The sequence below is a fragment of the Humulus lupulus genome, chromosome 8, assembly GCF_963169125.1.
Source record: "Humulus lupulus chromosome 8, drHumLupu1.1, whole genome shotgun sequence".
Classification (NCBI taxonomy): domain Eukaryota; kingdom Viridiplantae; phylum Streptophyta; class Magnoliopsida; order Rosales; family Cannabaceae; genus Humulus; species Humulus lupulus.
In genome coordinates this window covers 33,082,309-33,154,397 of record NC_084800.1, presented here as the reverse complement: position 1 = coordinate 33,154,397, position 72,089 = coordinate 33,082,309, and the positions used below count along the sequence as shown (strand labels likewise).

Here is a 72,089-nt window from a genome sequence, read left to right as displayed (position 1 = left end):
TTCAATTTTTTTACACTGGCAATCTTTTGCCATAAATTTAAGTTTTCTAGAACTATATTACATTTTTGTTATAGTTTGTTAAGTTTGTTTGTTCTAGTTTTTTTTTTAATAATCCAAAAGCATAATAGAAATAATAAAACCAAACATTTTTTTTCCTTATGTTCAAAAACACTATTTTAATTTTCTTAAACCACCAAATATATTTCTTGTTTATAAGTGTTACAAATAATTATAAATATTGTAGGGTGAATTCTAAAATTGAAAGACAATTATTTGTGGAGTACCGACAACAAGTAGAACAAAAAAAGAGGACCATTAAGACACTAAGGTGGTGCCGGGCAAAGAGACTCTGATATTCAAATCAGTAAGCAATTTGAAAAATAAGAAAAAATAAAAATGCAATAAAGTAAATATCACCTATCTCCATCATAGATTGGTGGCGAGAGGTTAGTAATTTAGTTAGTCAAAGTGAGTATATAATGAGTTGAGATTAGAGAAATAGAGAAAGGATAAAGTATTGCTTGAGAATGGTTGTTCTCCGATGCACTACACAGTGGCCCAACAATGAGTATTTATAAGCCCTTGAGGAGTCGTTACCCATTCTCTAATGAAGAGGCTAACAAAGTGGTCTTCCTCCAAAATAGGAGGAAGACCACTTCTCTATAGTCTTTAGATTGTGATGTTTGATCCACGTGTCTCGTTAAATAGTTCTTTTTGCTACATGAGATATTATTAAGTTGTGAGTTCGAATTGGGTTGTGGAATTAGTTAAACCTTCTTTCGAGTTGGTAAATGGGTTGTGATCCAAAGGTGGCCATGTTGTCGAGGCTTTGTTTATTGGGCCGAATTACAATTTTTGACTACTACATGTATAATATTTGTTTATTTTTAGTGACAAATTTGACATTATATTTGAATTATACGAGAGAAACTTTAGTCTCTATGCATCATAGGGGCTTCAAATTAAAAAAAAAAAATCATTTGGATATTCACATTACATTTTAGTGCTATTCTTTCCCTTGTTTCCAAAAATATCCCTCTCATTATTTTTACACCCAGCTTTTCCTATTCTCTTTTCTCTCTCTTGGCTTTCTATGAAAATGGAAACCACAACCACAACACCACCATCACCACACACTTACATCGCTCTTTGAAAATGGCAGCCACACACCACCTTTCGCTCGTTACCCCTCTGAATCTCATCGCCTTTTCTTAACTCCTCCATGAAAGCTACACAAAAGAGACATAATAGTTTTGAATGATTTAGAACTTAAACTCATGACAAGTATTACTTAAGACACTAAATATTGCATTTCGAACATATCTGTAACGACCCAAATTTCCTAATAAGGCTTAGGACCTTGATTAGAGGAGTGGGGCAGGATGGCAAATTTTAGAATTATATGATTATATGATATTTATGTGTATCATTATGTGATTATGTGAGTTATATCATAATATGACTTGATATGCATGTTTAGGTGTATTAAATATGCATGTGGACCCATTTTTGTTTAATTGGGTAATTTTCATAATTTTGCCCATTATGGGTATAATTGACATATATGTGGTATGTGTGTGGTACTTTATTATTATTTGGTTATGCTAGGGCTACTCAACACGAGACGATCCTAGGAAGCAAGCTAGTGGGAAAGTGACAACGGGATTCATGCTTGACTTGGAGTGAGTCAAGGGATATTTTGGTTATTTAGCACATTACCGAGATATTGGGTAATGAGAATAAATATTTGATGATAAATTGGGAGTTAGTGAGATCAGGGGGAAATTCTGGGAATTTAGACTATTTTACCTCGGGGGCGTTTTTTGGACCCCGAGCATTAGGATTTGCTTAAGGTTACTTAAGCTCGAAGTAACCTATTAGAATTATAAAAGTACGTTCAGAACGTTCTCTCTCCCTCCCGTTCCCTTTTCGACACCCATTCGCATTTTCGAAGGAAACTTGAGTTTTAGGACTCGGATTCAAGCAAGGATCGAGGCATAGCGATTCTAGGAAAGATTAGAAGCTTATTAGCTGGAGGATTTAGTTGGGAAACGACTTAATCGGAGGTAATCCAAGTTTTAAGTTTTAAGTTTTTAAGCTTTGATAGATTTTATGTTTTGATGAGTTTGTGGATGATTTGAGACTTGGGTTTTAATGGTTTTGGATAATTGGGATGTTTGGGAACTTTGATTTTTGGATTTTGATATGTTTGGATAGGTTTTTGGAAGGTTTTTAAATGAAGAAAACGAGGAAAAATGGCTGGGTTGAGGTCGGGTCGCGGCCCTGTTCTTGGGCGCCACAGCCCAGGCTTGACGAAGATGATGGAATTGAGTGATGGCCAAATAGGGCTGCAGTGCAAGGTAGGTGCGCTGCGGCGTGGGGTGTAGGCAGAGAGGTGGTCTGACTTCTGTCTAGAGGCGGGCCATGACTCAGGGTTAGGGGGCCGCGGCTCTTAAGGGTAGTTTTGCCTAGATTTGGATTTTAGTCGTGGGAACTTAACTCTAAGGGCTCAGGATCGATCCTACTACTTGGTTTGGTAGGATTCGACATCCCGGAAGCTAGGTTTGGGTCAGAAAGTATTTATTTACTCATTTTTTATGAGGTTTTATATTATGGTTGTGACTAGTATCGCTAGGGGCTTGGAAACAGGATCGTGCTTATGTTGATCGTTTATTGGACCAAAGGTAAGAAAACTGCACCCAATATGTGATGCATAAGATACATGTGATTAGGGCATGACATGAATGTTGGATATGAGATTCATCAGAGCTTGAGTCTTTATAAATGTGCATGATCATAATTATGCTAGTGATTGTTGAGTAAGCATGTTGAATGCCCTATATTTGGATATTTGACATATGATATATGCCTGGGTGCATTGCTTGCTTGTGAGTGGTACTGACTCATTAGTCAGAAATGACATGAGTCGTATGGAATTGACCTATGAGTCAAGAGCGACATAAGTGTATTGAACGCAAAGCCAAAATGATTAGATCTAATCAACATAAGCATTAAATGCTTGACCAACCCCAAGTTCGATGAAAACTAAAAGCGCTTGTCTAGTCTAAAGGCTAGTTACTTAGAGTCAGGGCCAAAAGGCTCAGGTGACTGTAACGTCACATGGCTTATGGTGCGAAGCCCAAGTGCGTGTAACGTCCCAACTCCAGGGACCATTACGGTGGACATTACAAACAGTGCTAAACTCGCTAATCGAGTCATTTGGCCATAAATGTGTAACTAAGTACGATTAGCGTTTAGGGATTAAAAAATTTGGTTAAGATATAATGTTTCACTAGAACGTTTACTGTATACATTGGGATCCCAGAAGTATAATTTAAAGGTCTATTACAAGAAAATATTTACAACCAGCCGATCTAGGCGGCAAAACAGGGTTCAACCCTAGTTCCTTTCCTTCAAACCTCGGTCGTGGCGGTCGAGCAGCGGCATATGTATACATCATCACCTAAGCTCTCCAACTCAAGGATGGTCCAGCTTTCTTTTGCCTTTACATGCACCACATAGCACCCGTGAGCCGAAGCCCAGCAAGAAAACACAATATTGCATATAAACATTATCAAATGATTATCATTATAATCACACAGAGCTTATAGCTCTTAAGCAGATGAGTGAATATCACTTTGAGGTTCTAGAAAACCATACTGGGTGACTGACAAGCAAGTCACTAATTTAAACAGAAGAGTGGCTGCTAGGTAAGCCACTAGCCTTAAACAGACAAGAGACTGGTAGGTAATTCTCTAACTTTAAACAGAAGAGTGGCTGCTAGGTAAGCCACTCTCCTTACAGATGAGTGACTGATAGGTAAGTCACACAAGTGCTTATAATATTCATCGAACTTGAGGTCGGTCCGGCATTAATGCTCTTTGAGTCATTCAATGCAGATATCGATTAGATCTAATCTTTATTGGCTTGCTTTGAACATGCTAAAAGTCGTCCTGACTTATGAGTCAGCACCGTGTGACCAATGCCCAGTACCACTGCCGAACCTGACTAATGAGTCACAGCTTCACAGTTGATACTAACACCTTTGCCAATTCTAACTAATGAGTCAGTACCATGCACAAGTAAGCATTGCTACCAAACATATGGCATATGTTGAATATTCAAACGCAGGGCATTCAGCATGCTTACTTAACAGTTGCTAGCACAATTATGATCATGCACAAACACGAAAACTCAAGCTCTGATCAATCTCACAGTTAATACTCATGACATGCCCTAATCACATGTTTCTCGTGCATCACATGCATCACACTTAATCATCCAGCATGCCTCAATAATAACCATATGCAAGTGAGCAAGATTGCCAAGCATTCAATATGCTATCAATGTTTACATTTAAACATCCAACATGCATCAAGAATAACCATGCATGTCACATATGGGGTGCAGTTTTCTTACCTTTGATTCGAGCTAGAATGAATAAAAGAATGACCCTTGAGAACGATCTGACTTTAAGCCCTTTAGCGGTCACCTAATCATAACCAAATAAGGGACACCATCAATAAAATGAACAACATAGGTTCCCAAACCAATATCTAGCCTCCAGGACATCAATCCAAACTAATCCAAGTAGTAGGAACAATCCCGAGGCCTAAAACTATGGACCCGGGGCCAAAACACTCAAACGGGCTCAACCCTGCTCAAGAGCCGTGGCCCTGCCACCTTGTGCCGCGGCCCCCAGCCATTCCTGAAGCAAGGGCCGCAGCGCCCAGCAAGCACAATCCCAGCCACCTGCTTCTTCAAGCTAGGGCCGCGGCACCCCAAGAACAGGGTCGTGGTGCCCAACCCATAACACACCCAAACTCGATTTTCAACTTCCCAAATCCTCCAAAAACACACCTAAACATTACCAAATCATCAAATTAAAGTTCCCAAGCTTCCCAATGGTCCAAAACCCAAGGTTCAAACGAACTAAAAACTCAACGATTCACAAAATCCAATTCAAAGCTTAGAAACTCTATAAACTCAAAACTTAAACTTAGATTACCTTCAATTGAGTTGTTTTCCGTCAAATCCTTTAGTTAAGACGCTTCTAATCTTTCCTAGGATCGCTATGCCTCGACCCTCACTTGATTCCGACTCCTAGAACTCGAGATTTCTTCAAAAAGGCTTCGAACGGTAAAATGAGCTAACGAAGGAGAGAGGAAATGTTTTCTAACGTACAGTTCTATCTGACAAGCTACTTCAAGCTTAAGTAACCTCAAATAAAACCTAGTGCTCGGGGTCCCGAAAACACACTGGGGATATTATAGTCAAAACTTCCAGAATTTCCTCCTGATCTCAAATACTCCCAATTTATCATCAAATAAACATTCTTATTACCCAATAATTGACCCTGTTATGACAAAACCGCTAATCCATTATATATGACCATCTCATGCCAAATAGCTCGAATATATCTCCATAATGATGGAATCTCATTCACGAATCACAAAATGCACCCAAATACACAATTATGTTATAAACGACCCAAATTGCCAAAACAGTTTAATAAACAATTGTGGACCCACATGCATGTATATAACATCATATTATAATATAATTCACATAAACATGCATATATTAATTTAATGGCATAATTAAACAAGTATGGTCCTCCCGGCCTACTAATCCAGCCATTAAACCACATTAGGGATTTCGTGGCATTACAGTGCGTGACTCATTTGTCACTTATCTGATTAGGGTGTGGAGCCCAAGTGCGTGACTCATTTGTCACTTATATGATTAGGGTGCGTGACTCATTTGTCACTTATCTGATTAGGGTGCGTGACTCATTTATCACTTATTTGATTAGGGTGCGGATCCCAAGTGCGTGACTCATTTGTCACTTATCTGATTAGGGTGTGGAGCCCAAGTGCGTGACTCATTTGTCATTTATCTAATTAGGGTGCAAAGCCCAAGTGTGTGAATCATTAGTCACTTATTCAAAGATGGACATATTAGCCATCTATTCCCAGATTGACTTTATAGTCATCTATACAAAAGGCAGGGCCTATAATCATTTATCTGGACTTCCTTGCGTGCAAGAATAGGGTTATTATTGTTAGGCATGCCTATTATGATTCAGTGACATGTTATTACCTGTTCATGAGCATATTGAGTTTTCTTGTTGAGCATCAGCTCACGGGTGCTATGTGGTGCAGATAAAGGCAAAAGAAAGTTGAACCATCCTTGAGTTGGAGAGCTTAGGTGACGATGTGTACATATGCGACTGCTCGACCACCACGACCGAGGGTTTAAAGAGGAACTAGGGTTAAACCCTATTTTGCGGCTTAGGTCGGCTGGTTGTAAATCTTTTATTGTAATTAACCTTTAAAATATATTTTGGGATCCCAATTTATACAGTAAACGTTCTAGTGAAACGTTGTATCTTTAACCAAAATTTTTAACCCTAGACCGTTAATCACATTTAGTTACACGTTTATGGCCAAATGAATCGGTTAGCGAGTTTAGCACTGTTAAAATGCACATCATAACGGTCCCTGGGTAGTGGGGAGTTACAATATCTAAGCATGATTTTGTTTTTTTTTTTTTAGATCTGAAACTCTGAAATCAGCAGAAAATCGACTTTGCTTGATGCCAGCTCGATGAGGCCTTCAAAATCAAGATTTTATGAAAAAATGACTTTTCTCGATGATTGCTCGATGCGATTCTTGCAAGAGGCGTAATTTTTCACTCGGGTGTCCGGTTGGGGTTTTTTTTTTAATTTTGGTATTTTTTCGAGATCTACATGTTAAATTTTTTTATATACACATTAGAAAGTGTAAAGCATGAAAAAAAATACAAAAATGCAAACATACCTTATGTTTAAGACATGTTTTGGTATGTTTTCAAGTTTTAAACTTCACAAATGTGCATAATAACATTCTGTTTACCCAAAAATGGCTCCTGAGGACGTGGCAAGAACTTATTACACGTGGTTGGCACGTGGCAGCGTCAAGGTGAAGAGGTGTTGTTCGACTATTGACCAGCTCCTTGTTGCTTCATCAGATCTCGCGATTAGATGCGACCAGTCTGGTCGCATGCTTCGGTTTCCTTCCTTTAAAGATATGTAATTTTGTAATAACTACATTTATGATCTTTTTTCTTTAGTGCCTTAATATGCTGATATTGAAGATAATTAAGGCCCATTGGCCCATGTATTGAGCCTATAAATATGAATGAGAAAGCTCAAGGAAAGGGTTTCTTTTTGGACTTTTGACTCTTGACACTTTTAATCTTTGTATTCAGAGACAAAAGCATAGTGGAATTATCCACCGAAAAGTTGTAATTCTCCTAATGCTTGTGAAACTCAAGAACCCTAGTTCTTTGATCACGGCATTGGGATTCAACGTCAATAATAACACTAAATGGGCGTAGGTTGTTACCACATTGTTGGGGTCGAACCACTATGAATTACTTGTGTCATTTCTTACCATTTGATTACATTCTTGATTGCCTTATTATTTCTTTGTCATTATTCTGACTCCATGTCGTTGGCCAAATTAAGGGTCAACATTCTGGTGCTTTCATTGAGAGTTTGATCAAGAAGTTTTAAGAAAATCAAATGGCGAAGACATCCAAGAAAACTGGACAGACCGCTGGCGCTGCACCATCTCAACCTCCTCCTCCAAATGTGGTTGAGAATGAACCACATTTGGAATTCGAAGAGGAGGAATTAGACTCAAAAACACTGAGGGCAACACTGGGGGTGTTGCAGGATGAGTTGCCCAATCTGAAGGCCAATCAAGAGAATGCAGCGGAGACCATGGCGCTGCAGCAAAGGGAGATTGAGCATCAGCGCCAGGAGTTGAATGAGCGACAGACGGACATGGACTGTCGGCAGAGGGATGCCACGACCGCTCTTGAAGCAGCCATTCAATTGGCTCGAGGACAGGCTGCACCGGCCTCTCATCTGGATCAGCCATCGAGTGCGCCACCTCAGCGGGCTCCCAATACAAGTCCTTCGCTCGAGCCAGCAAACCCTCAAAGGCTGGAGCAGCCACCTGTGGCTCAAGATGATGTCCCAATTTGGGATCCTGAGCAGCAGTTGCCATCTCAAGCTGGTCGTGGCAATCCCCAGTGCCAGAGGCATAATAGGGCCAGGCAGCTGCCCCGTAGCCCTAGACGCCCAAGGGACGAAGAGCCAAATCCACCGAGCAGGGGGCAGCGTCCTTCCGCCAACAGAAGGATCAATGAGTCAGGCTCTACGGTCAGGGCCCCCCACGACATAATAATGCACGGGGACCCAACGACCATTGCAGGCCTCCCCCTAACACTCGGGAGATGCCAGCCCGAGGAGGAAACAGCGTGAACAGCCTATCGCGCCATAGTCGGCCACAGTTTAAAGACGACCATGACTATAATGAGGTCGAATCTGGCAGGGGGAATGCTGGTCGGAGGGATTAAGGAAGAGGTGGAGACAGAAACCCCCCACCTAGAGAAAATAGGCCGACGAGCCATAACACTGGGGGGAAACCCCGACAAAATAACATCTTTGATCGGCTAGGAGTTAGCGAACAGAGGCGTAGGGATGATGATTTGAGGGATGTGCTCAATGACCATCGCGAGAGGCACGATGAGTACGCTCATCCAGCACCGGTCGCCCCAACGATCCCAAACGTGGTTCAGGCACAAATTGATGCCTTGAACCAGGCAGTACAACAGCTAGTCGGGAGTCGAACATCCCACATAGAATATGATCGGAGGAGGGGCACTTCATTTGTGCAGAGAATTGCCGTGGCAGATACTCCCAGCAAGTTCAAAATGCCAGTACTGCCAAACTTTGATAGATACAAAGACCCAGTATCTCATGTCAACAAATTTGAGATACAAATGGATATTCAGAAGGTGTCAGATGATCCCGCTACAGGATCTTCCCCACCACACCATCTGATACTGCGTAGGAGTGGTTCTTTAAGTTCCCTCCTGCTAGCATAGTCTCCTGGGAGATATTCGTGAAGGAATTTTACGGACAATTCTATGTGGGTCGCGTACACCCCATTGAGGCCAACCAGCTGGTCGAGATACGTCAAAAGGAGGGAGAGCCATTTAAGGAATATGTACAGTGCTTTATGTGAGCAGTAAGTAGAGCCAAAACAGTAGGCGATGAGGGAAAGATGATGGCCCTAACTGCCGGGGTCAGACGCCATTCTCCCCTCTAGAACAGCCTAAGAAAGAACGGGGTAAAGAGTACCCAAGAGTTCTTGGATCAAGCTGATCGATACATCAAGCTCGAAGATGCAATTTCCAACGAGGGGAAATCCCCTACAAAAGATAAGGGACCAGAGGAAGAACTCGCCAAGGCCGCCAACGGGCCGGACAAGCCCAATGACAATGGTAGAGGCAACGGGAATGGAAATGGCAGAAATGGTGGAAAAAGGGTAGCCAATGAGTCGTCAACATCTGAGAATAAACACCCTAAAGGCAATAGATATAAGTCGAGATTCACTAACTATACGACCCTTTTCGAAAGTTGAGCAGAGGTCTACCAGAAGACCAGCTCAAATGTTCCTTATAAGTAACCCGCACCTATAAGGAAGGATATTTCCAAGAGAGATACAACAAAATTCTGTCGTTTTCACAACGACTACGGGCATGGCACCAATGAGTGCAACCAGTTGAAGGACGAAATTGAGTTCCTGATCAGGCAAGGACATCTAAGGAGATATGTGCAAGCCACAGGAAGGTCTCAGCGAGAGGCTCAATGTAATGCCCCGAATTCTCCGATGTGTTTAACGGCGTGAATAGTAGGCTGGGAGGGCCATACTTGCTTAATTATGTTATTAATTGATAAAATGCATGTATATGTTGGTTATATTATAATATGATGTGAAATGTATGCATGTGAGTCCATATTTTTAATTACAGGGGTGTGATGGTAATTTGGCCCGTTGAGGGTAAATTGTTTACTTGGATGCATGTTGGTGATATATTTTGAGACCACATTATAATGTGGGTTTGTTTGAGCCATTCCACATGAGACAATCATGGTATGTTAAATATCGGTTTGGTCATAACAGGCTTAAGCTCGGGGCTCGGGGTGAGTCTCGGGGTGTTTTAATGATTAGAATGTTACCGGGCATTAAAGGGTAACGGGATGTGAATTATTGGTGTTTGAGAATATTGAGATTAGCGGGAATTAGGAAGCGTTAATTATGTTTAACGGGATAAGTGGAAAGTACCAATTTTACCCTTGAAATGGTTTTAGAAGCCTTAAGTGACCTAAGGGCATTTTGGTCATTTGGATGGATTTATATAACCCTTTAGTTGGCTATAGAAGGATATAGAATAAACAGAGCCAAAACAGGGTCTTTCTTCTCCAACCCGTACACCATCCTTCACCATTTCTCCTTTGGAGTTTTTGAGCTCAAAGTGGGGTTTCAAGCTAGGAAATCAAGGGGCTGGGTTTGTGGATTTGGTTCAGCCATTGAAGGAGGTTCAATCACGAATTTGAGGTGAGTTCAGCCATAAGTTTCTGGTTTGTACTCTGTTTTCCTTTAGTTTTCAGTTTATGATTTCTTGATGATAGTTTGGATTTGTGGAGGTTTTGATTGAAGTTTAGCTTGGGTTTTGATGAGGGTGAGTTATGGGTGATTTTTAGAGGTTAAATTGGGTGTTTGGGGGAGGTTTGGAGCTGGTTAGAGGGCTTGGTTCCAATGGAAAACGCAGGGGAAAGTTTGCTGGTGCGTGCTGTCATTTTGGCTGGTCTGGGTATTGAGCCGCGGCATGGCTGTGGTGTGCCGTGGCTCATGGCGTCTGGCAGAGAGGGTAGCCTCTGTCTGAGGGGTGCGGCGCGGCATAACTAGGGCGGGCCGCGGCCCTTAGGGAAATTTTTGGCCAGAATGGTGTTTTTAGCTTGGGGATTCAAGCCTTAGGCCTCAGGGTCGAACCTAGTACCCGGTTGGGTAGCGTTTGATGTCTCGGAGGCTAGGTGTTGGTTTGGGAACCTTGTGTTATTCATTTTATTGATGGAATCCCATAATTGGTTATGACCAGGTAACCGCTAAATGACCAAAAGGTTGACCGTTCTCAGGGGTCGTTCTTTTATTCATTTTAGCTCGAACCAGAGGTAAGAAAACTGCACCCCAATTGTGACATGCATGGATATACATGAGGCATGTTGGTTGAGTAAATATGGACACGAATTTTTTGTGGAATACTTAGCATATGTTGCTCACTTGTGCATGGTACTAACTCATTAGTCAGATTTGGCAAAGGTGCTAGTATCAACTGTGAAGCTGTGACTTATTAGTCAGGTTCGGCAGTGGTACTGGGCACTGGTCACGTTGTGCTGACTTATTAGTCAGAACGGCCTTGGCGTGTTAACGCAAGCCAACAAAGATTAGATCTAATCGACTATCTGCATTGAATGACTCAAAGAGCATTAATGCCAAACCGAACTCAAGGTCGATGAATGAAATAAGTGCTTGGAGGCTAGTGGCTTACCTAGCAGCCATTCTCCCACTTGAAAGCAGTTTGTAATGAGAATATCCATTTCCTTTTTATTAGTTTTATACCTTAATTTGTTAATTACACTTAGAACACGTTTTTGACCAAATGACTCAGGTAGCGAGTCAAATTTCCGGTCCACCGTAACTGTTCTGGGGTAACCAGGGCGTTACACTCAAGGTGGCAAAGAGCAGGCGCCTACACGCCAATGCTCGCCACCTTTACAGCCAGCTCCTGTGGCAGGTACGTTACTCACCATCTGTGGTGGCCCACACCTTGCAGGGGACAGTGGGAAGGCAAGGGAGCGATACGCTCAAACCTTACGCCACGAACAAGACATCGAGATGATGAGTGTGGAGGATCGAGCACCAAAGAAGGCTCAAACAAAGGAGGAATTGATAACCTTCTCTGAAGACGATGCCCAGCACGTACGATTCCCACACTCCGATCTGCTGGTCATTGACGTTCAAATTGCCAACATGATGGTTAAGAGGGTGTTGGTTGACACAGGAAACTCAATCAACATCTTATACAAGTCTTCACTGGAAAGAATGAAATTGTCCGTCAAGGACCTGGAGCCATGCAACCAAACCATTTATGATTTTTCTGGCGAAGGGCTCGCCCCAACTAGGTCGATTAGGCTCCCAGTTACGGCAGGAACTGCACCTGCAAACAAGACATTACTCACTACTTTCATAGTAGTTGATTGTCCTTCAGCATATAATGTTGTAATTGGGAGGCCAATTTTGGTCGACCTGCGAGCCGTTACCTCGATATGACACCTTTCCATGAAGTTCCCAATCGATGCAGGGGTAGGATGCATGTTGGGAAATCAGCGGGAAGCAAGGGAGTGCTACAACGCCTCGGTATCTAAAGCAAAGAAAGGTGTTGTAACGACCCAAATTTCCTAATAAGGTTTAGGACCTTGATTAGGAGGCCGTGAGGGCCATAATTGATTTATTGTGCTATTATATGAATATATGCATGATTATGTGGGTCATATTATTATATGATGATAAAGGCATGCATGGGGTTATATACTTTGTTGTGAGGGTATTTTGGTAATTTGGCTCATTGAGAGCGTAATTGCATACTTGTGTGTATATTGGTAGGCTAATGTTGAGACCACATTATTATGTGGGTATGTTCGCAGCTTGTGGCTCAAGGCGATCCTAACAAGCGGTTTAGCGGGAAAGTCACAGTGGGGATTTATACCCAGCTCGGGGTGAGCCTGGGGATGTATCTGGGAATTTGGAGAATATATTGGAGACGATTTGATATTGAGAAATGTAATTGGTGATTAATTGGGTATTGGAAAGTAAGCGGTAAATATTAAAGATATTAAAGGAATTAGCGGGAATTGGGAGTAATGACCAAAATGCCCCTAGGATGATTTAAAGGTTTAGTTATTATTGGGAGGGCAAGGTGGTCATTTGTCTTATTAAAGGATAGACTATATTCAACTTTATGTCTTAGTGGAAGTTGTAGATTAACTCAGAAGCTTAAGGAAAAGAAAAAAAAAAGGAAAGAAAGAAAAACAGGACACTTAGTGTTATCTCTCTCTCCCATTCGGCTGGGTCATCTCTTCACCATTCTCTGTGAGTTTTGGAGCTGGAATTCCAGAGTAAGCTCAGGATGGAGCTTAGGGCTAAGGACCTTGGTGAAGCTAGAAGAACTAGCAGGGTTTAGCCAGTCAATTGAGGTAAGTTTTAAGGTTCCCTGATGTGTTTTCTGGGTTTTAATGATATGGTTTCTAAGTTTGAGTTTTGGATGTAATAAAGGGATATGAACCTGAGGAGTTGAAGGGCTTGAGGCTTGTTGGATGATAGGGATAACCTAAGGTCGAAATCCTCCATAGAAGGTAACAAGTTCTGGCTTTGATGTTCTAAGTATCTGAGTTTCTGGTTGAATCTTTCAGTTCTTGGGTTCAATGTTTGTTTTTCTAGTTTGATGATGCATGTGGTTAAGTCTTGTGTTATTGAGTTGTATGGAGTGAGATATAGGTGATGGTAGACTCAATTTGTTGTGTAGTTAAGGTTTGGAAGGGTTCCAAGGGGTTTTGGTTTGAGAAAATCGAAGAAGGGAAAAATAGAGTGGTGCTGGTCTGTGACTAGTGCTGTAGCGCTAGCCTTTGGGCACTATAGCGCTAGGCTAGGGCTTCCTGGGCGTTTTGGTTATGCTTGTAGCGCTATAGCGCCCTCCTTAGAGCGCCGTAGCGCTACCCTGTCTCCAGAAAAGGGTTTTTGATTCTTTCCTTAGGGTTTTTGCCCCGAGGCTCGGGGTTTGATTCCGCCACCCCATTTGGTGGAATTAGGGCTTTCCGGGGGCTCAGGATTGGTCCCGAGGCTAGCTTTTGGATTTGAAGTTTGGTAGTGAGTCTGATCTATGGCTGTGACTAGGTACGTGCTAAGGTTCAGACGGGATTGTGCTTGAGGATCAATTTGAACGAGCTAGCGAGATCTAAAGGTAAGAAAGCTGCACCTGATTATGTGGCTAGGTTGGGACTAAGTGTTCCCTATGTTTGTATGCATTGTTATGTGAATGTGATTAACCATGTGGACACGATGGGACTAAGAGCTCCCTATATTTGTATATCATGTCATGAGATGGTATTATTATGCCATGGGACATGCGATAACCGGCCTAAGGGCGTCAGAATCAATATTTGCGCACAGAGCGCGGCTCGGCCACTGGTAGCTGAGGCAGCTTATTTATCACTGAGCTCGGTTAAGCTGGCCAGAGTCAGTGAGTATTACACTGGGGGCGGCCCAAGTGAGCCGAAGACAGTGTGTTAAATAGAGGGTGCGACTAAGGGCGCCGACCCTGAATATTATTTGATGGATGTGATAATTTGTTGATTATGAACGTGAATATTGTGTTATGGATAAGATTGGTTGACTGTCTGGATGATAAACTGTTAATCTGCTAAGTGTTATCACTGATTGGATAAATGTTTTGAATTGCTGAATTCCTGGTTGTGCATTGTGGAATATTTGATTAATGATGTTGGTTTTGCTATGATATCATGCTTTCTTGCTGGGCCTCGGCTCATGGGTGCTACGTGGTGCAGGTAAAGGCGAGGGTAGGCTGAGTCAACCATGAGTTGGAGAGCTCTGGGGGCGAGGTGTACATTGTCAGCTGCTCGGCTGCCATGGTCGAGGAATTGTACAGGGACGGAAACCTAAAACGTATACTTTGCCATTAGAGTGGCTTGAATTATTTGTAACTCTAGAAATTTGTTGCAACCAAGTCATCTAAACCCTGTTTTGAGTGAGAAAGTAATAGTATCTACTCGGCCACTACAGTGGAAATGTGTTGAATCAAGAGCAGACAGTAAGCGTCTTTATTATGGACGCATTATTCTGGCTCCACTTATGAGAGGCCAAGCCGATACAATAGGCATTGTAATGCGAAGAGCTTTGCTTGGAGAAATAGAAGGAACATGTATCACACGCGCAAAATCCAATCTTTTCGACCTTGGCTCCGTAGGAGCAAGTCAGAAAGATTGAGAAATAGAACCATCTGATTTGATTCGTTCTCAATAGCCATGAGATGATCATCTTAGGTTGATCCTTTTGTCGACGGATGCTCCTATCTTTTATTCCTAATCTGTTGAAGACGTTGGACTCACATTTTGTCTAAATGACTTGATTAGCAAGTCTTGCACTATTTTAAACACACAGTGTAACGGTCTTGGTTATCCAGGGCGTTACAGGTGTACCGAGGGAAGTTGCTGGAAAAGAGTCGCAAATGACTGTTGATGTACTAGCCCAATCAGGTGATAATGTCACCAAATAGGGCGTTGCCCAAAATGAGGACAAAGATTTAGATCCTCGCTTTGGGAATTTTGAGGAAGAAATAGGACCCATCGAGGACCTTGAGGAGGTCCAACTCGATGAAGAAAATCCGACCAGGGTTGTGAAAGTCGGAAAAAACTTAGAGACAACAACAAAGCAAGTACTGGTGGAATTTTTGAGAAAGAACTAGGAAGTCTTTGCCTGGTCGCATAAAGACATGGTTGGAATAGACCCTGTGGTTATTAGCCATGTCCTGAACGTAGACAAGAGTTTTCCATCAATACAACAGAAAATGAGGCTGCTCGACAAAGATAGATCTAAATCTCTAAAGGAAGAAGTCGAAAAGTTAAAGGATAATGGATTCATCAGGGTATCATTTTATCCATCATGGGTCTCTAATCCCGTGCTTGTTCCCAAGCCGAATGGCAAGTGGCGAACATGCGTGGATTTCACAGACCTTAATAAAGCTTGCCCTAAGGATTGTTTCCCACTCCCTAGAATCGACCAGCTGGTCGATGCCACTGCAGGGCACGAGATTCTCTCATTCATGGATGCATATTCTGGATACAATCAGATCAGTATGCATCCCCCTGACGAGGATCACACTAGCTTTCGAACTGATACAGGGCTCTACTATTATAAGGTAATGCCCTTCGGTTTGAAAAATGCTGGTGCGACTTACCAACGATTGGTCAACCACATGTTCAATGAGCTGATTGGTACAAGCATGGAAGTATATGTCGATGACATGCTGGTTAAGTTGAAGAAGGCAGAAGGGCATATAGGGGACTTGCAAGAATGCTTCAACGTCTTGAACAAATATCAGATGAAGCTGAATCCCCTCAAGTGCTTCTTTGGAGTTGGATCAGGGAAATTCTTGGGATTTATAGTAAACTCACGAGGAATTGAGGCCAATCCCGAGAAGATCAAGGCCCTGGTCGATATGAAATTGCCAATGAAGATCAAGGATGTTCAAAGCTTGACCAGAAGAATTGTTGCTCTAAGTAGATTTATTTCCAAATCGACGGACAAATGCGTCCCATTTTTTAATCTACTCAGAGGCAACAAGAAATTTGAATGGACGGAGGAGTGCGAACGGGCTTTTCAAGCCTTAAAGACTCACATGTCGCAGCCACCAATTCTATAACGCCCTGCTAATTAGGGTATGTCACCAAGTGTGTTTAAAACTAGTGCTAAACTTGCTAAACAAGTCATTTGGTCTAAACGTGTGATTAAGCCACTAAAGGTTTAGGTATTAAAACTTTTGGTCAACTCATAAGCATTTTCATTAAGTTAAAAGCATGTTCTTTACACGGGATCCCAAAAAACATCAGTTTAAAAGTTGGTTACAACACTCAAGTTACATAATAAGCCGACCTAAGCGGCAAAAGCTGGGTTTAACCCTAGTTCCCTTGAGCATCTCGACCATGGTGGTCGAGCGGACTGCATATGTACATGTCACTGCTTTTGCCCTCCGACTCATGGCTGGTTGAGCTTCTCTTTACATTTACCTACCCCACAAAGTACCTGTGAGCCAAAAGACTCAGCAAGAAAACATATTGAACAATTTACAATGTAGTATAACTATCAAACGGTAAGAACTGAAACTGGTGTATTCATTATACAAGTTGGAAACCATGGGGTTACGCAAGCGCATGTCGCACTTCCTTTCAATGTGTTGACATCCGAGCCAGTCAAGTGCATGTTGCCCTCCCAGGGTTGCCCAGCCATGGTGGTCTGCATTCCATGTGCACAATGCCAATCTCAGCTTATAAACTGAGTCCTTTAAGTCCTTGACTTATAAGTCAAGCCTCACATGCCTCCAACTTGTAAGTCGAAGCTTAAGGGCCCTCGACTAATCAGTCGATCCCCATTTAACATCCTAGAAATCCTCTAGTTTATAAACCGAGCTTCCCAATCACAACAGACAACCATATATCTCATATAGCATACATATCAACAATTACAATGCATTATAATACATTCAAACATCAGCCATAGGTGTAATCATAATTAAGCGCACCCTAGTGTACCTGATCAGATTTTCTCAAACATAATGATAATCATGTTCATTAACAGAGCCAAAGCCTTAATCATATCTATATTTAGCACTGACTAAGCTCTAGTCACACATTCACATATTGGGTGCAGTTTTCTTACCTGTGACCCAAGCTATCCGCGCACCGTGATCACGAGCACAATCCTCTAACCCGAGCCCTAAAGAAATCCTAGTGACAACACATGAATAATAATCAACCCTCATGTTCTAATCCATTAAATAGTTTCGAGACATAATTCTAACCTCCGGGACCTTGGTTTCTACCAAACTGGGTAAAAGAAACCTTCCCGAGCCTTAACGTTCAAGTTCCCGAGCTAAAAACCCCCATTTTGCCAAAAATCTACCTTTGGGCCGCGACCCAGCCTCCCTTAAGCGCCGCGGCGCGCCCCAAAGCAGAGGCAAAATTGCCAACCTAGGGCCGCGGCGCCTTGGAAATTTCCCGAAGGCCCATTAGCCAATAAACTCAAGCGGGTCGCGGCGCTGATGAACAAGGCCGCGGCTCAACCCCGAAACCCAGAAATTCCATGCAAACTCTACAAGCTAGCTTCCCTGAAAATCATCCCAAACGCACCCCAACAACAGAATTAAGTCCCAAAACCATCCTAATACACTTTAAGCAGCACATAAGCCCAGATAAACCAACCAAAATACTAATACAACCTAAGTTCCATCACCTAAGGGTCCAACCCCCAAAACTCTACCAAGCAAAGGAAACTCAACAGAAAACCCAGTTTTGATTCTTACCTTTAATATAACTTTGGCTTGGGATAATTCCTCACTCCTCAAACTTGCACTCCACCAAATCCCAGCCCAACTCCTCAAGCTTTTCCTTAAAAATCCCCAATCCTCCAAGAGAAAGTGTGAACCGAATTTGAGAGAGAGCTACCTGATTTTTGTTACTTCTTGCCCTTCCAGAATATGCTAGAGACTAAGGGAACCCTTGCTGCTTAACATAAGCCTATCCCTTAACCAAAATGACCAAGATAGCCCTTTAATTTATCCTTAAACCTTTGAGTAACCCAAGGGCACATTAGTCATTTGCCATACCTCGTTAAGTCCCTGAATAGTCTTATAATTCCCCACTAATCCCGACATGTCCAAATCATACCAAACTACTACCTGTTGCTCCATAAATCCCGAACTCATTTTACATTCCCAAAATACCCCTAGACTCCTTCCGAGTCGGGTATTTGGTCCCGTTGTGACTTTCTAGCTAATCGACTCCCTAGGACCGTCTCGGATCACGCATCACAAATATATCACCAATATAACATAAATATCACATATATTGTATTTATGCCCTCAACGACTAAAATCACAAACATGCCCCTAATAACCAGACGGGGCCCACATGCGTATTTAATTCACCTAAACATGCAAGCTTAATTATATTATAGTATAATTCACATAATAACCCAATTATTGCCTCTTGCCCCCCTAATCCTGGCACTAAGCCACATTAGGAAATTTGAGATGTTACAGATTTTATCAAAGCCAGTTGATAAAGAAACTTTGTTAATTTACTTAGCGGTCACAGAATACACTACTAGTGCTATTCTAGTAAGAGAAGAAGAATGCGTGCAGAAAGTTGTTTATTATGTAAGCCAGAGGCTAATAGGAGCGAAGCTGCGGTATCCACCTATTGAAAAATTAGCCTATTGCTTAATCTTAGCCTCCAGGAAGTTGCGGCCCTACTTCAGAGCTCACCCAATCACAGTTTTGACCGACCAACCTCTACGACAAGTTCTGCAGAAGCCAGAAGCCGCAGGCAGATTGTTGAAATGGGCGGTCGAACTTGGGCAGTTTGATATCTCTTACTCGCGACGAGCAGCGATAAAAGGACAAGCCCTGGCAAACTTCGTCATAGAACTCACTGGGCTTCCAGATTGCGAGCAGCTAGAAGCGCCTGAGCCTCAAAACCAAACTCCCTCATGGAAGTTGTTTACAGACGATTCTTCTAATGAGCATTACGCTGGAGCTGGAGTGATTTTGATGACACCTGAGGGGCATCGATTTCACTGCGCAATCAGATTTGACTTCACTGCTTCTAACAAGGAAGCTGAGTATGAAGCATTGCTCGCAGGATTACGGTTAGCCAGAAGCATACATATAAAGTCACTTGAAATCTACAGTGACTCTCAATTGGTGGTTAACCAAATCATTGGAGAGTACCAGGCTTGAGGTTTAAAAATGGTCGCTTACTTGAATAAAACGAGGGATCTATTGGCCCAGTTTGATAAATACACTCTCTAGCGAGTACCTCGTGACCAAAATTCAAATGCTGATGCTTTGGCTAAGCTGGCAAGTGCCAAGGATGCTAACACTCTGAACATAGTGACAGTTGAATGACTATCTGCACCAAGCATCCAAGCAGAGGAGACCTCTTTTGTGATCCAGGCGACGGACACTTGGATGGCACCTTACATAGAGTACTTGACGCAGAATGTGTTACCGACGGATGGAAACAAAGCCAAGACCCTTCAATGGTAGGCTGCTAGGTATATCCTAGTTGATGGAATCCTGTACCGAAGGGGATACTCAATGCCACTCCTCAGGTTTATTTCCAAAGAGAAGGCCAAAGAATCGATGAGAGAGGTCCACGAAGGCTTTTGTGGGGACCATGCTGGGGGCCGAGTTTATCAAAAAAGATCCTAAGGCAAGGATACTTCTGGCCAACAATGAATGAAGAATCGATGGAATTTGTGCGGAGGTGTGACAAATGCCAAAGGTTCTCCAAAATTCTACGAGCAGCCCCTGATGAGCTAAAACAAATGCAAAGTCCGTGGCCGTTCGTAGTCTAGGGTAAAGATCTAATCGGATCTCTACCCACAGGAAAGGGTGGCGTCAAGTACGCCGTAGTGGCCGTCGATTATTTCACTAAATGGGCCGAAGCTGAGCCACTTGCAACCATAAAGACCAAGAAAGTGCTGGATTTCATAGTAAAAAACATCGTGTGTCGCTATGGATTGCCAAGAAAGATTGTCTCAGACAACGGAACCCAGTTTGATAGTGATTTGTTCATGGATTTTTGCGAGCGGCATGGAATTATCAAGAGCTTTTCTTCAGTTCCTCACACTCAAGCGAACGGACAAGTCGAAGCAGTCAATAAAACACTAAAGGATACTCTGAAGAAAAGACTTGAGGAGGCGAATGGGGCATGGCCAGAGCAATTGCCTGAAATCCTTTGGTCGTACAGAACTTCAAATCGAACAGCAACAAGTCATACTCCATTTTCCTTAGCTTATGGATATGAGGCTATGTTGCCTGTTGAGTTAGATCCGCCATTGCATCAAAGAATAACGTACGATCAAGGCTCCAATAGCCAACTGTTGATGGAATCTATAGATTTGATCGATGAAAAGCGTGAGGAAGCCCAACTCCAAGTAACAGCTTACCAGCAAAATTTCGCCCGGTATTTCAATTCTAAAGTACACGAAAGGAAATTCAATGTCGGAGACCTAGTACTTAGAAGGGTTTTTCTCAGCACCTGCGATTCGTCCGCTTGAGTACTTGGACCTAATTGGGAAGGACCGTATCAAATTGAAGAAGTCCTTCAACCAGGCACCTATAAACTTGCTCGCTTAAATGGAGATCTCATTCCTCGCTATTGGAATGGAGAACACTTGTGCAAGTACTATCAATAAACAATTCTTCTTAAAGAATTGACTTGTATTCATTTTACTTTCTACAAGTTATGAAAGATGGTTGGTCATTTTACGTGATTGATCGCTTATAAGTGTAAGATCATTTTGTTGATCACTCGTACAGACATGTTTTGTCCATTTATTACGAGAAATAAAAGGGACTGTGCGCAGCCAGTCATTCTTGCCAACTACTATATTTATTACAAGTATTTGCTCGTTGCATGTGTTATTTTGCTATATTTTTATTCACCGCTACGAGCAATAATGTTCGAACAGGTCTTACTCAAGGCAAGTGACCAAGGACCTAAAGTTCCTCAATCACTTGGGGGGCATATAAGGCATCTAGTAAGCAAAGCATATCTGCAGGTATGTAAACACACGAGCAAAATAAGTGAAAGCATGCTACGGTACTTAGAGTATTTTTCAAAAAAATTTATTTTGTTAAACCAAACCAAAGTACTATGCTAAGTTCGGTCATGCGAACATAGGTTATAATAAATGCAAGTATTATAATATCAAAAAGGAATTCTTTTACACCATGAGCATTTTCTGCTCGGATGTAATTGTTTGTTAAAAGGAAAAAAGCTGCCCACGCAACAATTAAAGATAACAATTGTCTTTACATTTCAACTCGGTAAACGAAGAAGTTACCTCCTTGGGTGAAGGCTAGGTTGTTGACGACCAGGTCGTTAGTCAAAAAGTACTCTTGGTGGTACTTTCCTACGTTAGACTTGTAGGTAGTCTCACTCAGGAAGGTGTGGGTCGATTTCTGGTGGCAAAAATGAAAGAACCCTGTATTGTCCTGGTTGGCGTTAGATTTGAGATCGAACAAGTAGTTGATCTCATGAGGTGAAAGGACAGGCCATTTTTTATGGTTGTAAAGAATATAGAGTGCGGAAAGCATTCTATAACCGTTCTGGGTTATTTGGAAAGGAGCGACCCCGAAGTAATTGGCCACTCCCTGGAAGTAAGGATGAAGAGGCAGGATTGCTCTTGCCTCAATATGATACCTAGACTAGGTGCTGAAGGCACCACCAGACAGGTTTGCCCATTGGTCGGTGGTCAGAAGGAATAAAGTAACCCCAGAAAGTCCATACTTTCTGAGGAAATTATTTACCATCCTAGCAGTGATCGTGCTAGGGGGAGCAAGGTACCAGTTGACGTCTGGTCGAATGATATTACGAAGATGGGCTTGATTTTGGATTTCTGGACCAGGAGTATTTTCATCTCGACCACTGATCGAAGGAATTTCAGCCCGATGAGTAGGCTGATTTGAAGGAGGATTGGATGATTTCTTTTTCTGGGTTTTAGACTTTACTCGACCCATGTTTTGAGGAGGGGTCGGGGGATTATTTGGGGTGTTTCGAGAAAAAGGGATCTCCGGAATTAACCGTGACAGTTGTTCCTCGTCCTCAAGCAGCTGGGCCAGCAGATCGTCATCGAGTGGTGATATCGCCCAATAAATTCCTAAGCGGTCGCAGTAGTAATCGGGCTATGTCGTATCCACAGAGAGACAAACACAACTAAAAATTTGATTAGTAAATAAATGATAAAAATAAAGTAGAATTGAAGATATGGATTTTGTGAAATTAAAATTATAGATTAGGGAAAATGATCAGATAAAGAGCATGGCAAGGTAGAGATGCAGTGCTGTAAAACCTATTCTAATATTGATATTAATTCAAAACACAATTGCAATTCTACACCATTAATTGCAACTGGAAGATGTATATGTTAAAAGCACAAATTAAATAATCTAGATTAAATTGAATCTAACTCCTAATTTCATAGCATATCATATTATATATCCAAGAGCGACAAAATACCACTGGCAGAATGCAGTAAAAGACATGCAATATAACAAATATACTAAAATAAATTAACAATCTAAGTTACATAAGAAAAGCATGACTGAACTTATGTAAAAGATGCTAAATAATTTAAGAAAAGAAATTAGAAGATGAGAAACAAAATAATTAATGAGATATGAAAATGAAGCATAAGAAGAATCAATATCACTATTGAGAATAAGAAGTACAAAAACTACACTCTAACCTCACCAATATTTCTAAAATAATTCACTCATTTTTGTCACCTAAAACAAGCAAAATTAAACTAGAAATAAGAAAAGAAACAAAATAATAAAGTGTATTTTTCCCACTCTCCAATCTGATAATTTACACTGGCTTTGGTTCTCTATTTATGGAGAAAATAGAACCAAAAACGTGTAAAAATCGTGTACAAAATAGTAGGGGAAGTGGCTCAAAAAGCTGATGAAAATGGGAAGTGGTTGCTGGTAAAGTGGAGACACGGATGGGACGTGCGTCAGATCGTGTCAGGCGGATGGGACGCATGTCAGGCGCGTCAGGTGGATGGGACGCATGTCAGGCGCGTCAGGCGGCAGCTCGGATTGGACAGCGCGTAAGACGGCGTCAGGCTGATGGGACCCTCTGCGTCAGAACGTGTCAGCCGGAGTCAGTGGCGGCTGGCTGGCGGTTGACTGGCGGCTGGCTGCGTTTGGGCTCCATTTTGGGCCATTTCATCTTCAAAAATGCCATTTTCTTCATGATTTCTTCAATTTTAATTATTTATTTTTCCTTTCTTTTTCTTTGTGTCAAAAATATATTTTATTTCCTCAAAATTAAACACAAATTAAATTAAAATTAATATTTTTAAATATAAAATATATGACAATATATCCATAAAAATATTAATTAAAACTTAATTAATTTTGCACTTTAAGACTAATAAAATGATATTTTTGAGCACTAATCAAGTGGTCTCTCACCTCCCCACGAATCTTGCATGAAAATCTGCAAACAGAGAAGAGGAGATGAGAATATACGGCCTAAAAACTTGTGTTTAAAAGTTGGAATAATGTTGCTCGTGTATAAAAGTTAAGCTTTATACGACCAGCAACATTCTGACAAAAAATAGTATATTTTAAGCGAACAGTTTGGAAAATGGATTAAAAAGCAGAAGTGAAAAGTTTTTCAGGAAAAACTTTTCGACTCTGAAAGAGCGGGAAAAACCTAGTTTTTTCTACAAGCTTAGAAATCGATTTTTTACTTCGATTTCACACCCTAAAGTTATAATCCTAACTACCTAGCTACTTCGTTACCCCAGAAAAATGTTATTCTCCTACCAAATTTAGTGCAAATCAATATGCCTAATTACCCCCAAACAGTTTCTCCAAGAACATTCAAGAACTCAGGATACGAAACAGATAAAAAAAATATTGCATGGAATTTCAACGACTGAAAAGGTCGATGAACTTACTTGGATAAAAATTGAAGCAAATTTTTAGGCACTAAGTCGGTTGGCTGGGCAGAGACTCCGTGGATCGTCGAGTTCGTCTGAGGTTTCTGAGTTTTCTACGCCTTGTTCTTCAGTGTTCTTGAAGAGAAAGTGAAAAGTAAAAAGTAAAAAATGATATTGGGGGATTATTTATATTGATCGTGGCACTGTAAAAGAGGTAATCATGAAATTACTTTTTTCAAAGCATGGGGAAACGCAATATTCGTCAGAAATTTTTTTGGAAACTGAAAAGACATGATTGGTTGCCTTTTTCGAAAAGACATGGGTGGCTCTAACAAATTTGGTGGGGTACGCGAAGGGTCAGTTCCCTAAGTTTACTTTATGCTGGTCGCAGTAAAATAAACTTGGGGGGCAAATGTTTACCCAAAAATGGCTCCTGAGGACGTGGCAAGAACTTATTACACGTGGTTGGCACGTGGCAGCGTCAAGGTGAAAAGGTGTTGTTCGACTATCGACCAGCTCCTTGTTGCTTCATCAGATCTCGTGATTAGATGCGATCAGCCTGGTCGCATGCTTCGGTTTCTTTCCTTTAAACATATGTAATTTTGTAATAACTACATTTATGATCTTTTTTCTTTATTGCCTTAATATGCTGATATTAAGGATAATTAAGGCCCATTGGTCCATGCAACCTCCTTTGAGCCTATAAATATGAATGAGAAAGCTCAAGGAAAGGATTTTTTTTTGGACTTTTGACTCTTGACACTTTTAATCTTTGTATTCAGAGAGAAAAGTATAGTGGAATTATCCACCGAAAAGTTGTAATTCTCCTAATGCTTGTGAAACTCAAGAACCCTAGTTCTTTGACCACGACATTGGGATTCAACGTCAATAATAACACTAAGTGGACGTAGGTTGTTACCACATTGTTGGGGCTGAACCACTATACAATACTTGTGTCATTTCTTACCATTTGATTATATTCTTGATTTCCTTCTTATTTCTTTGTCGTTATTTTGACTTCGTGTCGTTGGCCAAATTGAGGGTCAACACATCCCAAACGTGTATATCTTCAAAAAATACCAAAATTAAAAAAAATCACCTAAAATGGACACCGAGTGAAAAAATAGTATCTTGCAAGAATTACATCGAGCAGTCGAGCCACCATCGAAAAGAGTCGATTTTTTCATGAAAATCTTGATTTTGAAGGTCCAATTGAGCAACCATCGAGCAATGTTGATTTTCTGCAAATTTCAGAGTTTCAAATTTGAAAAAAAAAACACAAAAATAATGCCGAATTCAATATTTCTTGATGGTGCTTGATGCCAGCTCGATGGGGCCTTCAAAATCAATATTTTCGTGAAAAAAACGACTTTTCTTGATGGTGGCTTAATGGTTGCTCGATGCAATTCTTACAAGAGACGTAATTTTTCACTCGGGTGTTTGTTTTGGGTAAATTTTTTATTTTTTTTGTATTTTTTTAAGATCTATACATTTGAGACGTGCATATACACATTTGTGAAGTTTAAAATTTGAAAACATATCAAAACATGTCTTAAACATGAGATATGTTTGCATTTTTTTATTTTTTCAAGCTTTACACTTTCCTAATGTGTATAAACATTTTAAACGCATAGATCTCGAAAAAAATATTCAAATTAAAAAAAATCACCCAAAATGGACACCCAGGTGAAAAATTACGCCTCTTGCAATAATTAAATCAAGTACCATCGAGCAACCATCGAAAAAAGTCAATTTTTCATGAAAATCTTGATTTTGATGGCCTCATCGAGCTAACATCAAACAACCATAAACAACCATCGAGCAAAGTCAATTTTCTACAGATTTCAGAGTTTTAGATCTGAACAAAAAAATCTCAAAAAAAAAAATCCAAAAATCATGTCTGGATTTATTCGAAATGTAGTATTTAGTGGCTTAAATGAAAGAAACATCACTATATTTGAGAAAAAATTACTTACCCATATATTTATACTCCATAAATCCTCAAAATATATGTTACTTTAGGTATTGTGTTGTGTTGACCCTCGATTTGGTCAACTAACACTGAGTCAAATGCTTGATGTGATGTAAAGTGTTGACATAGACTAATGGCAAAAAGCAATAAACGACACACAAAGTTATAGTGGTTCGGCCCCAAGAACTGGTAATGACCTACGTCCACTTAAGCTATTATTGATATCAGCTCTCAAAGAAGTGATCAAAGAACTAGGGTTCTCTGAGTTTCACAGACCTAAGAGAGATGAATAATACAATCGTAAGATAATTTCCTTAATTCTCTTGTAAAGCATAAACTTAAATCAGCCAAAAGTCCCTTCCTTGAGCTATTTCTATCTATTTATAGGCTCAAGGAGGATTGCATGAATCAGTTACAGATATTCTTTCCTAAATAATCGGATCACCATGGATCATGGGAGATAATCTCGGATATGATTACAATTGTACAAAATTATCTTTAAATATATGGAGTATACGACCAGGCTGGTCGTATATAAGCTTCAAATGTTTCGTCAGGGGAATCTCACTGGTCGATGGTCGAACGAGACTTTTGCCAGGTGTCAACCACGTGTTAAAAACGTCTGCTACGTCACCCGTGCCTGTTTTTTGGATAACATTTGCCCCCAAGTTCCTTTATTACGACCAGTAATAAATGAACTTTTAAGGAAAACGACTCTTCGATTACCCCACCAAATCTGTCAGAGTAGTTCGTGCCTTCTTGGAAAAAGTGACCTACCCCTGTCTAATCATGGCTTTTCGGTTTCCAAGCAATCCATTGGCGGCCATCACTCTTCCCCATGCTTTGAAAAGAGGAAACTGATGATTACCTCTGTAAGGCCCCGAATTTCCTAATAAGGGTTAGGACCTTGATTAGGAGGCCGGGAGGGCCATAATTAAAGTATTATGATGTTAAATGATTATATGCATTTTTATGTGAATTATATTATAATATGATGTTAAATGCATGCATATGGGGGTATTTATAATTATAAGGGCATTTTGGTAATTTGGCCCACTGAGGGCATAATTGTATATTTGGGTGCATATTGTAATTTGTGAATGAGACTCCATTATTATGGAGATATATTCGAGCTATTTGGCATGAGACGACCTTATATTATGAGTTAGCGGTTTTGTTATAACGGGGTCGATTATTGGGTAATAAGAATGTTTATTTGATGATAAATTTGGAGTATTTGAGGTCAGGAGGAAATTATGGAAGTTTTGACTATAATGTCCCCGGGGGTGTTTTCGGGACCCCGAGCACTAGGTTTTATTTGAGGTTACTTAAGCTTGAAGTAGCTTGTCAGATAGAACGTACGTTAGAAAACATTTTCTCTCTCCCTCGTTAGCTCATTTTACCGTTCGGAGCCTTTTTGAAGAAATCTCGAGTTCTAGGAGTCGGAATCAAGCGAGGATCGAGGCATAGCGATCCTAGGAAAGATTATAAGCTTCTTAACCGAAGGATTCGGTGGAAAACAACCCAATTGAAGGTAATCTAAGTTTAAGTTTTAAGTTTTTAAAGTTTTAAGCTTAGAATTAGATTTTGTGAATCGTTGAGTTTTTAGTTCGATTGAACCTTGGGTTTTGAGGGTTTTGGAGCATTGGGAAGCTTGGGAACTTTGATTTGATGATTGTGGAATGTTTAGGTATGATTTTGGAGGCTTTGGAGTGTTTAAAATGAGTTTGGGAATGGCCCAGGGTTGGAGGCCGCAACCCTGTTCTTGGGGTGCCGCGGCCTTGGCATGAAGAAGCAGGTGGGGAAGAGGAACCTGCTGGGCGCCATGGCCCTTGATGAAGGGCACCATGTCCCTTGGCTCAGAAAATTCTGGGGGCCGCGGCCCAAGGTGCTAAGGCCACAGCCCTTGCCCAATTTTCACCCCGTTTGCACGTATTGACCCCGGGAACTTAGTTATAGGCCTCAGGAGTGTTCATACTACTTGAATTAGTTTGGATTGATCTCCCGGAGGCTAGATATTGGTTTGGAAACCTATGTTGATCATTTTTATTGATGGTGTCCCGTATTTGGTTATGAATAGGTGACCGCTAAAGGACTAAAAGTTGATCGTTCTCAAGGGTCGTTCTTTTATTCATTCTAGCTCGAATTTGAGGTAAGAAAACTGCACCCTGTATATATGACATGCATGGTTATTCTTGATGCATGTAGGATAGTTAAATGTGGCATGCATGGTTATTATTGAGGCATGTCAAGTGATTAAATGTGATGCATGTAATGCACGATAAACATGTGATTAGGACATGCTTTATATACTGAGTATGATATTGTTCAGAGCTTGAGCCTCTGTGTTTATGCATGATCCTAATTGTGCTAGTAATTACTGAGTAAGCATGTTGAATGCCTTTATTTGGATATTTGACATATGATATATGTTTGGTGGCATTGCTTACTTGTATATGTACTGACTAGTCAGGGATACTGACCTAAGAGTCAGAAATGGCATAGCGTCATGAACGCAGGGCCAAATGAAGATTAGATCTAATCGATATCAGCATTGAATGACTCATATGGGGTATTAATGCTGGACCGACCTGAAGGTCGATGAAAATTATAAGCACTTGTCTAGTCTAAGACTAGTTACTAGAGCCAGGGCCTAAGGCTTAGGTGACTGCTTGTCACATGGCTAGGAGGGTATGGGACCTCCAAGATGGATTTATTAGTCATCTAATCGAGATGGACTTATCAGTCATCTAATCAAGATGGACTTATCAGTCATCTGACCGAGATGGACTTATTAGTCATCTGACCGGGATAGACTTATCAGTCATCTGACCGAGATGGACTTATCAGTCATCTATCTTTTATTCAGGGCTATCAGTCCGGTATGGTTACCGGAACCATCAGTGTTAAATCACTTATCTGATTGTGATTGACTTGATAGTCATCCACTCAGGAGGGTAGGATTTCTTATCCTGGATACCCATCGTTACGTGGTTTTGTTGCCTTCCTGATTAGGGCTATATCTCCTAGGCGTGTGCCTTATGATTGGATGACATGTTATTGCTGTTCATGAGCATATTGAGTTTTCTTGCTGGGCTTCGGCTCACGGGTGCTATGTGGTGTAGGTAAAGGCAAAAGAAAGTTGGATCATCCTTGAGTTGGAGAGCTTAGGTGATAAAGTGTACATATGCTGCTGCTCGACCACCACGGCCGAGGTTTGAAGGGGAACTAGGGATAACCCTGTTTTGTCGCTTAGATCGGCCTGTTGTAAATATTTTCTTGTAGTAGACTCTGAAATTATATTTTTGGGATCCCAATATATATATTAAACGCTCTAATGAAACATTATACCATAACCAAAATTTTAATCCCTAAATCGCTAATCATACTTAGTTACACGATTTTGGCAAAATGACTCGATTAGCGAGTTTAGCACTATTTACAAGGCACACCGTAATGATCCCTGGAGTTTAGGGCGTTACAACCTCTTTTTTCATGCCACGGACAAAATATATATAGCCTCCCCAGAGCTTCCTTTTTCTTTTTACGCAAGCTATTTCTCTATCAGGAAACCCTAAATCAGAACCTTCATTTTCTCTGAAGATCACCTTTCGACGTTCCAAGGACCGCCAGCCGTTCGCTCGCCTACGCTCGAAATTTCTCCAAACCTCCATAATCTTTGCTCCGGTAAGTTTCAGAGCTTTTCAACTCTTTATTTTTATTATGCATGTTGCTGTGAGTTAGCTTTTAGGTTCTGATACTGCCTGTGCTCTTGGGTTAAAATGCATGAAAATAAGAGATTTATCGAGTGATGCTAGATAGGATGGTGTATCTTTGCCATTTAGAAGTTGTAAACCAGTTTGATAGTCGAGATCATAAATTTAGGACGCAAAATCGAAGTAAAAATTCGATTTTTATGCTAGTTGAAAAACTGAGTTTTTCCCGCCCTAATTGGAGTTGAAAAGCTTTTTCAAAAAAAACTTATTGCTTTCACTTTTTGATCTGTTTTTCAAACTGTTTGTGTGGAAAAGTTTTCGTTAGAATGCTGTTGTATAAAAGTTTGACTTTTATACACGACCAGCGTTATTCTAAACAATTTTATAAATTCTCCATCCTCACCTCCCCATTTTTCTGTTCGCAGATTTTAATGCCGGATTTGTGGGGAGGTGAAAGACCGATCGAGGATGATCTTCTCGCACAACTGCTTGAAGGCGAAGAACAGCCTGCTCAGCGCGTTAACGAGATTCCATTCTCAAGACTCTCTTCTTCCAGACCTCAACCATTACCATCCAAAATGGCCCGTTCTAAGTCCGTTGGCGAAAAGAAACAAAATCCTGACCATACTTCAGATTCTCCAGCTCAGCTTGATTCGCAGGCTGGGGTTCCCTCGACCAGCGGTCGAGAAAACATTGTCCCAGACCCTCGCATTCAGGTTAGGGCTCGCCCTCGGCATTCAACCCTTCCTGATGTCGAGTGGTTCCTTTCTCCATTAAGCCAAGTAACCCCCAGGATGCTTGCCAATTATCTTAGGAAGTATCCTCTCACTGGGGTCAATCTCAAGATCCCCACTGCAGACCAGAGGGGTAACTTGCCTGGAGGCGCTTACAGTGCCTAGTCGAGGTATCATATAGTGGCGGGGGCTACCCTTCCTCTTCATCCCTTCTATTAGGGGGTGGCGAACTACTTCGGTGTCGCCCCCTTCCAAATTACTCCCAACGGATATAGAATGCTTGCTGCACTCTATATCCTTTACAAACTTAAAAAATGGCCAAAGCCTACTCCTCATGAGGTCAATTACCTTTTTGACCTTAAGTCCAACCCCCAACAGTCCGGGACGGGGTTTTTTCATTTTTGTCACCAGGAGACGAACCGCACATTCCTGAGTGACATAACCCATATCTCCAACGTGGGGAAATACAGTCAGGAGTATTTCCTCACGCCTGACATGACTGCAAATAACCTGGCCTTCGCCCGAGGAGGTAAATGCCCTTTTTTCTACTGGTCACTATTTTTACTTAGCGATTCTCCTTGTACTTCTCTAAAATATCTTGTGCTTTTCAGGACCATGGTTACGCCCAGACCCAACACCAAACATGGTGTTGAGGTCCAACACTCTGACCAAAATGACTGATGCTGAGAAGAGCGTCAAGTCTCTGGTCACCGAAGAGAACTTGAGGCTATCTGGCCTCCTGACCCCTCATCAGGATATGAGGGAACCCACTGGCACTCCCTCTGCAGAAAGGCCTTCTACCCCTCAAGGGAAGGGAAAACAAAAGGCAGTCGAGACTGTCATAGACTTAGACGAGTCTTCAGAAGAAAATGGTATTGTTATTTCACTCTTAGATAACTTGCCCATTCCTTGTCATTTATTTGATGGGGACGGCAATTTTACATATACTCCAAATCTAGGGCCAGACTTCTTCGTGCCAGAGAGTGAGTGTATGACTAGTAGAGTCAATAGTGTAGTGACAAGTAGTAATAGCTCGGGCATTGGTCTTTGTAATTTTCTGATGTGCCATAACTTGTCATATACTTTTTGCTTACCGTCTGCATATTTATCTCTTTCTGCAGAAATGGCCTCCGCAAACGTTTTCGACCTGTACAACACTCAGGAGGAGGAGGAGGTTTCGCTGGTCCGAAGGAGGAAATCGGCTAGGAAACACGATGGTGAGTCCAGCCAAGTACCCTCGACCAAGAAGAGTCGAGCAGCTGATCCTCTAAAGGATGGGCCCTTTGGCCAACCGTCTGCCCAACCTTCCGCTCCTGCTGAGAAGGAGATCCCTCCTGCTGCCACAAATCCTTCGCCCTTGGCTCCAAACGAACAGGCCCAGCAAGCCGAACTTCCTGGGGCCAAACTCTCGAGCCGCTCCCTGCGATCAGCTAAGGATCACCTCACCCATATCCTTAAGCATGATCGTTGCAGGGAGGCAATGGCTGAGGCTGAAAACATGGGGGTCGACCAGATCCTCAACAGGGCCCTTAATGAAGTGGCTAGTGTATGAACTCTTTTCCCTCTTTTGTGATTATAGTCTTGATTTTTTCTTCTTTTCAGTTTGCCAACTCTTATTCTTTGTTTGCAGGCCATGCTGACAATGGCTGCTGCTCGTGCCCGCGCGGGTGCAAGCATCGAGCAATCTCGGGTGAAGCTTATTGAGGAGCTTCAAGCCGCGGAGGCTAGGCACGCTGGGGAGCTGGAGGTGGTGAGCCAGCAGAAAGATTCGTTGGCTGCAGAGTTGGCAGAAAAGCAAGCCTCTCTGGAAAATGTCAGAAAGCAGAGAGATGATTACCAAGATGCAATCGAACCCAATGGCGTGAAGTAAAAAACTTAAGGAGGAGCATCTTGCTAAGGACACGACCATTGCTGTCCTTAAGAGCCAGGTGGAGCAACTCAAGCTTACAAATGCCAAGGACCTGGAAAGGTATAAGAACGCGACACTTCGGTGTTTCTATGATTTTTGGAAACACAACCAAAGTGCCAATTTCAACTACCTTCCAGAGGACGCCAAGAAGGCTGAGCTAGCCCGTTGCGCTGCTCGGTTGGCTGCTGAAGAGAGAGCCAGGATTCTTGCCTCCCCAGACATTCCGCTGGCCGTTGGAGTGGAGGGAAGTGAGGCTGCAGGAGACGTGGTCGATCAGAATGCTCCTCAGGATCCTCCTGCTCCTTAAGCTTAAAAAAAAATTTCTTTTACCATACGACCTGCGGGTCGTGATGTAAAGACAATGATTTTTTTTCTTTAATTTTGTTGCTCGGGCAACTTATTTTACTTTTACTTTAAGACAATTACATCCAAGTAGTATTGCTTGCGGTGTAAAAGAATTCCCTTTGATATTATAATATTTTTGCTTATTATAACATTTGTTCGCATGACCGAACTTAACATAGTACTTTGGCTTGATTTAACAAAATATAAATTTTGAAAAATACTCTAAGTACCGTAGCATGCTTTCACTTATTTTGTTCATGTGTTTACATACCTCTTGGTATGCTTTGCTATCGATGTACCTTATATGCCCCCCAAGTGACTGAGGAGCTTTAATTCCTTGGTCACTTGCCTTGACCACGACCTGTACGAACATTACTGCTCGGTATAAAATGTAAAACTTATAATACAGCAAAACAACACACGTAATGAACAAATACTTGTAATTTTTTTTTACAAAATTTGGCAAGAATGACTGGCTGCGCATAGTCCCTTACAATTCTCGTATTAAAATGGACTAAACATGTCTTTACGAGTGATCTTTAAAAGATCTTACACTTATAAGCGATTAGTCATACAACATGACTAACCCTTTTTCAAAACTTGTAAAAAGTAAAAATTAATACAAGCCAGTCCTTTAAGAAGGACTGTTTACTGATAATACTTGAGCAGGTGTTCTCCGTTCCAATAGCGCAGAACGAGATCTCCATTTAAGCGTGCAAGTTTGTATGTGCCTGGGTGGAGGACTTCTTCAATCTGGTAAGGTCCTTCCCAGTTCGGTCCGAGTACTCCAGCAGCCGGGTCGCGGGTGTTTAAGAAAACTCTTTGAAGTACTAAGTCTCCGATCCTGAACTTTCTTTCTTTTACTTTAGAATTAAAATACTGGGCGACTTTTTGTTGGTACGCAGCTACTCGGAGTTGGGCTTTTTCTCGTTTCTCCTCAATCAAGTCTAGGGACTCCATCAACAGTTGGCTATTTTGGTCTTGGTCGTTTGTGATTCTTCGATGTGAGGGCAGATCTAACTCGACTGGCAACATGGCTTCATACCCATATGCTAAGGAAAATGGGGTATGACCTGTTGTTGTTCGATGAGAAGTTCTATACGACCAGAGTACTTCAGGCAGCTGTTCCGGCCATGCTCCTTTAGCTTCCTTGAGCCTTTTCTTCATGGCATCCTTTAGTGTCTTATTTACCGCTTCGACTTGCCCATTTTCTTGCGGATGCGCCACTGAAGAAAAGCTCTTGATGATTCCATGCCTCTCGCAGAAGTCTGTGAATAGGTCGCTGTCGAACTGGGTGCCGTTGTCTGAGACAATCTTTCGAGGCAATCCATATCGGAAAACAATGTTCTTGATGACAAAGTCAAGAACTTTATTTGTCGTTATGGTAGCAAGTGGCTCAGCTTTGGCCCATTTGGTGAAGTAGTCAACTGCTATAACTGTGTATTTTACTCCACTTTTTCCTGTTGGAAATGACCCGATTAAATCTATACCCCATACTGCGAAGGGCCACGGACTTTGCATCTGCTTTAACTCATTAGGAGCTGCGCGTGGGATCTTGGAAAACCTCTGACACTTATCACACTCTCGCACAAACTACATCGAGTCTTTGTTCATAGTCGGCCAGAAATAACCCTGCCTCAGAATCTTCTTCGATAAGCTCTGCCCCCTAGCGTGATCTCCACAGAAGCCTTCATGTACCTCCTTCATCAGCTCTTTAGCCTTTTCTGGTGTAATACATCTGAGCAGTGGCATGGAGTATCCTCTTTGGTATAGAACACCATCGACCAGTATGTACCTAGCAGCCTATCTCTGAAAAGTCCTGGCTTTGTTTCTATCTGCTGGTAGTACACCACCCGTGAGATACTCCAAGTACGGTGCCATCCATGTATCTTCTAACCGTATCTCCATACTGGCTTCATCTGCTCGTATGCTGGGCTCATGTAGCCACTCCACTGGCATTATATTTAAAGTGTCAGCATCTTTTACACTTGCGAGTTTGGCTAAGGCATCTGCGTTTGAATTCTGATCTCGAGGTATTTGCTGGAGGGTATATTTCTCAAATTGCGCCAGCAGATCTTTGGTTTTTTTTAGATAGGCCACCATTTTCAGACCTCGTGCTTGATACTCCCCCAAGACTTGATTCACTACTAACTGTGAATCACTGTAAATATCCAGCACCTTTATGCTCATGTCTTTGGCTAACCTTAGCCCAGCGAGTAGGGCTTCATACTTGGCTTCGTTGTTTGAAGCGGTGAAATCGAACCTAATCGCGCAGTGAAATCGATGCCCTTCCAGCGTTATCAATATCACTCCTGCTCCTGCGTGAGATTCGTTGGACGATCCGTCCATGAATAACTTCCACGAAGGAACTTCAACTTGGGGCTCAGGCGCATTAGGTTTTTCGCTTTGTTCGCTATCTGGGAGTTCAGTAAATTCGGCGATGAAGTCAGCCAAGACTTGTCCTTTTACTACTGCTCGCGGTGAATACGTTATATCGAACTAGCATCGCACTAGCAGCATATTCGGTGATCGCCTCTTGCTTACATAATACACTGCCTTTTGTACGCCTTCTTCTTCTTTTACTAGCACCGCACTAGCAGCATATTCGGTGATCGCCAGGTAAATGAACAAAGTTTCTCCATCTATAGGCTTTAATAAGACAGGAGGCTATGCCATGTGGGCTTTTAAGGCCTGGAAAGCCTGCTCGCAGTCTCCAATCCACTCGAACTTCTTGTTGCCTCTAAGTAGATTAAAAAAAGGGACGCATTTATCCGTCGATTTTGAAATGAATCTACTGAGTGCGGCAATCCTTCCAGTCAAACTTTGCACATCTTTGATTTTCACCGGCGATTTCATATCGATCAAGGCTTTGATCTTTTCGGGGTTGGCTTCGATTCCCCTCGAATTGACAATGAACCCCAAAAATTTCCCTAATCCTACTTCGAAGGAACACTTGAGAGGATTTAGCTTCATTTGATACTTATTCAAAAAATTGAAACATTCCTGTAAATCCTTCACATGTCCTTCTGCCTTTTTCGACTTTACCAACATGTCTTCCACGTATACCTCCATGTTTACTCCGATTAACTCCTTAAACATGTGGTTAACTAGTCGCTGGTAAGTCGCACCAGCATTTTTCAGTCCGAAGGGCATTACTTTATAACAGTATAACCCTGTATCGGTCCGAAAGCTAGTGTGATCCTCATCAGGGGGATGCATACTGATCTGATTGTACCCTGAGTATGCATCCATGGAAGAGAGGATCTCATGTCCTGCGGTTGCATCGACCAGCTGGTTGATCCTTGGGAGTGGAAGCAATCCTTTGGGCAGGATTTATTCAAGTCTGTGAAATCCACACAGGTTCACCATTTTCCATTAGGCTTGGGAACCAGTACTGAATTAGAGACCCACGATGGATAAAACGCCACCCTAATGAACCCATTCTCTTTCAGTTTTTCAACTTCTTCTTTTAAGGCTTTCGATCTGTCTTTATCGAGCAGCCTTCTTTTCTGTTGCACAGGTGGAAAGCTCTTGTCGACATTCAGGATATGGCTGATGACTGCAGGATCTATCCCAGCCATGTCTTTTTGTGACCAGGCGAAAACTTCCTGGTTCTTTCTAAAAAATTCCACCAGTGCGCTCTTTATCGTAGCTTCCAAATTTTTGCCGACCTTTATGACTCTAGTAAAAAATTCTTCATCAAGTTGGACCTCCTCAAGGTCCTCGACATGTCCAACATCTTCCTCAAAATCCCCAAAGCGAGGATCTAAGTCTCTATCCTCGCTTTGGGCAACACCCTATTTGGTGACTTCATCACCTGATTGGGCTTGTGTATCAATGGCCATCTGCAACCGCTCTGGGGGAGTGCTCCTCGACGTTCCCTTCTTGGCCTTAGTTATTGAGGCATTATAGCACTCCCTTGCTTCCCTCTGATTTCCCAACACGCGTCCTACCCCTGCGTCTGTTGGGAATTTCATGGCCAAGTGCCAAATTGAGGTAATGGCCTTAAGGTCAACCAGTATGGGCCTTCTGATTACAACATTGTAAGCCGAAGGACAATCGACTACTATTAAAGTAGTGAGTAATCCTGTTGGAGCGAGTCCCTCACCAGAGAAGCCGTAAATTGTTTGGTTGCAGGGCTCCAAGTCCTTGACGGACAACTTCATCCGTTCCAGCGAAGATTTATACAGGATGTTAACTGAAATTCTTGTACCGACCAGCGCTCTCTTTACCATCATGTTGGCAATTTGAACATCCACGACCAGCGGATCGAAATGCGGGAACCGGACATGCTGGGCGTCGCTATCAGAGAAGGTTATTTCACCGTCCTCTGACTGAGCCTTCTTTGATGCCCGGTCCTCCACAGTCATCATCTCGATGTCCTGGTCGTGGCGTAGGGTCCGAGCATATCGTTCCCTTGCCTTTCCGCTGTTTCCCGCAAGGTGCGGGCCGCCGCAGATGGTGAGCAAAGTGCCAGCTACGGGATCAGGCTGCAAAGGTGGCGAGCGTTAGCGTGCAGGCGCCTACTCGTTGCCACCTGGAGCCTCTCGTTGGGTTCCCGAGGCCCGTACGTATCTCCTCAAGTGTCCTTGTCTGATAAGGAACTCGATTTCATCTTTCAGCTGGTTGCACTCGTTCGTATCGTGTCCGTAGTCGTTATGAAAACGACAGAACTTGGTGGTATCTCTTTTCGAAATATCCTTTCGAATGGCAGCAAGTCTCTTATAAGGCACATTGGAACTTGTGGCCCGATACACCTCTGCTCGAGACTCGACAAGGGCAGTGTAGTTAGTGAACCGTGGCTCATAACAGTTGCCCTTAGCGCGTTTACTCTCGGAGGTGGAAGGTTCATTATGGGGTCTCTTCCCCCCATTTTTGCCATTGCCATTGCCGTTCCTATTGCCTTTACCGTTGCCGTTGGGTTTTGACCCATTGGCGGCTTTGGCGGGGTCTTCAGTCCCCTTATCTTTGCTTGGGGGCTTTCCCTCGCTGACAATGGCATCTTCGAGCTTGATGTATCAATCAGCTTGATCCAAGAATTCTTGGGTAATCTTAATCCCATGCTTCCTGAGGTTACTCCACAGAGGTGTACAACGCCTAACTCTTGCAGTTAGGGCCATCATTTTGCCTTCATCTCCCACTGTTTTGGCTCCAGTGGCTGCTCGCATAAAACGCTGGACGTAATCTTTCAGTGGCTCTCCTTCTTGCTGGCGTATCTCAACCAGCTGGTTGCCCTCAGTTGGGTGCACACGACCCGCATAGAATTGTCCGTAAAACTCCTTTACGAACATCTCCCAAGATACAATACTTACAGGAGGGAATTTAAAAAACCACTCCTGTGCAACATCAGAAAGTGTTGCAGGAAAGATCTTGCACCGAGCGTCTTGTTGACATGAGAAACTGGGTCACCATACCTGTCAAAGTTTGGAAGTGTGGGCATTTCAAACTTGCTGGGAGTCTCTGCCACAGCTATCCTCTAAATGAAAGGAGTCCCTCTTCTCCTATCGTTCTCGATGTGAGACGTCCTTCCCCCAACCAGCTGTTGTACTGCTTGGTTTAGGGCATCTATCTGGGCTTGCACGACTTCAGGAATCGCCGGGGCCTCAACTGCTGGGGGGATGTATTCATCGTGCCGTTCCCGGCGGTTGTTGAGTACATCCCTTAAGTCTTCGTCTCTTCGCCGCTGCTCGCTTGCTCCGAGCCGGTTAAAGATGTTGTTTTGTCTTGGGTGCCCCCTAGCGTTACGTCTCTCTTGTTGGTCTTCTCTAGGTGGTGGGCTTCTGCCTCCACCTCTTTCTTCATTTCTCCGACCGGCATTACCTCTGCCTGAGTCAGCCTCATTGTAGCCATGGCCATCTCTGAACCTAGATTGGCTATGGTGGGATCGACTGTCCCCTCGGTTTCCCCCTTGGGCTGGAACTTCCTGAGTGTTAGAGGGTGGCCTGCGTTGGTCGGTAGGTCCCCGTGCATTATCATGCCGTGGGGGCCCCCAGACCGCAAAGCTTGTCTCTGAGTTCCTTCTGTTGCCAGAAGGACGCTGCCCCCTGCTCGGTGGGTTCGGCTCTTCACCCCCATGGCGTCTAGGACTACGGGGCTGCTGCCCGGCCCTATTCTGCCTTGGCTGTGGGGGATTGCCACGACCAGCCTGGGATGGAGGTTGCATCTCAGGATCCCTTGGTGGGACATCATCCTTAGGCATTGGTGGATGCTCGGGCCTTTAAGGGCTCGTCGGCTGGATTGGAGGGCTAGGACTGGGACCCCTTTAGGGTGGCCCATTTAAGGGTTGATCAGGCTGTGAGGCAGGTGCAGCCTGATTCCTAGCCAACTGCAGGGCTGCTTCGAGGGCTGCCATGGCCTCCCTCTGACGACGGTCCATCTCTGCCTGTCTTTCACTTAGCTCTTGGTGCTGACGCTCTATCTCTTGCTGTTGCCGCGCCATAATCTCCGCAGCACTCTCTTGACTGGCCCTCAGATTGGCTAATTCATCTTGCAATACCCCCAGGGTATTTCTCAGCATCTCAGAGTCTAGTTCCTCCTCATCAAATTCCAAATGTGGCTCATTTTCAGCCATGTTTGGGGGAGGAGGCGGTTGAGATGGTGCAGCGCCAGCCGCCTGCCCAGTCTTCTTTGTTGTTTTCGCCATTAATGCTTCAATAATCTCGTATCAAGCTCTCAATGAAAGCACCAGAATATTGACCCTCGATTTGGTCAACTAACACGGAGTCAAATGCTTGATGTGATGTAAAGTGTTGAAATAGATCTAATGGCAAAAAACAATAAACGACACACAAAGTTATAATGGTTCGGCCCCAAGAACTGGTAATGACCTACGTCCACTTAAGCTATTATTGATATCAGCTCTCAAAGAAGTGATCAAAGAACTAGGGTTCTCTGAGTTTCACAGACCTAAGAGAGATGAATAATACAATCATAAGATAATTGCCTTAATTCTCTTGTAAAGCGTAAACTTAAATCAGCCAAAAGTCCATTCCTTGAGCTATTTCTATCTATTTATAGGCTCAAAGAGGATTACATGAATCAGTTGTAGATATTCTTTCCTAAATAATCAGATCACCATGGATCATGGGAGATAATCTCGGATATGATTACAATTGTACAAAATTATCTTTAAATATATGGAGTATACGACCAGGCTGGTTGTATATACGCTTCAAATGTTTCATCAGGGGAATCTCACTGGTCGATGGTCGAACGAGACTTCTACCAGGTGTCAGTCATGTGTTAAAAACGTCTGCCACATCACCCGTGCCTGTTTTTTGGATAACATGTTGATTTCTACAAGATGGTCGAAGTTATGGAGGCTTGGCGGTGGCTGCCGTATGAGAAGAATGCTGTGATGGTGGTTGCTGTGAGAGTGAACCAAGAAAGAGAAGAGGAAATTGCAGGGGTATTTTGGGGAAGTTGGGAAAGTTTAGCATCATTTTTTAATTTATATAATGCCTAACATCATTTTTAATTAGCAACACCCATTAAACATAGAAAGTGAAATTTCCCTTATCCAATAATGATTACCTTAATTGTATCTAAGAGTGTGTTAGGGTTTTTGGTGTATTGTAAAAATTACTTAAAGCTCTTTTGCTAGACCATTGTGAGTGTCATAAGTAAGTCTAAGAAAAAAACTTTATGCACTCGGGCCTTAATAGTACAATGAGCCAAAATTCACTAAGTTCTCACAATAGTTCTTTTAACATATTATTCAAAATCCATCACAACCTTTTATTTTATTTTATTTATGATTTACATACATTTTTTTTAGTAAGGGCAAAACCAATTGACACATTCCATTTGTTTTGGGCGATAACTACTAGCATAAACACACATGGCCATATTTTATTCATCCACATCATAATTTGTAAATAAATTAAATTAAGTGTTTAAAATAGATTAATTAAATTTTTAAAAATTATTTAAAAATACATTAAAAATTGAAATATATGAAAAAATAGAAAGAAAGCTTTTTTTTTCTTCTCTTTCTCCACCCTGGTTTCTTCTCTCTTCCAACCTCTTCCTCTTTGTAACGCCCTACGTCACTATGACTGCTTCTTAGAATGACGACTGGCCCTACAAACCAACACGAGTCTTTCCAACGTATTTTGTCCTCACTCGCACACTTCTTGGGAAAACTTCCTAGGAGGTCACCCATCATGAGACTATTCCAAGTCAAACACACCTAACTTTGGAGTTCTCAAGTGATGAGCTACCGAAAAGAAGATGCATTTTGTTGGCATAGGTAGTACCCATCAATCCATTTACGTCATCTTCAACTATGTAGTCCCATACCTACACATTATTAGAATCATCACACTTGATCTTCTCTAAGCGATGTGAGATTTCACAGCTTTTACCCTGTCTTTCCCCCTGCAGATCCCAAGATTTTGATTGTCGCACTCTTCTTCTTCTCCTTCCTCCTCTTCTTCTTACAGCTTCTGCCAGCGGCGAGTGCCGCTTCTGTTGGCGCTCGAAGTGGGGGACATCATCAAATTTGGGGCCGAGGTACACGACATCGTCAAATATGGGGCTGACGAGGGCGGCGTGATTTGCAATCCTAGGTCGAGGTGGTTAATGTCGGAGGAGGTGAGCGATGGGATCTGGGGCCGATATGGGTCTCCGACATTTGATTATATATATTTTTTGTGATGTCTGAGTTTTACAAGGATTAATTTAGATTAGTTTAAAGTCTGATTGAATCTGGGTTTGAGTTTTAATTTATGTTGTTATTAAATTCAAATTTGAAAATATGAAAAAGATAGTATTGATTTATGGGGTTTAAGTTTTCATTGTTGAAATTTTTTATCTTGGATTGTAATTTTTTTTATTGAATACAGGCTAAGAGTTGAGGATGAACTCGATTTCATTGTGATTTATGAGTTTTACCGAAGTGTTTTTCTTGTAGGTGTGTGGGTTGAGATGATGCTCAAACTCTTTTTTAATATAGAAAAAGCTTAAGAAGAAGAAGAATACAAAGAAGGATAAGAAATTAGGTTTTATTTTTTACAATTTTGAATTTTTATAACATTTAAAAAATGAAATAGGTTTTGATTTAGTTTTTTATTTATTTAAAATAATTTTTTACTTGGATTAAATATAAGGTAAACATAAGGAGATTTTGACGTTGATTACTCAATGTTTTTTTTTTTCTAATAAGCTTTTTTTTTTATTCCTTTATGTATTTTAAATATTATTTTTTGTTTTAATATTTTTTATTTCATTTCAAATATAAAAGAAATACAAAAAAATGAAAAAAGAGAAGGGGTATAATAATTAAATATATTTAAAGGATGAATTATATTTTATAAATACACAAAATTAGTCTCCCTCCTACCAAACACGAGCACGTGGTTGATACCTGATAGTAATTTTCACACTACTTGATTTGACAGTTGGTCTGTCGTTTGACCTAACCAGGCCATACTTCGTCGTCAATGCAAAGCCCACCTCATTGGCCAAAACCACCAAATGTCTAACTCTTTCCGTGTACCGCAACGCATTAGATGTTTCCCGTGCTCTTTCTCTTCTCCCATCTCAATTCCCAATTATAATTTATGGGTTCACTCTTCCCACTATTTTCTCCGACCATTTTTGAACTCGGAAAGAACGACCTCGCTTCAACTCAGCCATGGACTCCGAATCAGGTGAGCTTCTGAAAAGAATAATCTTATCCTCAACTTCTACTCTCCTTCTTTGCCTCCTACAAAAAATGGCTGACAAAATTCCCACTATATTTTAACGTTCTGCTGTATTGTTTGAGCTTTTTTGCTTTTGGGGTTTGATTTATTTTTCTTTTGCAGTGATTGAGTTCCTGGGCTGTGTTCCCTTGCTTCAGAGTTTACCTGGATCCTCGCTCAAGAAAATTGCTGAATTGGTCATCGTCAAAAGCTATGGTTAATCCTTTATATATATATTCTTTTCATTGTTCTCGTTCAATTTTTCTTTGATTCGAAATGGGTATTTTTCATTTTTTTTCCCAAGTGGATTGTACTGATTTTTGTAACTTGTTTTTGCGTTAGATTCTGGAGCGTTTGTTGTTCGTGAGGGTGAAGCCGGAGATGGAGTTTACTTTGTATGGGAAGGGGAGGTAGGTTATATGGTTTGTGTGTATTGTTCGTATTATGAAATGATAATTTTTGTTTGTAGAAGGTGAATATCATAGTTTTTTACAGGCTGAAGTTACCGGTCCTCTTAATTCTGGTGCGGATAATCGTTTTGATTTTCAATTGAAACGTTATGATTATTTTGGTTATGGTGAGAAACTTTATTCGTTCTTTCAGTTTTTATGTTTTGGAGAATAGATTGGCTATATTCAGTGATCTGATTACTTTTTTGTTATTGTATTGAGTATTATTTTATTGCTAGAGTTACACGAATCTTAAGGAGTACTATTTTTGTTTTTTTGTTTTTAACTTTACGTGCCTTATTATTTTTATATTTATATCCAAAATTTGCCATATGAATCGAATGGTTTGTTTATCAAGCAAATACAAGGAGCTCTATATAATTATAGAATAATGACACTTGCGTGTGTAGGTTCATCGTCATCTGTTCATCACACTGATATAATCGCTTTGTCTAAGGTACCTGCAATTATTACAATAGTGGTTTTGCCTTTACGAGTGTAAAAGTAGATTTCGTTGGCTGTTCAAATTTGCAAAATTTAGTTTTTGAGTTTTTCCTGTGTACATCATTTATGAGTTTCTGATGTGTAGTTTGTTTTTGCAGTTGACATGCCTTGTGCTTCCTCATGAGCATTGCAATCTGCTGCAATCAAAATCAATCTGGAGTGCTGATGCAACTCCTGGGTCATGCTCACTTGTAGAAAGTATATTGCATTTGGATCCGGTAGAAGTAAGTTTCTATATGTTTGCCAATTTTTTTTCTCTTTCTTCTTTCTTTAGAATTTTAACAACTTTATTAAGAATTTTTTTAACTTTTAAACAGATTTAGCTTTTGTTATTACAACAGTACTGACAATAATTGTGTCTACATTGATTGATTTACATTGTTGGTTGAGTTCTTTTTGACTTGGTTGGTTGAAGCAGGATCCTAAATTTATATATAAATAGTGTTCAGTTAGTAATTTAGAATATGGTTTTTCTTTTATATTTGACTGAAATGATCCAATATCATGAGAGATAGTTATTATTTCAGCATAGAAAAAGAGTAAGCTTTTCATCAGCTAAGATCAGCTATATGTTTGTTGTGAAGGTAAATATATTCAAGGGAATCACTTTGCCTGATGCACCAAAATTTGGGAAGGTTTTTGGAGGACAGCTAGTTGGACAGGCATGAAGAACTTAGCTCTCTTTCTTTTGCTTTGATTTTATAACTATGCAACAATTTATTACTGTGTGGTGGAAATTAAGTACAAGGATGTTGAGATATCATGATGGTTGCATAAATTGTTTGGCTACTTTCCCAAGATGCTTGATATCCTCATTTGGTGAAAAAGGAGGGTGAGAATATAAATGGTACTGTTGCATGATTTCATGGCACTTGGTTATGAATGAGAATTTTAATGAATAAGCCTCAAGAACTTGTGGAAAATTGGTTGACGAAATCCTCCTAACATTCTTCTCTTTTAACTTGTCATCCAACTATTAGTTGTTCACAATTCCTTTTGGAAAACCCCTCATGGTACTGTGCAGTTTTCATTGTGCTTCATCAACTAATATAAAATTTGCTGTGTTTCAGGTTTTTTTTTCCTTTCTCCTGATAAGGTTCAGAAATTTTTTAAGTACAGAAATATACTAAGGGCATACAAAATTCAAGGGGGATAAACAAATTAAAGTGAAAAGGCAAAAGTACATTGCCAGCTCTAGGACCTATCTGTTTTCCGCTTTTAACAAACCTTTGTACTATCTTGCCTTTGTAATTTTTCCCCCTTTTTCCCCCATTTATTTGTTTGAGAACTTGTTTATATTTGGTAAGAAGTCCTCTATGCTATATTTTCCATGTAATTTTGAGATTTTTATTCAAACACCAAAGTTATTAGCGATAGAATTCATTTAACATGACCTGTAACTTGCAGGCTTTGGCAGCAGCATCAAAGACTGTTGATTGTCGAAAGGTTGTCCATAGTTTGCATGTATATTTTCTTCTAGTTGGGGATTTTGATAGTAAGTACATTATCAATAGCCTTGCTCATGGTTACTGTTGTATATAAAGATCTCTCACTATTAGTGTATTCTATTATTCAAGAATTTCTCTTCAGGATTTGATTATGAGTATTACTCTATCTCTATCTCTGTGTAATGAGATACATGATTTTCTATTTTTGTGATATTAAGAAAAAGTAGGCTGCAAATTTATGCATTGCATTACATATTGAACTTCAAGGTTTTGACACACCCAAGTGGATTGTAAGCTTTGAATTCTTACAAATCTTCCGTAATGTAATGTAGCTGCTGGCCACATGATCAATATTTGCATGATTTAGCATGAAAGATGAAATTTTATAATCTTTTAAATTCTTTTTCCATTTATGTTTTAATTGGCTTGCCTTTTTTTTGAAGCAATATGATGAGTAATTTGGGGAACTACTATTCATTTGAATATTCTGCAGTACCAATTATATATCAAGTACACCGAATGCGTGATGGGAGAAGCTTTGCTACCCGAAGAGTAGATGCAATACAGAAAGGAATCATCATTTTCACATTGCTTGCGTCATTTCAAGTACACACTTAACTCATGCATTGGAGTTTTATTAAGATTTTTCCGTGACTTGGATTTGGATAACATTTATTTCTAGTTTTCTATAATCACCCAGCATTTTGATACTTTCCCCCACTTTAATTAAGTGTATAGCTAAAAATACATTATAGGCAAGGTTGTATGCAAAACCTACCATTCTTTACTGCAGACCAATGGTATGATTGTATCACTACACTGTTGTAATAAAATATTAAAGCAATTATAGTTGTGAGATTATACATCTTAATATTTATTGAATGCCAATTTTTAAGTTGGTCCTGCCGCCTGCCTTTATTTTGTGCTCTCTCTACCATGTGTTCTTTCTTGCAATATGCGCTATGCTACTCCAACAAAGATTTCTGGTAACATTTTCTTGAGTTGATTTTTTAGAAAGAAGAGGAAGGTTTTGATCACCAGGAATCATTAATGCCATCTGCACCTGATCCAGAGATGGTGAGTAACAGTGCTTGCTGATATATTTAAATGTTTTACTATGATTTTTTTTTGTATATTTGAACTCTTATTTTTGTTACAGCTCCTCAATATGGAAGAGCTACGAAAGGAACGAATTATGGATCCTCGTCTTCCTAGGTAGATTTCTTATCATGTTTTAAAGGTCTTTCTAGTATTCATTTCAGTTTCTGCATAAAAAGTTCACTGGTATATTCCATGACACTAGTTCTAGCTTTTGCTTAACTTTATTATTGTGGCAACAAATGTTGGTGTTGATTTGAGGTCAACATTAAAAAATAAAATAAAAAATTCACTGTTAAATTTGAAGATTTATATTAGTCATATATTGTCTATTAATGTATAAGTTTGTTGAAAGCTATTTTGATAAGTTGAGATATAATAAGCAACTGGCGTTTCCAAGCTTGCTTCATTATCTGCATGTGCTTTTGAAAAGGAATTATATTGTACACTGAACTTTCATTTCTGATATAAAGCTGTAAATTTGCTGTATTTATGATTGTGAGAATAAATTGATGCAGGGCATATCGAAACAAGGTGGCTACTAAAAACCTTGTCCCTTGGCCTATAGAGATACGTTTTTGTGAACCAAACAATTCAACCAATCAGACAAAATCTCCTCCAAGGTTTGCTTGCTTTACAGTGCTGTATAAGTTCATCTCTGGTTGAAGCCTACAAGTGCTTCTCATTTATGGGGTTGTTTGTTTGTTTAATTTCCTTAGCTCTATTTTTTGAAGAAAAAATTGGCATGTATTTACTCTTTGATTGGTACCTTTTACTAATTGTATTGCAGTTTGAAGTACTGGCTTAGAGCAAGAGGAAATCTTTCAGATGACCAAGCCTTGCATCGGTATGCAACTTGCTCTGAGTAGTGAATACATATCTAGTTTTCTGGCTGATAATGATTGCTTCATTGATATAATATCTTCAAGTAACTACATGAATTATTAAGCCCATGATAATTATATACCCTGATTGATAAAGGGGCTGTTTAGTTTGGGTTACTGTTATCACCTACCATAATCAGTGGGTTGTCTGCGAGGGAAGTAAGACAGTTTAGAAAAGTGTGATTGTCTTAATAGCTAATTTATTTAGTAATTTTGAGAGACTATATAGTCAAGAATTGGCAATTTCTGTGTATTGAGCTTTTGCTCTAGGGAGAGAACCAGGTCGCTCGAACACCTGGGTATATTTATTTCTGCTATTATATTCAATAAAACACACCCATATTTCTTTCTAAATTCTGCCTATTTCTGTCGTTGGTATCATGGGGTCTATCAGATAATTAGTCAATGACATGTTATATTTTTGTTCTCTGCCTAGGATATATCAAGTGGTCTTTATAGCAGAGATACAAAATATGTACTGAATTGGCATTTGTGTTGATTTTTAGTATCTTAGAAAATAACATAACTGAATTGCAAATTGTGTAGGAAAGCATACTTATCTTTATTCTTTGATTGGTAATTTTTTATGCACTATGATTTCTTATTATCTGTTATTCTTCAGATGTGTTGTTGCCTACGCATCAGATTTATTATTTCTTTCAATAAGTGTAAATCCTCACCGCAAAAGGGGCCTGAAGACAAGTTCAGTCAGTTTGGACCACTCGTAAGTAATTGCTCTAATATAGAATTATGGGTATTCAGGGACTTTATCATCATCTATTCAAAACAAGAGAAGCTCAAATCTCTTTCCTTCCATTTCAATTTCAGAAATGTTTAACAATATAATTTATAGACCTTTCTTCCTTGGGAAATTGTTTTTGTCTCTTAGGATGTGGTTTCATCGCACCCTTAGAGCTGATGACTGGATATTATTTGTGGTAAGTTCCTTGAAAGAAAGAAAAGAGAAGATTTCCAATCAAAATTTTGTGTTAATATGCTAATATGTGAAGTGTTTTACAGATTAACAGCCCCAATGCCTACAACGCCCGCGGCTTTGTTACAGGCCAAATGTTTAACAGAAAAGGAGAGGTATGAAGAGAGTTTGAGCATGATTTTTATGAATGAGCACAATTAAGTATCTTGGCATTCTTTTTTTCTATATCCTTTTATTGAGTTTTGGCAACTACTTTGTGGCAGCTGGTTGTGTCACTGACTCAAGAAGGGCTACTAAGGGAGAGTAGGAGGCCAGAGTTGACCATGGGATCAAAGTTATGAAGTAAGTCCAAACAAAAACAATCCAAGCCAGGGCATATAAGGAAACTGCTTTAAGAATTTATTAAGAGTATTCAAGAATTGGAGGAGTATCCTCAGTACTCTTACCAATATGCTGATTGTTAAGGTGGGCCATAGTTTTGCATAATAATCCTCTGCAGCCGTCTGGAGATTTTCACATCAGTATTCAAATACATACTAATGAAAACTAGAGCAAAATAATGAGAAGCCTGTCACATTGACTAATATATAGTTATATAATATAGCAGGGAATATCTTTTGTTATTCTTGTTTTATAAATCTTTCTGTGGTATATGCGAGGAACTTTTGGTAGTTTATAGACAATTCACCGGTGCTTTCTATCAATGATAATATTCCTTCTTGATAAACAAAACTATCATTTTAGTCAAAATATGATCAAAGTTGATGGAGGTAGGGGAAAAAAGAAACTTGAATTATAGTTTTATTCATGTCTAAATTTAACTGATTTAAGAATTAAATTACATGGATTTGTTAATTATTATATTTTCAAATAGTTTATATTTTTTTAAATTTAGATTTTAAGAACTGTTTGTTTTTATTTAGAAAAACGAGTAAGTTAAAAAACGAAAGAATTTTTTTATTGAAAAACGACATAATTCCTAAAAGACGACAGTATTCAATAGAAACTACGAGGGTGTTTGGCACCTTAACTAAAAAATTGTTTTTTGTTTTTAAAAGCTAAAAACTGTTTTTTGAAAATAAGTAGGGGTGTTTGGCATTGTTTTCAGAAAATAATTTTTAAAAACAAAGTTACAAAAAACAGAAAATTTTACGAACAACAAAAAGTTGTTTTCTGTTGTTCTCAAATTTTTTTTCCTAACTTTACTTCTTATTTTTCATCATTTTTTCTTTCAAATTATTTTATCTCATTATTTATTACAAATTTTTAAAATATTTTTCTCTTTGTAAATATATTTGTTAATTTTTTATTTAAGATTTAAAAAAAAATAAAACTAAAAAAATTATTTTTAGAAAACATTAACCAAACAACTCTTATTTTTTGAAAACTACAAAAACAGTTTTCTGTTCTCATTTCTGAGAACAAAATTTTGAAAACAAAAAACAGAATACAATGCCAAACAGGCCCTACATTATTATGGAAAACTACATCATTTCAAAAAACAATATTATTACGGAAAGCGGTACCTTTCTAAAAAACGACAGTATTCACGAGAAATGATATTTTTTTAAAAACGACATTATTCATGATAAACGGCATAAATATGGAAACGACACCTTTCTTACGAAAACGACACGAATCCTGACATTTAATAAAATCTAAATGACTATTTTCGGTGACTCACCGTTGGTTTCTTTAAATTTGTGGCATACTAAAAAATTTATTCATATATCAAAATTCAAAAGGTAATCGATTGGTATCTTAAATGATTTTAAAAGCAACAAAAATATAACTTTTAAAAATAATTATGCAGTATACTAAATAATATTATTTTCTAATAAATTATTCACGATAACTTGAAATTATAAGAGTAATTTTTTATACTATATGATAACTAATTAATATCTAAAATAGATTTGAAAGTAACGTAAAAGTATCTTAAATAATAAAATATATAAATTATATGAGTGACTAAAAAAATCTATTAAAAGTTACAATGTAGTATACTAAATTAATTTTTATTAATAAACTATATATAGTAACTTATTATACTAATTGATATATTAAGATGTTTGCAAATAAATTTTGGAGGTAACCAAAAGATACTGAAATAATATGATATAAAAATAAAGCTTTTAATAAAAAAAGTAACTAATTGGTATTTTATCGGTATTGTAAGCAATCAAAAGGTAGAAAAAACAAAAAAATATGAATGTAGGATTTCCCAATTTTTTTTTCAAAATCCGGTATAGAGCTGTAAATATGGCCTGACCCACATTTCATAATTCGGGCCAGACTGGGCCCATATTTCAATTCGTGCCGGGCCAGGGCGACCCATATTTGAAAGAGTAGGCCCAACACGACCCATAGGCCCGGCCCACTTTCCTTATTCCGGTCCAAATTTGGGACCATTTTATTATTGCCAAAAAATGTGAGGATGGAGAATTAAACCCTTCACCTCCTCCTTAACAATCAATGAACTCACCACCAATCAAAATACATTTCTTTGTTTAAATTATAGTTTTAGATATTTTTATATACTTTTTAACAATACTTTACCCAAAATTATATCAAAGATAATTATTAGAATTTGAATACCTACTAATAAATGCTAAATTTTTTAACTCACAAATCTTAAAATAAAATAATATAATTATAAAAATATAAACATTGAGAAAAATAATAAACTTTTATTACCATTTTAATTTATAAATAATTGACAAATAAAAATTTATTATCATTATTAATGTCAAAATATCAGGCTTTTTATTGTGTTGTGCTTTCGGGCTAGTTTGTTCATGCTTTTGTGTCGTGCCTTCGGGTTTGTCGTGCCGTACTCAGGCCCATGTCGTGTCGTGCTGTGCCGTGCCATGCCAATTTTCAATTCGTGTCGTGCCTGGCCCAAGCCCATATTTTTCGTGCCGTGCTAGAAAGCCCGACTCATATTTACAGCTCTAATTCGGTATGCTATGCATGACACTGGTATTTGTGTGAATAATTTGGTTGAATATATTTTTTGTAAATACTTTAGATTCTAGGTATATAATTGTAAAATTCCCTATATATTTTGCTATTTTTTTTGGACATTATATTTGCACCCCAAGAATATATAGAAACCTTATCAATTAAAAAAAAATCATTTTTAAAAATTTATCTCATTATTTTTTATGACATTCTTTAATTTTTTTTAAAAAATAATGTATAATTTTTTTAACTCTCAGAGTAGGCCCAGACCCAACTTGGGTCAAATAAATAATAATTGTCTGAAGTAGGGTGAGAAACCAGACCTGAAGGGAAGGCCTGGACCAACACCATGATCGCGAATGACCCGTATCATCTTGGATAAAGGTTATTACGGTGTCTAGCCCAGTTCAATGAACATATCCCACGATTTGAGGCCCGGATGGTATCTCTGGCTCAACCCGTGCATCCCAATTTGATGCACCAGGGTATATCCTGGATTCATCACCACGAATGGATGCCTACCCTCGAAAATGAACCTGGACTCTGCGTCCGGAAAGCACAAGACGGACACGTCATCCTGCTGACGCCATCCTTGAGAAGTTATGCAATTGGTCTCCTCAACCAACCTGCAAAATGAGTGTACACAAAAATCACAATATTGTTAGGGATTAGCACTACCACTAGTCTGACACATCCTGTCCCCCGAATCCCCATGACGGCTCACGCACGCCAGTCACTATCAACGAATAAAAGACAACTGAAGTGTCCAACTAGACTTGGGCCAGCCCAATGAGCTTTAGATTTAACATATTGGAATAGCATTTTATACTTGTATCAAGCTCTATTAGAGGGTTAATTGTAATTATATCACTATAGGGCCCATATTAGTCCGACTCCAAACACATGACCACCTATAAATAAGGACTATAGAAGGGATCCAATTTTTCATGCATGCAAACGCGCTGCTGAACTTGCGACTCAAACTCTCCATTGTTGAGACTCAAAATTTAATACTATTGACTTGTGGACTAAGACTTATTAACGCTACAACCACGTAAAAATCCTAGTCTCATTATTTTATTTTATTTTTTGCTAATTCTAATTTTTATTATATTTATAGTTTTCAAAAAACTCGTTAAACAAACATGTTTTTTATATTTTTTTGTAATCATTTTTTTAATTAAATATTTAAAATATATATTTTTTAAAATATAAAAAGAGAAAAAATTAGAAAAATATGAGCATTAGTTGAAAAAAAAATATTATATATTATTTTTTTTAATAAAAATAGGGTTTTAATTAAATTTTGGGTACAAATATAATGCTTTTTTTTTCTTTTAAATTTCTCAAAAACACTTTTTTTTATGGACAAATTCAGATATCAAACATTATTATTTTTGATAAAATTCAGATATCAAACATTAAAGTATGAAAAAAAGAGAAATTTCTCAACACATTATCATCCAAATTGAAATCTCCAAACGCATTATAAAACATATTTTCGTTTGAGAGGAATATTTATTTATCGTGGACATATATAGTCAGGTTTTTGAATTTATAGTTTGGTCCCGTCACAAAGATAATTTAGTAAAGTGACGCTCACTCCAAATATTTTATACAAATAACCTTCGCACTCACCGTCACCACCACCACCACCTCCTCTCCTCTCCTCTCCTCTCCTCTCCATCGTTATCTTCCACACGACGATCCAATTCTCACAGGTCAGGTTTCCATGGAATCCTTCTGTCCTAACTAAATATATTCTATTTTTCTTGCATTTTGGATCGAACGAAGCTTCTCCCTGGTATCTTTGTTAGGGTTCAAATTATTGGATTTTACTTTGTGATTTCTTTGCTTTCATACTAATTATTTGAGATTAAACAGTGAATGTTTGTTAATTATTTCATTGGGTTTAGATGAGCTTTCCGAAGAAAGGAAAAAATTGATGATAGAATTTGTGTATTGGGTGTATTGTTTTGCTCCTTTTTCGGTCACATTGGGAAAACTAATAAGCATACTTCGGTGAGACAAATTTCTTGAGAATGGTCCATTTGTGGACCAAAATTGAGATGTAAATGGAAATGTGCCAAGGCTTTGATTTGATTCCCCCGTCCATTTGGGTGCTGATTTTTCCTTAGAAATGGTTCAAGATAAACATATATGGGTATGTAATAAATAAGGTCTATATATTTATTTATGATGATATTGATCGTACGTAATAGATTTAATGTAACTATAGTGAAAAATTGATGCATTGTTGGGAAGAAAGATTGATAATGCTGAAATTTAATATTAGAAAGATTTCCCGAATCATTGGATTGATGTTACTGCTTGTGAATTCCAGACGAATTATTATAAAGTTAATTTCTATACTTTATGGGTTCGGAAATACAGCTTTGGTGGGTCCTATTAGGCTATGTCTAAAATTTTTATTTATTCATGTTTCATTTCAGGGCCCTTAGCCAAAATTCTAATGGAAGAGTTAGACAGTGAGTCAAATGCGATGAGTCAAATGGAACTGACTCAGCAGGCACTTATTTGTGGATTACCAGATGACCTTGCTGTTTTTTGTTTAGCAAGAGTGCCTCGAAAGTACCATAGAATCCTAAAATGCGTTTCAAGAAGATGGAGAGACTTAACGTGCAGTGAAGAGTGGTATAACTACCGCAGAAAGCAAAATCTTGATGAAACTTGGATCTATGCTTTGTGCAAAGATAGATCAGAGCAATATTGCTGCTATGTTTTGGATCCCAATTCGCCAAGAAGATGTTGGAAGCCAATTGAAAGGCTTCCACCTCGTAGCATGAAGAGAAAAGGCATGTCAATTGAAGTATTGGGAAAACATATGTACTTGTTGGGTGGTTGCGGTTGGTGTGAAGATGCTACTGATGAAGTATACTGCTATGATGCTTTAGCTAACGCTTGGTCCGAAGGTTCTCCCTTGTCAACTGCTAGGTAATGTTCATATTTGTATTTTTTGCTAATTCGATTGGGAAATTATACCAGTATGTATTTTTATGATGATGAATGCTCTTTCATATATGTATCCTCCTTTTTTTTTTACTTCAGGATCACCTGTGCAGGCAATGCTTAGGTGTTCAATATATGTTATTCTAGGATTATACTCTTAATCAAACAAAGTAGTGTTTGTATTGTGATCAACTGAAAAAGTAAAACAATGATACTTACGAGTAGTATTACCTCCACAACTTACACTACATTTTTCTATCCTTTGCGTTCAGGTGCTATTTTTCTTGTGAAGTTTTGGATGAGAAAATATATGCCATTGGTGGGTTAGGTTCAAATTCAAGTGACCCTCATTCCTGGGATACTTACGATCCATTGGTGGGTTGGATATCTCATTCAGACCCAAATATTGTCCCTGAAATTGAAGATTCTTTTGTCATGGATGGGAAGATCTATATCCGCTGTGGCATATCGTCTGTAACTTCTCATGTGTATGCAGTGGTGTATGAACCATCAAGTGGCATATGGCAGCATGCTGATGCTGACATGGCATCAGGTTGGCAAGGTCCGGCCGTTGTCACAGATGGAACTCTTTTTGTTTTGGATCAGACTTCTGGAACCAGGCTGATGATGTGGAAAAAGGGAACCAGGGTGTGGGTGCCAGTGGGAAGGCTATCTCCCTTGCTCACCAGACCACCCTGTCGACTTGTAGCTGTTGGGAAGAGCATATTTGTTGTAGGGAAAGGTCTAAGTACCGTCATGCTTGATGTTGACAAAGCTGTAAATGTGGAAGGGGTTATGGTGAGTTCCTCTATACCTAAATTGAATTCGGATGATGATGTAATTAGCTGTAAATGTCTAACAATTTGAAACTTTATTTTATTTTTAATGATTCCTATAAACCTACTGGCTATTTAGCTGCCCTTGTAATGTGCTTCTGGTGTTATTGTATTTGTATCTTGTATTTGAATGTCATATCCAAATTAAAGTGTTAATCTATTCGTATATAAACATCTGCAATTCATACTATAGGCTGTACTGTTTCTTATTACCTGTCATAATTCAATTTGCGGTAAGAGCTGATACATATTTTCCACTGTTCACTTTAATGTTGTGATCCTCTATGCCATCACAGCACCGTTTCAAGTTTTATTTTAGGGGAGCACCTTTTAAAGTTTACATCAATGTATATTTGGCTTCACACATTCAGAGCTAATTTGGTTTAGAGTATCTCCAACTACACTAATTAATTAATAGATAAATTTGAACTAAAATAGCTAATAGCTAAAAATCTATTTTAGTTAGCCACTTTTAATCCCATCCTTCTAACCATGCTTTCTATAATAGCTAAAGTTGATTAATTTAATAATTTTTACAAATTTAGATTTCCAACATAGATTAATTTAATAATTTTTATAAATTTAAATTACCATTATTATTTTTTTTATCAAAATAATATGCCATCAATTTGGTTAGCTAAGCTGACAGGGTTATAGCTAAAGTGGTAAAAAGTTGATAAAATGTCACATCATTAGCTAAAATAGCTAATTCTTTAACATGGCTAGCAAGAATAGATTTGCTCTCATTTTTCGATATAACATTAGTTTAGACGCAATTAGGCAACTTCAGTACGAGTGCACGTTGAAACAGGAACTATTTCAAAGGGTGATACTTGACCTTCTTGCGGATCATTAATCTTTCATATAAGGTTAAATTAAAGCATTGAACAGTTTATTAAAGATTAATCCTAGAAAAGGGTACATCTCTAACTTCGGTGTGACTAACACTGACCCAAACGAAAAAGAAATCTTAATAGTGCCTATCCATTCATTAAAAAAATAATAACAATAAGAAAGAAAAAGAAAAGTGCTAGTGGTACGGTTTATATGCCAGTGACATAACAAACAGGGGAGGACATATTCTGAGCTCTACATCTTTCTCTTCACAATTAATTCATGAATGGTTGGGAGACCAGCTACATGTGATGTAATGTCATCATCCTACTATTGTACACTTCAAGGGGAAAGGTACTTTTTTTTTTCCTTTTTCTTTTGCATAATTATAGTACACAATGAGTACTTTAGAACCCAATAAAAACGAAAAACCTGGTCGGTTATTTCCTTTCCAAAGCTGGAGCATGGCTTCACTGTAGAAATCAGTTTCGATCAATCATTATAATACCAATGTCATTCTTCACAAGTTAAGAGCTAATGCAATACCAGTCAAGGGTGGTGAACTCAACTAGTTCTTTTCCTTTTAAAAGCTGGATGTATGGTTCGGTTTTGAGAATCTAATTTGTCAATCTTTGAAATACACTCTCGCATCCTCTTTAGAACAATAGGCATTTTGGAGGCATTACTTGAAATCTTATCCTTAAGCAACCGTATTTTTTCAATAGTCTCTTGATCTCCGTCTGCTGGTGTGCTGGAAGTAACCTGTCCTGCATCTGTACAGAGCGGATATATTTAGTGTTTCTGGCACACAACAAAATAATTATTAATGTAATTCAAGAAACGTTTTGGAGAAAATAGACACGAGCTATGAAAGCAAACACAATTAAGGAATGGTACAGTTTGAGATAAATTAAGGAAAGGGAAATTTAGCATTTAAATAAGAGAAATTTTTTCCTCCCTAGAATTAAAGGCACATTCCATAACTCAAACACACAAGGACCAATCATTATTAATCTACATTCAATAGTATTCTTATTATTATCCGGTTGATGGACATGACAGCATAAAATGTTTCTCTTTCACCCCTCACACCCACCCTGTATGACATCCTATCGATAGAAATATATTGTTTTCACATTGCAGAACATTAAAGCGTGAGCTACTCCCTTCACCCACCATCTACCTCAATCTAATGCCTCTTGAGTCCTCTGATCATGTCGATGACTTGATGCAAAGCTTCTTTGCTCTACCAAACACATATTCTCTAGCAGATTAAGAAAATTGTATTCTTTTTAACAAAAAACAATGACGCAGGGGTGACTAAAAGGCCAAGGAAATACAGCATAAGACTTCAAGTTTATCGATAATGGAACTTGTGGAATGACAATGGGGCTGTATCTGGATCTACACTTTGTTGATGGGACGAAATTGGGTGAAGGCCTCACTCACACAGGGAAGCAATTTATGTTTCAGAGTTTCTAGCCTGAGTTCACCATTGAGTCTCTCTAGTCTGTAGCCTAAGGTGATAGTTTTAGCCTGAAGGAAAGTTTTATCAAAGCCTGTCCTTAAAGTCAAAATCATTTACTTCATCATTAAAATAATTGAGGTTTCTCTTAGTGTTTCAGTTGCAAGTTAAGTTCAAATAAAAGATCCATTGTATTAAAGAAAACTACAAGCTATAAATGTGAATCCCTTAACACATAACGATCTTCATGTTACCAAATTTTAATCAGAAAATAATAGATTTCAGGTTAGCGTTCATTGAGTAGTACTAGTAACACTACCCTTTGCCGAAGTACCAATGAATTCAGCCTTATCTTCTACGCTACAGAAACGATCCATTTCATTACCACAATGTTCACCATCACTCAATTAGAAAAGATCAGTGTTACTTCTACTTATCTCACTACTACAATCCATTAGTCTACTCAGTCTTGCCATAACTAGATCGAAGCCCGAAATTCTTACCCGTCACCTACTGCTTTTTTTCTCTCTCCCAAATTCACCAAATATAATCACACAAAAGATACCCAATAATAAAATGGGAAGTGCGACAAACACTAGTCTATACCAATTTATGAGAAGCTAAGTCAAACAAGAAACCCATAAAAACAAGAGCTAAAGAAAAGTAGACTTCAGTATTTCGATCTGGGAGACAACCAAGATAAACCCAGAAGCAGAAGAAACTGTACCTGTGTTACGATCCCCTGACGTTCCAGGCTCGGAGCCTTCTGGTAAAATGGGTCTCTGAGCTGTAAGAAGGGAAACGAACGTGTCTTTGAGCTTGTCCGGAAGAGTAGCTCTGTAGTGAATGATCTTTTCGGACATTTCTTTGACCTCCGACTCCAGCTCCTCCAACTCTTGGGGTTCACCAGCCTCCGCCTCTAGGCCTTCCGGGCCCTCGTTCGAAGCCATGAATGGAACAATCTGAACCCAATGGAAGAGAGACAAGGGAGATCGGAGGTTTCCGAGAAAATTCAAGTGATGTGTTTTTAGTTTTTGGAGGGTAATTGGGATTTTGACGTTAGGGTTTTTGAATCTTTGAAAATTTGAAAATTTCAAGTTGAAGTTTTTGATTTGGGAGAAATCATTTTCGGATAAGTTTGGGACTTGGGAAATGGACGGGGCTTAAAGTGGTATGGCCCACACTCATTCGTCATGGTTTGGTTTTTTCAGTGGGCCTATGTCGCTGCTAATGGGCCTATTCGGCCTTTCATAGAGGGCTTTTTTTATAGTGAAAATTAAATGTTATATTGGATTTTTAATAGATTGTGTAAAAATATGACTTTTTTCAAGAAAAGTTAATCTATGGTTTTTTTTTCTATATTTTTGTATAAAAATTTGTTTATGCCATAGTTTTACTCTTAATAAAGTTTTATTAATTTGGAAGGGTATGTTTATAATTTGATTATTTTTTATATTAATTTTATATAAATATTTTTATATTAAATTTTTCCATGGTTGTCTTGCAAATTTTTTATTAATTTTATTTTTTGTAATATGAATTGTGTTTATTATTTTTTTTATTTATTATAACTTTTTTTTCCTTTTTTTTTAGGTTGTACATTTTTTTTTTCAAAGTCTAGGTAAGGTAACTAGTTTCTTAATTAATTTTTCAAAGTTATGTAAAAAAAAACATCCTACAGCTATGTTAAATAACATTTATCCAGAAGGGTAACTAGTTACTTGTTTGATTTTTCACACTTATGTAAAAAAAATAGTCTTAGAGGTTAAATAACATGTATCAGGAGGGGTAACCAGTTACAGTGAGATTAGTAACCTACTACCATAAGAAGGGTGACAAGTTACTCATATTAGAAATGAAAAAGAAACATCACATATAAAGGAAAAAAAGGAAGAGTAAGTATGATTTAGTAACCTAGGTAACCAGTTACCATAAAGAATCCAGGAATTACACACACATCAGAATGTGAAGGTAACCAGTTACCTCCTAACATATACACACAAAGAACGTGAAGGTAACTAGTTACCACAGATCTGAAGATAGGAAAAAAAACAGATCTAACCATGAACCAACATCCTCCCTCGCCTCCGACCACCACCAGAAACTCCCATCCCCTGCGCGCAAAACCCTGTCGCAAACCCAGCCATCCCCATCGTTTTGCGCAGCTCCGAGCACCACGAATCGCACTCAGCCTAGGCACCATTCTCCCTCGCCTCTGACCACCACCAGCACATCCCTCACCTCAGCCTATCCCCGTCGATTTGGATTTGGGGGCTTGCAAATGGAATCGCGCAGAGATGCGCGGATTGAGGCTGTGTTCGTCGATGGTGCAACTGGGGTGTTCTTGGCTGGGTTTCACGGAGGTGCGCGCCTAAGGTGAATCGCAGGTGGTGAGAGTGGGTGGCCGGAGATGATGGTAGAGATGGTGAGGCAGACGAGTGGAGGACAGGGAGGTGGCGGCTAGGGCAAAATGAAAGAGAAGATGTGGCTTGGTTGAATGAGTTTTTGTTATGTTAATTACCATAGTAGCCCTCCATTTGCTGATTTTTTTTGTTTAACTTTGATTTCCAATATGATATTAGTTTTCCCATAAACTAAGTTTTTGTTAATTAAATTTTCCTATACAAATTAAAGAAAGTTTAATTCTCATATTTTTTCACATTGATGGCTAAAGAGCCATATTTTTGAAAAATTCCATTTTTTATGTGTATACAATTATAACTACTATATTACAATATATATAGGGAAACATAATTACAATATCTTATACAAAATATATACTATAAAAAATATTGTATTCATTAATTCCATAAATATGGGAATTTTTATTTATTTATTTATTTTTTGCATGCTTTTATGGAGTGCTATAATGTTTTTTATAGGAATTTTTTCTATCATGGCTTTGGATTTGTCTTTTTTTGCTTGAGTTACCTCTACACTTCATAGATATTGATTGTTAAGCTTTAGTCTCTGTTTACCCTAAAAGATTTTTATATGATAATAAGTTAGGATCTTTGTTAGATGATATAATAAGTTCATTATTGAGGCATTCCTAATTCATGTTTATCGTTTGACCAATAAGACTGTTTATGAATTAGTTGTGCATGCACTCAAAATGAATGGCGAACTTGCATAGTTGAATGATTTTCCATCATTCTTATTTGATATATTATTTTCAATGAAATATTTGATTGTTAAAAAAAAAAATCACCCATATTAATTACGTAATATTCATTAAAAAATTCAAAATTTAAATATGCTTAAAGAGCCTATTGCATGAAATGAAACAAGCTGACCAATCATGAGAAATAAGCTCCCGAAGACCATTTTTTCGGCTGCCATATGCAAGAAGTCAAGATAAGTGAAAATCTACAAAATATTACTTTTCGCTTATCTTGATTTCTTGACTAAAATGAGACAATAGGAACTAATTTAAAAAATTAATAAAAACGAATAAAGAAGAAAAGAATGTCTTTTTTTTAATTGTAACAATTTCATTTTTTTTTAAATATTTTTATACTTAAATGTATTTAAAATGAATTTTAGTTTTTTATTGAATTTTTTAAATAATTTTTCTTAAGAATTAATAAAAAAATAAATTTTAAAGTTTTTATAATTAAATGAGACACAATTTAATAGTTGTTAAAGTTTGAGGAGTGAAAATATTAATTATTTTATGGAAATCGTAACAGGTACATAATCTGATAGTATTAATAGTTTATGATAAAATTTTAACAAATTATATATCTTAAGAGCACAATATGATAGTATTAAAAATTTAGGGACAAAAATCCTATTTATTATTTTAATTATGGTATCATCCTAACAAACTGATTAAGCTTACAATGTAAGGCTAAACTTTTCTGTTTTAATACATAACAAGTAAGATGCACTTTCATTAATTCAAACATAAAAAGAGCACAATAAACAGCCTCAAATCACACCTATCAATAGTCATATTATAGGAAAGGAGATCAAGCTTGAGACCAGTAAATATCCAATTCACCCCAATTATATTTGGGGACTCCTAATGCGTTCCAAACAGCATCAACAATGTCATCAGAACAACTCCAACGCACTTGTTTAGATGAGTGGTAGTTGACCAAAACTCTAACATGCAACACCTTTCAGTGTTGGAGGCCTTAGTTGTTTGAAGAAAATTAAAGCACTGTTGTTTCACAGTAGCAACAGTGCTTTCCCCATTTTTTTTAATTATATATATATAAAAATGTAATATTTTACATATATATATATATAACATTTTGTTACCTTTTTTTTATTATTGTTTTTTTAACTGTTTGTGACAAATTTTTTATTATTATTTTTTCTATAAATACTCATTTATTTTATTTAATTTTCACACCATTATATATATCTTCTTCCAAATTAATGACAAAATTTCTTTTCTTTTCTTATCAATAGATTTATAAAATTCTCCAAATATCAACTCCAAAATCTAAATTTTTAATATTCTCAAATTTTTTCAAAATTCATCATTTTCTCCCTATACCAATCCCCAAAATTCAAATTTTCAATATTTATCATTTGGAAATTATTTTAATTAGCAATTTTTTAATTATGTTAGATTAATTAATTATAATTATATCATTTTATAAGCTCTTTTAAATTTTGTCTAATTTAAATTTTGTAATATTTATTTATATTAATATATGGATTTAAAAAATTTAGTATGGCAATATTTATAATTACAAAATAATAATGTGTAGGGTTATAGTTAACAACGTTTGAGATGACTTAGCCCAAAAATATTTTTATGAAAAAAATTGCCAAGAATAATTTGGATAAGGGAGAAAAAAAAATTATATTTTAGAATAATTTGAATATATTAAGCAAATAAGGTAGCCCCGTTGGAGGTGCTGTTAGCATCACACTCATCTACAACCATTGTACTCACATTTCTCCCATTACCATATATGGTTATGTCTTGTAAACACCTCTGCATATTGTTGAACCAGCCTGTGGACAAGGTCACCACCGGAGTGTTGTCTGAGTGGTACTTGCTGTCGCATTCCGAGGGTCCGCCGCCATCTCTCCACCCTCCTCAAAGCTGTTGATTGTCAGAATTGGCTGGGTTTTGTCAGACACCCTTGATGAGCACTCGTAGGCAGTATAAAACTTTTCTTGATCGCAGCAATCAGAGTCATTTTCCTTGTTACATTGTTCTGGGGGAGGGCTTTTCATCTTACTTTCCCACTGGGATTGCAAGTTTGGGCTTCGATAGTCAACCAGTGTGTGACTGCAACGAGGAAGATGAGAAAAGGGGTCTTTGAACAAAATTGGTTTTTCATTATTTTCAGTTCCTTTTCTCCTCTTTCTTTGGTGAAAGTATTGACTTATCAGGACCACTTGAAATGATGATTGTAGGCTACACCAACTCAGTCATTTCACATCTTCACCTAACACGCTCTTGCACACACAAAAGACGTTTTAAAACTTTTCTACAAGAAAACAAGCGTCTTTAATATTTCCTTCAGGGTAAATAGCAACTGGGATCATGAGGTGTACAACTATGGAAAGAGACAGGAACACAAAAACACAAAGTTGAATAATAAAAAAAGAGGATTAAATTTGTATTGATTATATTACCACCAAGTTGAGCCTACTTTCGTATTTTAGTGATGATTTCCTTATTGGATAACTTAACTTTAGCTTTGATCAAAATGGTAAAAAAAAAAATCAATAAGAAGGCATGGAGAGATAATAAAGATTTGTTTTCTTAGAGTGCTCTGTCTCTTTCTAATAATTTACTTTAATAGTTCTACATCTGTCAACCATTTTCATTATACCGATCAATTAAACAGCGACAAAGAACATATCTTTACGTTAATGAAATGTTAAAAGGTCAATATTTTACTATTACTGATTTAAAAATAACCCTTTATGTGAAACGATGAAGTTCCCACCCATTTAAGATACTATAGAGTCATGGCAGAGTAGGAAAATAGAGAGAGTATTTAAACCAAAATACGAATGAAGTTAATGATTGAAGCTACAAAAACATGAGTACAAACATCATGGGTACAAAACGAAGTTAGAAATATTGATACTCGAAATAAGGCCAAGAAAAAATAAGGTTGCTGGTGGGAGAAGTTCCTACTCTTCCTCCTCCTCCTTTCACTGCCGTTTCCTCTTCTTTGAGTGTGAACCACCACCATCATCAGGTATGAAGCTCCCCTCTGGTCCTAATGTCAGTTCTGGATTAGGTGAGAGAGAAGAAGCAGAGTCTTGCTGTTGCATCACAGGTGTTGGCCATGGAAGACTAGCCACAGAAAAAAGAGACGGCGGAGATGTAATATTCCTAGATAATTCATCCACATTCTGGAACTCCTGAGTTAATATGTCGTATATTCGAACACAATTATCGCAAAGAACAAAAAAGACATCGCCATTATAGGGATGGAAGGCTAGCACAATCATACGCTGCTCTGTTTTCCTCTCTATGCTAGTTTCGTGCACTCCCAACCACTCAGGATACCCAGTTTCGGTAGCCCTCAATTCCCACACCTTCAAATTAAAGTAATTTTTGTACTTAAACAGCCGCGACAGTCTCACCACACCTTGGCACACTCCAATGCACAGCTTGTCCGTATAAGATTTCCAAGGTCGCATACTATGCATCTCTACGGGCAGATTAATAGTACTACACAAAATTTTTGCTTCATCAAATGTCACCAGGAACTGCGGCATCTTCTCTCCACTTAGCCAGAACAATCTTCCCCCATTATGTATGACATTACAACCAGTCAAATCGCTACTCCAGTGGCTGATCCTCCCTACTGCTGCTGATGTTGTGACAAGAACTTGCATCCATCTTCCCTTCTCAGAATGAAATACGTCGAATTTGTGTATGAACTTAGACCGATTGATACAAGGAAAGAAATGAGATTTAGCATAATAAAAATTAACAAGAACGACTCTCAGTTTATATGGTAGAGCAGTGTTGTTGATGCATCCCAGTCGTTCATCGCAGCGACTGTGGTGGCAGATTAAGCCAAACCGGTGGTATTCGTTGGTTGCTAGTGGCGTATCTGGAAGCCTGGACCACTGTCCGGTGAAAGGATTACAAACAAATAAAGTTCTGTCGTAGTGACCTGGATAGCCTGAGACTGAGACTAACAATAAGTCGTTGAACGAAGCTCTTATTTTGTAGAAAACATCGCTCCGTCGGAGAAAATCAAAAGAGCGAGTACTTGCTTTCCTTATATTTTTAGACATATTTGGTGAAAATATTTGACAGAGCCGCGGCCCCTCGATAATATCTCTTTGCTGAAGCATAAGCAAATACGGTTGTAGGTGAGAACCATTTTCGAATACTTTCTGGTGCTGCTTGTGAATATATCTTTTCAAGAATGTACGGCTAGAGATGATACCAAACAAGCGCTTGGAGATGATTCTGCACCTGTTAACCCAAATGTAGTCTGGAAGTCGTACTAAGATCTCAATTATAAGATCATCTGTAATATAATTATTGTTCAAACACTGGGTTAAGAATCTTGGTGGGGAAAGATCAATACCACCTGGTTCATTTCTTTGTTGAAATCTCTCACGAAGATCAGTTTGTGGCGGCTTGGGAATTGAACCATCAAGAAAACCAAGCTTGTTCTTGACAGACAAGGCTATGGTCATTGCTTGACTCCACGAGGAATAATTGGTGTCCGTGAGAGGTTGAGAAACAAGAATGGTGGCTAGGTTCTCAGAGTGGTGGTTGGGATGAGGGTCATCAATAATGGAGGTCTGAGCGCCATGAGTCTGAGCAGTGGTGGCGGATTGAACAGAAACCGTGGTTGAGGCATCGGTTGGCACAGTCGGGTGTACTGGAGGAACTTGAGACATTATAAAGATTGAAGTTCACTTGGAGGAAAGCCAGGGAAGAAGAAAGAGAAACAAAGAGTAGATGAAATCTTTGAAGAAAAAATATTCAAGATCGTTTCGTTTGGCTCTAGATACCACGTACGTTACACTTGGTGAGAATTCAGAGGAGAGAAGTTGAATTAAAAAGAAACTCAATGAATGAGCTGATTATATGAAAGAGTACAGGAAACTTAATGAATGAACTGATCCAATGAAAGAGCAGGATGAGCAGTATATATAGGCTGCTTAATGTGCAGGAGGAACGGTAAGGAGAAATAACGGAAAAAGCTAACTAAATACAGTAACTAATGAAACAATAATATAACTTCAGACTTTTAATTTTAAAACGAGTTAGAGTTCTTTCAAACCTTGCAATAATGGGTTATCTTTCATGAAAATGAATAACTTCATTAGTTTAAGGGGATAAATCAACATCCACCTGATGGGCAACATAAAATAAAAATTACATCAATGAAAAGCAAATTAAAATTATCCTAAGACTAATTTTTGCCAATATATGAGGTAGCAAGGAACAAAGACACACCGGTGACATCTTAATTTAAAGAGAATTGCTAAGGGGCAGCCCAACACCACAAGTAGGTGGCATACCGTTATTGGTTCAATCCAATATCGGGTCCACTTATTTGAATTTAATAAAAGTTATGGGGTATAGCTAACTAATCATGAGGTGACACCTTATGTGGTGTTGGACATCGTGTCAAATAACAACACTCTAATTTAAAAGAAGAAGAGTAAATGGTGGCTAAAATAAAGAAAGTTTTCATAATTTGTATTCAATTTTTTATTTTTGCATTAAATATACTAAATGTTTTTAAAATATTATACTTATTTTTTATTATTTTGATAAATAATAAAAAAATTTAGGAAAAATATAAGATTTTAATTATTTTTAAAATTTAATTTTTTTTTATTCTTTATCAAAATAACTATTTCAAATTAAACATTACTAAATATTTTATTAAAATTAATAAAAATGATTTAATCTTAATTTTTTTATTATTTTGAAAGTGAAAATAATTTAAAATTTTAAAAATAACTAAAATCCTATATAATTCCTTCACTTTCTTATTATTTTTTTAAATAATTTTAAAAAATAAATATAAAAAGTGCAATATTTTAAAAAATTAAGCATATTTATAGCTAAAAAAAAGTTTGAGTATAAAAATGTAACATTTTGAAAAAAAAATTGAGTATAAAAGTGCGACATTTTGAAAACATAAAATATTTTAACTGTCATTTACTCTTAAAATAATATTTTTTAAAATTAATATATTCTTATAAATAACACCTTACCAATACAAAAATGTGATTTAGTAAATCAATAAATAAACATTGCGATGGCCACTCTCTCCCCAATAAAACTTATATGAGTACATTAATTAAATATTTATTATGAATAATACTATATCTGTGTAGTATATAATAAAAAATATTATCTGAACTAATTCCTTTCCACCTTACTCGTCTCATCCCGCCAACTCCAATTCCAACGCTTCCTTCTACATAATTAATTTGTAGTATTTTCCTTTCATTATCAGCTTTATTTAAGAAAAAAAATCACCTGTTCCAAATTCCTGTACCATTTCCTCTCTCTTCAATCACATTTTGACAACTTAATTAAAATTATAGCTACACATTTAATGAATGTTTGAATTAATTAGCTCCGTTTTTTTATTTACATATATTTTTTAATTATAAAAAAATTCACCACCTCGTCCCTCTATTTCTCGAATCTTGATACTCACTGTTTTTCTCCATTTCATTAACAACGCTTCATCTTCTTCAATTTTTATTTGTATTTTTTCATTAAGGCCTGTGAGTTTAAAACTCATAAGACTGTTTCTTCTTCAATATCTAGGTTTGTTTATAGTGTGTCTAAGTTGTGGATCTCTACATACAGAATCTGAAGGTGGGTCTTTGGTTATTGTTGATACTGTGGTACTTTGAGCTTTTTTTCCTTGTTATCTGAATAGATTTTTGTTGGGTTTTTCTTTCAGACTTTAGCAAGTATTGTGAACTTAATCTTTAAACAAGTACTCTTGAGAAATGTCTCTGTCGATTTGCTCTCACTTGGATTTTCTCCTACTTTTAATGAATAATATATATTATTATTTGCAAAAGATGGTATTAAAAGCTGCCTTTATAACTGTAGTTGGTTTCTTTAGTAATCTAATTTGTAATGGAAATTTTATCTATCTTTCTATGAGAAACTCTTACGCAATAATAATTTAATAAGAAAGATTTCAATCACCTTAAACTAATTGTTGAAGGGCGCACATGAAACAAAAAATATTGTTAGTTAATCTAAAAAGAAGAAAAGAGAAAGGTAGAAAGTTGACTGAGATGAGAGAAAGAAAGGGGCCAGAAAAATATACAATTAATTAAAATATAGATAATTAATTCAAACATCCGTTAAATGTGTAACTGTAATTTTAATTGAGTTGTCAAAATGTAATTGGAGGGATATGGAAAAGGACAGGTGATTTATTTTCTTTATTTAATTGGTTATCTGGAAATGCAATGAGTACAAACTGAAAGTAATTTTTTTAAGATACTCCACATTTATTAGTTGAGCCTGTCTTTACTTTGGAAAAAATGCAAGATTTAAGCATTGATTTTGAGCTGATAAGGTTTTGGGTAAGATGAGTATACTCAATTGTTAATTGTTGTAAATTGATTTTTTTAGTAATAATTTCATAAGAAAATGAAATGGAATTTAGTCAAAATAAAGATACAAGAGGTTACACTCACAGATCACAATTGCTCATGTAAATGAGCTACTTCTCTACAAATTTGAAAAAAAAATTATTAATATCCTTTCCACAAGATCTTTTAAACTCATTTTTCATTTTGGAGATCCTCTACATTTTTTGTTTTCTTCTCTACATTTATAAATGTTTTAGAGCTATTTTAAATATATATTTTTTTAATTTTTTATATTCACTTTTTTTTTCTTTCTTTAAATTTATTAGTTTTTTATTTTTTTTATTATTTTAATTAAATAAAAATATTTAAAGATATAATATTTAAATGGTTTAAAAAACAATATAAATGATATGATATAAGGCATAATGTACAAATTTGATGTAAAATAAAAAAAATAAAAAAAGATTGTAGTGATGTATTTTGGAGTATAGAACAGTAGAGTCTGATTAGAAAAAGGAAAAGTTTCTGAATTAGCTGTGGGGCATTTGACTTACCTTTCTCTCACTTCCAGCCTCTGAGTGAAAGGCAAAACTAATTACTTTAATCTGACCTTTGTTATGTCTGTTATGGATGCTTCTTTTAACATTTTCCAGAATAACATTTTTCTATAAGGTTTCTTAAGACTTAAGCAGAAAATCATATCTGTGCAGAAAAATATAGTATTACATAGGGTTTCTTGATCGCATAAAGGAGTGCTCTAAAGGCACAGGCAACTTTTTAGTCCCCGAATAAAATTCTTAGTTCATCTACTAGTAAAATCAATTGCGCTATAAAAACGTACCATCCTCAAACCCTTCTATAATGGAGATTTTATGATTCCTGTCATGAATGATATCCATCTTTACAATTTACTCGCAAAAAAGGTTTGTACTTTTCAGTGAATATCAATGATAATTGAATGACTTTTCGGTTTCACTGAATTAGTAGAAGTAGAGATAGACTGACCAAGCCTAAGGCTAAGAGGTGTGTCCTTCACAATAGGATGGCCTAAACTGTTCAAGAAATTGCATAATAACAAACTAAATATGGTTACTTTTGGTTAGTTTAGTTGCTTTCAACTCCGGTTTTCTCAGTTGGCCGATATCTGTCTTTATTTTAGGGAAACTTATAATCATGTCAACACTAACCGAATTCAATAATCTATGGAAAGTTAATTGGGCCTCATATATTATTGGATTATATGTGGTATCAAGATTAGGCTCATAATCTTTTTTCCTTTTAGAGTTTGCTGCTAATGATGCAGAGTTTTCTTTTCAATAGACAACAGGAAGGCTCAATTACTTCAATTTATAATTTAGAGACAATAAAGAGAAGTGTATCACAAGAAAATAAAGCAGAAACTAGATATAGGATAAAACATAGGTATGGAGAAAAGGGGAAATCAAGGTTGAGACCAGTAAATATCCAATCCACCCCAATCGCCTTTGGGGACTCCTAATGCCTTCCAAACAGCTTTAGAAGCATCAACAATGTTGTTAGGACATGGGGGCTGATAATCATGATCGGCATCACACCCTGCTGTTGAATCACACTCATCCACAACCATTGCACTCACACTTCTCCCATTACCATATATGGTTATGTTCTGTAAACACCTCTGCATATTGTTGAACCAACCTGTGGACAAAGCCACCACCGGAGTGTTGTCTGAGTGGTAATTGTTGTCGCATTCTGAGGGTCCGCCACCATCTCCGCCCTTCTCAAAGCTGTTGATTGTCAGAACAGCCTTGGTTTTGCCAGACACCCTTGGTGAGCACTCGTAGGTAGTATACAACTTGCCTTGCTTGCAGCAATCAGAGTCATTTTCAGGGTTGCATTGTCCTGGAGGAGGCTTCCTCCCTTTTATTTTGCCACTAGGATTGCAAGTTTTGGCCTCAATGGTCAACCACTGTGTCACCACAAGGAGGAAAATGAGGAAAAGGGTCTTAGAACAAAATTGGTTCTTCATCCTTTTGAATTTTCTTTTCTTCTCTTTCTTCTGGGTTGGATTGGTGAAAAATTATTTAGAGGTTGGCTCTATATATAGACACTCAGCAGTAAGTATATCACTTGAAAGGATAAATGTCCTTTTTGTTTGTGTCTCAAAATATGACATTTTTGCAGTCTTTATTTCAAATAAGTGAGCAATTCAAATAAATTAATACTATTTTTTTATATAAAAAAAAAATTAAAATAAACGAGGCTTTTCGTTGTATCACCATATTTGAGCCATATTTATTGTATTTTTGTGACGATTCTACGTGGCGTCCTGGCAAAATTAGAACCACAAAATGTCAAAATAGGGTACCTGAAAATGATCCTTAATTTAAGTAATTATTTGCTATCACGAATTCCCTTTTATTTTTATACTTGGCCTCGCAAAGGTACGCAAAGACCTTTATTGTGAAACAAAAGTACTATTGCTATTATTTTTTTTTTTGGCAATAAATACTATTGCTATTATTAATACCTTCTTTAGTACATATATATTAAGCCACTTCTCAATGGGTTCAATTAAAATGTATTTGGTAACTTTTATTTTTATTTTTTTTGTTGAAAAAATAAAAAATATGTTTGGTAAACATTTGTTTTGAAATTTTATTTTTTATTTTCATTTTCTAAACTAAAAAATAAAAATATTTTTTGTGACCACTATTTATTATTTTAAAATAAAAAATAAGAAAATTATAGTAAAAAAATCATATTAATAATATCTAAGTAATCTTAAATTTTAAAACTTAATATCTATCCACAAGATAACACAAAATCAATAAAGTCTAAATAGTAAAAAAAACATATGATCTGCTAATTGTCCAAACTTAAAGTAAAGTATTAAACGAGTCATAACAATCAACTAATGTATTTACATGATAAAACAAACACCTGTATCAAGGAAGGAAAGAGTTCATCATGATAAAACACAATCTCCCAATTGAAAAGTGTTGCGAAGAACCAAACAAGAATAGTTTTGATAGAAATAAATCAGTAACCTAATATTAGCCTGCAGAGTTCTTACCCAGTCAACACCTTCCTTGTACTCATGGAAGAAGCCAACTTCTTGTCCTCCTTCAAAGCAGAATACGCTAGCGCAAGAACTAGTATCGATAGCACCAACAAAGTTCTTGTCTGCAGCAGTACCATTTTGATATCTAGGAGAGACAACCATGACACGATGGCCACGGGAAGCAAGTAAAATAGGCAAAGAACCACAAACATCTCCTAATCCACCTGTCTTTGAATAAGGAGCTGCTTCAGCAGTAACAAAAACAATATTGTAGGTTGTTTTGGTATGTGGTTTCTCCATTCCATCAATGTCCTCAGTTTCTTTTACCTCATCAGCAATTGTATTTAAAAGGGAGTTTTTGACATCAATCTCACCTACAGTCAATTTACAAAATTGCAGTCAATTCTTAAGCTTGTTAACATAACATGTTCACGCAATTTAATAAACTTTATAAGCCAAGTATCCCTTTATCAATAGCATATCATATTATGTTTTAGTCAATATATACCAAAATACTATCCTAATTATACTAATTTAAGGGGCAAGTAAAATGTTATATGTCTAGATAGAAAGAAAGACCGTTAGAAAAATGAAACCAAACACAGAATCAAAGATTTTTAACTTACCCAACAGAGCCATCATCATCAAGATCAGAAGCTTCCAAATTAATATTAGTCATGAGACGATTAAGAACCATATCCACCAATTCCCTTTGTCTGAGCTCAGTGTTAAGCTTAGCAATATAAAGAAAAAAAATGAGCTAAACAAATGGTACTTATCATAATCCCAAAGATTCCAAAAACTCGCCCACCTTGAGTTGAGAAGCTCACATCTCCATACCCCAAAGTTGTCATAGTACAACACACACAATAAAATGCATCCACAAAGTCCAAATTCTCAACACTTGTGAGAAAGTGTAAAGTTTAGGGTAATCGTATATCTCTCCTTTATTCAATCAAAAAGAAAGAAATATATACAAAAGGAAATACAATAATTGACCAAAAACTATTGCATAATTCATGGCAATAGTTTAGGGAATACTTAATAGAATTAATGAGAATAGACCACATATATTATAACGTATTCACACATAATAATAATGTATAACGTATCATCCCCCCTTCAAGTTGGAGTATGCAAGTCTAAAATGCCCAACTTGTCTAGAAGAAAATCAAATTGTTTCTTTCCCAAAGCCTTGGTAAAAATATCCGCCAATTGGACTGTCGCCGGCACATAAGTTGGAGCAATGACACCCGCTTGGATAGCATCTTGTATGAAATGACAATTGTTATCCCCATTTCCTGGAAGGGCTTTGGGCCTTCGCCCTGGCCCACGGTCAGAGGACCAACTCGGCATTTGGGCCTGGCCCAAGGTCCCTTGGCTCGAATATCACCCAAGGGGACTGGTACGGACAGGGACCCTAGCCCGGGCCCGTTTGGAGGGGTCCGGGACGTCCCTCCGGATTCATCTTCAGCTTGAACGGTCCCAGCGATGTCCAGAGCGCCCGGACCATTGCGACCTACACATTCCTGTCCTGGAGCCGGGTA

At 38.3% G+C, this 72,089-nt stretch overlaps 4 protein-coding genes across 5 annotated transcripts; 2 read left to right on the top strand and 2 right to left on the bottom strand.

The window, feature by feature from the left end:
• The first annotated feature begins 42,383 nt into the window (after positions 1-42,383).
• On the top strand, positions 42,384-48,563 carry LOC133796708 (acyl-CoA hydrolase 2). The gene is made up of 17 exons (XM_062234341.1): positions 42,384-42,541; positions 42,698-42,790; positions 42,917-42,984; positions 43,070-43,151; positions 43,434-43,480; positions 43,626-43,751; positions 44,112-44,189; positions 44,935-45,022; positions 45,469-45,581; positions 45,990-46,052; positions 46,135-46,190; positions 46,592-46,696; positions 46,864-46,920; positions 47,580-47,681; positions 47,847-47,895; positions 47,978-48,046; positions 48,155-48,563. The coding sequence occupies exons 1-17, from the start codon at positions 42,526-42,528 to the stop codon at positions 48,230-48,232; spliced, it is 1,290 nt and encodes a 429-aa protein (XP_062090325.1). The 5' UTR covers positions 42,384-42,525; the 3' UTR covers positions 48,233-48,563.
• A 3,854-nt stretch (positions 48,564-52,417) lies between these two features.
• On the top strand, positions 52,418-54,817 carry LOC133796707 (F-box/kelch-repeat protein SKIP4). Of its 2 annotated transcripts, none has more exons than XM_062234340.1 (3): positions 52,418-52,576; positions 53,309-53,810; positions 54,098-54,817. In XM_062234340.1, the coding sequence occupies exons 2-3, from the start codon at positions 53,329-53,331 to the stop codon at positions 54,690-54,692; spliced, it is 1,077 nt and encodes a 358-aa protein (XP_062090324.1). In that variant the 5' UTR covers positions 52,418-52,576; positions 53,309-53,328; the 3' UTR covers positions 54,693-54,817. The 2 variants fall into 2 exon arrangements, with proteins under 2 accessions (XP_062090324.1, XP_062090323.1); XM_062234339.1 differs by lacking the exon at positions 52,418-52,576 and adding an exon at positions 52,604-53,019.
• Positions 54,818-55,476: 659 nt separating this feature from the next.
• On the bottom strand, positions 55,477-58,086 carry LOC133796706 (uncharacterized). The gene is made up of 2 exons (XM_062234338.1): positions 57,688-58,086; positions 55,477-56,268 (listed from the first exon to the last, which is right to left on the bottom strand). Exons 1-2 carry the CDS (start codon positions 57,908-57,910, stop codon positions 56,060-56,062), a joined length of 432 nt encoding a protein of 143 aa, XP_062090322.1. The 5' UTR covers positions 57,911-58,086; the 3' UTR covers positions 55,477-56,059.
• A 10,754-nt stretch (positions 58,087-68,840) lies between these two features.
• On the bottom strand, positions 68,841-69,531 carry LOC133793664 (kiwellin-1-like). The gene has a single exon (XM_062230964.1). It carries the CDS (start codon positions 69,505-69,507, stop codon positions 68,941-68,943), a length of 567 nt encoding a protein of 188 aa, XP_062086948.1. The 5' UTR covers positions 69,508-69,531; the 3' UTR covers positions 68,841-68,940.
• Between the last annotated feature and the right edge of the window lie 2,558 nt (positions 69,532-72,089).

Bases quoted from the DNA above. Each gene is read 5' to 3' on its own strand.
- LOC133796707 (XM_062234339.1), top strand. The intron at 53,811-54,097 runs GTAATGTTCATA...CTTTGCGTTCAG, and splicing joins TCTCCCTTGTCAACTGCTAG to GTGCTATTTTTCTTGTGAAG.
- LOC133796706 (XM_062234338.1), bottom strand. From the start codon at position 57,910: ATGGCTTCGAACGAGGGCCCGGAAGGCCTAGAGGCGGAGGCTGGTGAA. The intron at 56,269-57,687 runs GTACAGTTTCTT...CGCTCTGTACAG, and splicing joins GTCAGGGGATCGTAACACAG to ATGCAGGACAGGTTACTTCC.
- LOC133796708 (XM_062234341.1), top strand. The intron at 45,023-45,468 runs GTAAGTACATTA...AATATTCTGCAG, and splicing joins TCTAGTTGGGGATTTTGATA to TACCAATTATATATCAAGTA. The intron at 48,047-48,154 runs GTATGAAGAGAG...ACTTTGTGGCAG, and splicing joins TGTTTAACAGAAAAGGAGAG to CTGGTTGTGTCACTGACTCA.
- LOC133793664 (XM_062230964.1), bottom strand. From the start codon at position 69,507: ATGAAGAACCAATTTTGTTCTAAGACCCTTTTCCTCATTTTCCTCCTT.